Below are 72,089 nucleotides of genomic sequence, written 5' to 3' on the forward strand. Positions count from 1 at the left end.
TTCACAGCTCTTCCTGAGCTCTGAGAGAGATCCTTCAGCGGCAGGCTTTTGGTGAGCCTGCTGATCAGAGGGAGTGGCCTTGCGTTCCAGCAGCAACGCAAATCAGGTGTACACGGCTGAGGTGGCTAGCGCACCTTGTGGCTGTGGAGAACCATCCGCTGCCGCACCTGGATTACACCCTACAGGTTGCACTTTGTGGTTTGAAGCAGCAGCACGGCTTTCAGCGTGCTAAGACGTGGCTCCTTCCCTAGTAATTTGCAGGTGGCAGGGTGATATCTGCCCCCATTTTTTCCTTCTGGCCTATTACTTGGGAGTAGCGCCTGCTGCAGCTGTGGGAACCGGCCTTGCCTTCCCTTATCTACCCTTCGGCCACCCCCACCCCCCTTTTCATTTCATACGTTTAAAGGAGGGGCCCTATTCCCTCCTTTTTTTCAGACTCAGCCTTCTTCTTGTGCCCCCACCTTCTTTTTTTCCTTTAGATTATTGAGAACCTTGTCCATATCAGTCTGGGCCCTACTTAGCCGTACAGCCTCTTGGGCCCTGCTCTCCCGTGCGGCCTACTGCTCCTTGCAAGGTCTGGCATTTAGGCTGGGGTAAGGATGTTTGAATGCTGGGCTGCCATTTTTAAGAGGATCAGGGATTAGTGGCCATTTTAGTGAGCCTGAGGGGGTTTTGTATTAAGGCAGGGTAAGGGTATTTGAAGGCAGGGTGGCCATTTTGAAGAGGGTCAGGTCCTGGTGGCCATTTTAGGAAGCTTGATAGTGTTTGCACATATCAAGCTCGAGGCTATTAAAATTATCACTGTGGGTGTCACTATCTGTCTAGAAGAGTGGTATATAGGCCCACTTATTATTGGTGGCTGGTTGGGTGAATGAACTAGCAGTGCCCCCTAAGAAGGGCACTGGGCCCTCTAAGGGCAAGCAGCCAGCAAAGAGGCCTATTTCCAGGCGGCCTCCAATAACCCTGTTGTCATCGGATGATGACTCTAGGTTGGGCAGGCATGAAATCTTAGCAAGGTTGGAGGCACTGGTACGGGCGAAGGCCAAGGAAAGTTCTGCCCTGGGGGGCTCAAAAATGAAGAGGCCTGTTAGGCTTGCTTCTGGGGCTGCTTTTGAATGTGATGTTTTGTTTCACCTTGCAGCTCTCAAAAGTCCATTTTGCTCAGGAGGAGGAGCTGGTACAATTGGAGAGGAGGTGGCATCTGGGCAAGTCCTGGGAGGCGCTGTGCAGAAAGCTCGATGGTGGCCGAGGGAGCTTGCCAAACAGAGGCTGTGCTGGTTGCCGTGGCAGTTCAAGCAAGCGAGAATGAGAGTAAGTTGACTTGGCCATGGGGCCCCTGGGGTCAGGCCACTGCCTCAGTGCCCCTAGGTACGCCACGGTCTACCTACAATCAATCAAGTGCTTCTGTTGTGCCAAAATCAGATCCCCTGCATGATTGCCAATCACCACGCAGAGGCTGGAGTAGGCAGAATGATACAGAAGCTTCATTGCTATGAAGGACAGTATTGACTAGTGGCTGATGGGCTATCAGGTCTATCACTTCCTGGGTGCTGGCGGCATCAGGTTGGTGGCCACAATGGAGTCAACAGGCTTTCACGGGTCAGTTGTCTGGGGCAGCTGGATGGCCACCTATTCAAACACAGAGCCGGATGGGGCCAGGAGCACCTTGGGGAGCCCTTTTTAGTTCCCCCTGGACTTCTTATGGGTCAGTACCCTTCAAGGCACTCCTTTTTGGAGATACAGCTGTTCCTCTGGGTGACCACCTGATGGCTGCCACCAGGGAGAAAATTCTGAGGGGAGAATATGTGGACGTCTTTCCCCTTCTCTTCAGGGAGCTGGAGAAGAAGGATAAAGAGGATCTGGACGAGCGGGAGAAGGAGCGGCTTAAACGTCGTAGGGTAGATTGCACGTGGGCCAACTGGCTGCCAGGATTCTTAATTTATTCAGGAATCATTGCCTGGGGGCAGCCATGACAAGCAGTGCCTCTGTTCCAGTACATGGATATAGTTTGCAGGGGGTATTTGGACTTCACCAGTGCAGCTTGGCTGCAATATAACGAAGAGTTTCAAATGTGCGCTGCCCTTAACCCTTCCTTGCCTTGGGACCAGGATCATCAGCACAATCTGTTGCATGTTGTTGGAAGTAGTTATTAGTTGTGTTTTTCCCTCGGTGCGGTTGTTGGTGGACTGGTGAGGAATCGTAAACCTGGGAGTTGCAGCCTGCCAAGTCATTTGATGGAGATTTATGGGGTTTTGTTGAGGCTTTATTCTGTTTGGGTCCTACAGCTTCTCCACAGTGGGTGCTTCAGGAGCCGAGAAATTCTTCGGTATTCACTCCAATGCTTCCCCGGCAGGTGTGTGCAAGAAGCTTAGACAGTTGTTTTGTTTTGGGCACAAGGCTTCTCAGCCAGGTGTGAGCAAGAAGCTTGGGATCCCTGTGTGTAGCTGTAGCTACACTATAGCTACACTATGCTGTAGCACAGTGGTTAAGTGGTTTGGCTGCGAATTAGTACTCTACTGGTTCAAATCCCACTCCTTCTATGGGTTCAGTAGGTGGCCTTGAGTAAGCCACTCCTCTCAGCCTCAGTTCTCCAGCTATATTGTGGGGAAAATAATAACACTAACTTGTTCACCGCTCTGGGTGAGGCACTAATCTGTCTAAAAGAGCGGTATATAAGTGCAGTTATTATTATTAATTATTATTGTTTTCCAAGGCTTCCCTGCCGAGTGTGAGCAAAAAGCTTGGAATGGGTTTTGTTTTGGGCCCAACTGTTTTGGCAGTTGGAACTGGGGCAGCGATCGCCACAGAAGATAGGGGGAGAACAGCGAGAGGGGAAAATAAGCCCAGGTAATCAAGCCTCTATTGATGTTGACACTGTTTCGTTCTGTCACTCTACAGGCGTCAAGAAAAGAAGGAGAAGAGGAGGAGCAGGAACACTGCGGCGCTCCCACCACCACCACCACCACCACCACCTCCTGGGAGTCTCTTTGCCCGATGAAAGACGGAGCCACGGCTGACGTGACCACAGACCCCAGCGCGATCGAAAACCGTATGATGCATATGCCGTCGAAGCCCTTTGTTCTGGATCCAAATAACCCTCTGGTGAGTTGTACTGTGGCTAATGCTGCCTCCTTTTCTTCGAGCCCTTCCCCTCCCATCAGGGCCGTGGCAGGCTTTCCATCGCAGACACAAATTGCTTCTCCACATTGAAAGGGAGTAGAGGATGATTATCGGCTCACGGACTGCATGTGGGCTGCGGAGGAAGCTCCAATGAATGCAGCCGGGGGGAACCCTCTTCTCAAAATCACTTACAAAAATGTGGACAGACATTTTCCTATTTTTATTTTCAACAGTTACGGCCAGGCGCTCATGTTCTGAGATGCTTTAGCAAGCCAAGGTAAAATGTTTCCCTTTCCCAACCGAGTTGGATTGTTAGATACCACCAGGGCTTTTTTTTCTGGGAAAAGAGGTGGAGGAACTCAATGGGTTGCCTTCGAAGAAAATGGTCACATGGCTGGTGGCCCCGCCCCCTGATCTTCAGACAGAGGGGAGTTGAGATTGCCCTCTGTCTGGAGATCAGGGGGTGGGGCCACCAGCCATGTGACCATTTTCAAGAGGTTCTGGAACTCCATTCCCCTGCGTTCCCCCTGAAAAAAAGCCCTGGATACCACCATTTTGACAGACTGACAGATTGAATAAACAAATAAGCCCACTGACATAGGAAATTAAGAATTTAAACTTGATAGATGTGGAAACCATGAAGAAATGAGTGACGGTGATCTTCTCACGAGAAGAGCTGTGGTTCTCGAAAGCTTATGCTACAATAAAGTGATCTTCAAAGTGCCCTTTCCCTCCCCAGGGACTTTTCCTGTCCTCAGCGGCTTGATGGCATCATACAGAATATTATGAATGGTATTGAAGAGACTGAGCAAGGCCTGTGAATGTACGGAGCTCTAGGATTAGGCTTTGAAACCTCTTGGGACTCAAGGAGAGAATCAAGCTCAGTAGAGGAACTGTGTGGAAGGAATAACGACATGGTTTCCAAAGTGTAACTGATGCGTTGGGCAGCCTGCATTTTTTTGGTAGTTATTGAAAGAATTAGACAGACTTGTGTACCGAGGAGTGGGTGCTCTGTCACAATTTGCAGTTCCTTCTGTCCCCTTTCCCCCCTTCTAAATTATCAGTGCTCAGTGCAAAGATGCAATATGTGATCCACCGCACCAAGATTCCCAGAGTTTTTCAGCCAGTACCAAAAGAACTGTGATGTTCTAAAGACACTTCACGATTCAAGGTTCTTCTTGTGTTGTTTGTCAGTACACAGGAGTACTTTCATTCAGTGACAGCCATGCAAAGAATCTCAACCTTGGCTCATATAGGTATCCTGAGAGACCTTTCCTGTTGAGGGTCAAATCCTACTTTCATACACCCTACACCCAACCTTCCAGAATTAATACCAAGCCATCACTTACATAGGTGAAAGCCAAGGCATATTATTGATGGGTTGGAGGGAATATCTGTCCTCTAGTGACTGCAGACATTGAGAATTAAGCCTCTTCCTAGTCACAAAGCCCCAGCCTGAGTTCTGTGGCTTGGTCATATTGTATGTGAGAGTGTGTATCTGCACACAGCCAGCACACTCACATATTAGGCACCCTTCCAGCATCATGCTAGTTGGGATACGGAACTTTGCACTCACACCATAGCTGAATGAACCTGTGCAAAGCAGCTACACAGCTATTTTCTGTGCTTGTCCAAAGTCCACAGGTAAGTGTTTTTTCCTCCCTGTTATCAGCATCGGGTTGAAATAAACCAGAGTTCATATCTTACTTATCACCTGCTGATGTTCTTCAGGGAAGTGCAACCTACAGGTTAATCTCTGCTTTATTTTTAATTACAAAATGTATATCCTAATTCTTCAGTCATGTATTCATATCTCCATTGGGCTAAAATGAATCTCTGCAGGGAGAAATGTTTGTTCCTGAGAAATTTAATTTCGTTCAGACCCCCGATGGATTAGCTCTGAATTATGAACCGCACTTCACCTCATGTGACACTGAGGACCCAAAGAGTTGTACGCATTATTCACCTGCCGAAAGTAGCAGTCCAGCTATCTGGGGAAGCTTGCGTAACAGGTAATGGGTGGTGTCTTCACCTTCTCCTCCTACCTTGGCTGAGTGGAACCAATTTTTCAAGTTGCAGAACTGCTATCTCAACAATGGAATTACTCTTCAAAACAATGAGCTGAAAATTCTTTCTGCTTCACACATAGGTAAGAAAGAGGTTCAGAGGTGGGCTGGGGGGTCTGAAAAACTTGCCCTACAAGAAGGTTGAAGGTTACCTGGACATTTGTACCATTGCAGTACTGAGAAGAAGAATAAGACTTTCATGAAGAGTAGGCAAGGTTTGTACCTTTTGCTGCCTTTTCTGACTTATTCATCCGCATTATTTAAATCCCTCGCACCAGGGTGATACCTTTTTGCCACCCAAAGGCCATACTTTGCTCTCTTTCCACTTTGAAAGTTTGGCCTGGGATGTCAGCTCTTTCAGTCTCAGCAATGGAAACAGGAAGAGCTGGCTTCCATATGACCAGCTGCATTGATTGTGTGAAGAGTGGATTACATATGCCTTTATGAGTCATTGATAGGATTGTTACTAGATACTCATATGGCGACTTACCCTATGCGTTGTTTGTAATTTTCCAACTAGACGGTTGTAATTGTTGTTTGGCTTCCAAAAGCAGGCAGAGACCCAGGTGTGGCCCTCTCCCCCACTCTGTCACCCTTTGCAATGCACAGTGCCCAAACAATATGACACTGAGGACTATCAGCCTCCTAGGTGATGCTGCAGTCCCCCAGGCAGAGGCACCCAACAAATTGTTGAGCAGCTTGAGGGCCAGATGAAAAGCGGGTTGTATGCAGTCCCTGGGCCACTATTTGTCCACCTTTCACTTATCTCCTGGTTTCAAAGTTAAAATGAAGATTACAAAATACAGAGTTTTAGGTGGGTAGCCATGTTGGTCTGCAGTAGAACGGCAGGATGTGAGTCCAGTGGCACCTCAGAGACCAACAAGGTTTTCAGGGTGTCATCTTTCGAGAGTCAAAGCTTCTTTCTTCAGACATGGCTAATGCAGTCCAGAAGATACTAGCAACCAGCTGACCTAGAAGCATGAAGTCTGAGGGTCAGAACACACGAGACAAACTTCACGTGAAGAGCACTTGATTGGTCCTGCACTCATTGCTGGGAATGGTAGTCTAACACACACACACACACACACACACCCCAAGTAAAGTGGATTTTCTTGAAAGAACAGCCACTCGGTTGAAGAGATAGTCTTTCAAGAAGATTCCCTCAAAGAGAGGCTGATTCTCTTTCAAAAATCCAATCAGCAGGTTTTCCTTCGGCTCAGAGATGGAGGTGGGGTGGGGGGAATCCTGCCGGGAGAATAAGTATGGGAGGGAGGAACTGGATTTCTCTCGCACTCCCAAAACATCTCGTCTTTGTGTATGTGTGTGTGTGCGCGCGTGTGAGTGAGAAACTCCCCCTTCCCTCACCAGCTGAGAATCACGTTGAGCGGATGGTTTTTTAAAGTACAATTCCCAGGGATCATTGCAGGATTTGACACTTGGCCATGCGTCTTGTGTGTTTTGACCTTGAGAGCTGAAAGGGACCTAAGTGGCCATCCAATCCACCCCACTGCTCCATGCAGGAAACCCAGTGCCTGGGGATCTCCTACAGTTACATTTGACCTCCAGGTGACATTGATCACTTCTCTTGGAGGAAATTGACATTAACCCCTGCTGAGGTCTTTCCATCCCCTCCCCAAACCCCATCTTCCCCAGGTTCCATCCCCCAAATCTCCAGGAAATTCCCTACCCTGAATTGGTAGCCTTACTACTCCAGGAGACTCATCCGTACCATCTAGGATGTGTTCCAGAGTCTCTGGCCATGTTGACTGGGATTGTACATGATCTGAGCAGTGTATAATAATAACAACAACATTCGATTTATATACCGCCCTTCAGGATGACTTAACACCCACTCAGAGCGGTTTACAAAGTATGTTACTATTATCCCCACAACAAAATACCCTGTGAGGTGGGTGGGGCTGAGAGAGTTAGAAGCTGTGACTGACCCAAGGTCACCCAGCTGGCTTCAAGTGGAGGAGGGGGGAATCAAACTTGGTTCTCCAGATTAGAGTCCCAACGCTCTTAACCACTACACCAAACTGATTAATCAAAAATGTGGATGATAGAGTGCCAGGTTGCCAACCTCCTGCCCTGGACTCTGTGCTCTGTGTGAGCAGAGGGAGCAAAATAAAGGGAAAAGTGGGCATCAAGCAATGCTGCAATGGCACTTCCAAGTACAAAACCAGAAGTTACTTTGCGGTTTTGTATTACATCGATTTCTGTAACCCTCACCTCACGACCCTCCCTGGGTCGCCAGCAGAGGGCAGTCAACCTTACTCAATACATATGCAAAAGGGGGCATCATGGAAAAAGTTCAAAACAGAACAGCAAACCGTGAAAACTAAGACATCAATCAAAATTATCCAAATGAAATACTTGGAAAACCAGAGGCAATCATGTTTGAAAAATATATATAATTAATCTTCAAAGGAATTTTTATGGCTAACAAGATTCTATAATGCTCAAACACATTTTTTTTCAATGGTATGCCAAGGGTAGGTTGAGTAAACTTTAAAGAAACACAAAGGGCTACATAAGCCTCAATAAGTACTAGTAACTACATATCCAAAATTCCTCTGTCCAACAAGAGTATCTCAGACTAATGAAGTGCTAGTGCGATTTGGCCATTCACAGATAAAACAATCGATGTCATATATCAATATATGCAGGATCAGTTTGTGAATCATTACAAAATTCATACACTAGAAATACCCTTAAAGGGCAGTGCAATTTAAAGTGAGAGGTTGAGGATGTGATACTGCTGACAAGAGAATCCTACTTATGATGCGACTACTCTGAAAAAGCATTTGGGAAAGGGGGTAAATGCACCAGATTATCCATTGTGGTCACATTTGGACTCTTGAATGCAGCATGCCAGTTCTTGAATTGCTTTTGGGTCATGTGCCAATATCCCGTGATTCTTACCTGCAGGGCTCATTTCGAGGGGGAACGCGCAGGAATGCAGTTCCGGTAGTTCTCCAAAGAGGTCACATGTCAGGTGGCCCCGCCCACCTGATTTTTGGCCATTTTAGGCCCGTTTCAGCCTGGATTGGTCCCAAAATGAGACCACTCCAAAGCAGTGGTTTTCTTCAGGGAAATCAGTCTGTTTCATATGAAGCTCAGTTATAATTCTGGGAGCTCTCCAGGAGCCACTTGGAGGTTGGCAACCATATATACAGTCTATCCTCCAAAGAAGCTGGTCTCCCCAGGAGAACTGATCTCTAGTCTGGAAATCGGATATAATTGTGGAAGGTCTCCAGGCCTCATCTGGAGGTTGGCAAGCAGAACTCAAACTACAATGTGTTTACTCATCAAGAAGGGAGAGGACTCAAAGTAAGACACACAAACATAAAAACACAAACTTAGGCAACACAACAGAAAGCTGGGACAAGGGAGGTGAGAGAGCCTTTTCCTGTCTCTCGGAGACCTGCGTCTGCAAATCTCTTGTTCCCAATCTTGGCTGCAGCGTGACTGGCAAGGTCCATTTGAGACTCCTCTTGAGGCCATGCTATTCTCTGCATGGGATGTTCCTTCTGCTCAGAAATCCCTTTCCTCTAACCCCGCCCCCAAAGCTCCCTCCTCTCAGGGAATGAAATACAACCACCCCCCACAAACCCTAAGAGACATCCAAGTAGACTCGCCAGCCTCCAGGTAGAGCCTGGACTTCTCCTGGGACTGCAAAGATCAGTTCTCCTGGAGAAAGTGGCAACTTCAGAGGGTGGACTCTATGCAATTACATCTCTGCTGAGCTTTCTCCTCTCTCCAAACTCTGCCCTCTCCCAGCATCAGCAATCTCCAACATTTGTCAAGGCAGTGTTGGCAACATAGGGTTGCCAGCTCCAGGTTGGGAAATTCCTGGAGATTTGGGAGGTGGACCCTGGAGAGAGTTGGGTTTGGGGAGAAGAGGGACCTCAGCAGAGTATAATGCCATAGTCTGCCTTATAAAATAACCATTTTCTCCAGTTCAGGATGAATAACTGTGTTAGTCTATCTGTAGCAGTAGAAGAGAGCAAGAGTGTGAAATATCTGAAGAAGCGAGCTCATACCCTACCACAAATTTTGTTACTCTTATCAGTGCTACTGGACTCTTGGTCTTTTCTGCATTTTCTCCAGGGAAACTGATCTCCAAGGCCTGGAGATCCATTGTAATTCCAGGAGATCTCCAGCCACCAACTGGAAGTTAGCAACTCTAACTAGACCCAAGCCCACTAGGAGAGAGATCACATCTTGATAGAGTTGCCAACCTCCGAGTAGGAAAATTCCTGGAGATTTGGGGGTGGAGCCTGGAGAGGGCAGGGTTTGGGGAGGGAAGAGGCCTCAGAAGGATTATAATGCCGTAGAGTACCCCTCCAAAGTGTTCTCTGATTTTCTTCAGGAGAACTGATCTCTGTGACCTGGATATTGGTGTAATTCCAGGAGATCTCCAGGTTCCACTGGAGGTTGGCAAGCAAGCCACTGCCAAGTTAAATTAAGTTATCAACATAAACATCAAAAAGAGATTGTTATATTATTTGCTGCCAGGCTGTAGGCCTGGCATGGAAGCTGAACAAAGGGCAAGCCCTCTTGTGATCGCTAAAGGTCTTTCTTTTTTTTGCCTTAGCCATAAGCAAAGAACACTTAAAAGAAGAACTGTATAAAGAGAAATGAGGAAGTTGGCAGAAGAATCCTGTGCTGGGCATCTTCCCACCTCTTGGGGCAAATGATTGGGGAAAAGAAAATGATCTGTTGCCACACAGCGTATTTCAGCAGAATAATAGTAGGGACGTGTGTGGTTCTCTCAGAAAGAGGAGCAGCATGAAACTGTTGTGCCTGAAAAGAGCCATCTCCTCCAGTGCCCCACTCAATAAGACACTGGGGGCTAGGAGTAAGGAGAGGGTTAGAGTTATTTCGTTGATGCAACAGCGGAAGGGAACCAGGCATTAGAAGCCCTCAAAATTATTTCTCTCTGGCCTCTCCCTTGAGCAGTGGCGTTTTTATAGCATTTATGACATCACAGTATCAGTGTAATTAATCATGATATGATTGGTTCATAGTATATATCACAGAAATTTCAGTATGCATGTCACCGTTTTAGTGCAAAGTCAGCTCCTATCACATTTGCGCATGTGTGAGCCTACAGAATAAGCCATTTTCTTGAGTATGTTACCTTTTAAGATTTTCTTTCTGCCTGAATGTATCCGGCAAACAAACAGTATTATTATACCATTATCTTCTGAGACAAAGCTCTGAATTCTTGCCTTCAGTACTCAATGTAACTAAACACTGCTTCTGAAAATAACAAAGCAATTGCAAACTGCTTATAGCAAACACATAAGAAATCACTGCTTGCATTAGGTCTATTAGCGTACAATTATTATAGTTGAGTTTGGCCATAATATCAGTCATGAAACTAAATGTGTAGTTACACTCATAGTTGATTCAGATTTTATTAGTATGTGTGTGAATTCTGCAGGTTTGGGGCCAGTCTGAGATTGTCAACCCACAGGAGGGTTGGGGGGACAGGAGATGACATTGTATGAACTGCTATGTCACTTATAGGGGAAACCTAGAAATGACATAGGGTGGCTTTAGGCATTGCCAGAAATTCTATGGTAAATCCCGGGGTCTGCCAGCAAGCCTTCTGCCATAGCTGTAGAGTTGCCATTTGTGGGTTGAAGAAATTCCTGGAGATTTGGATGTGGATTCTGGGGAGAACTGGGTTTGGAGAAGGGAGGGACCTCAGTGCCACAGAGACCACCCTCCAAAACCTCCTGTCATTTGCGTTGCACCAGATAATTTTGTGGACCAAAGCAGGGGTAGATCCACCCTCTCATCTTTCTCTTTGTTTGTCTATCTGTGTTTATTTGCTGACACAAATAAGCCGGAGCTTTGTATTGAGGCAAGCAGTCCTAGACCACAAATATAACTGACAGAGGCTGGCCAACTTTTTTCTGGCTATATTCTATGGGAAGGGGGAAAGTAGGTAGGCATTTAGGTTTGTGTTCAGAAAAGCTCTTGGTATCAGAGAAGAGGAAAAGATTCAGTCCTGACCTGTACAACAATTACTCTCTGTAAGGATATATTACAGCAGCTTGTTTCGTCTGATTATAAAGCTACCCTCTCTCAAATGCCCCCTGTATCACTGAACAACATCATTCTCTTATCGTTTAAACTGAGATCCACCTCAATTGTGCACATCACTCTGTGACTACTTGGTAATGATTGGTCCATTGACAACTCCTCAGTGCACTGCTCATGTTTGTGTTGGAACTGATGGATTAGGGTTGTCAACTTCCAGATGGGACCTGAAGCTCTCCCAGAATTGCATCTGATTGCCAGACTACAGAGGTCGATTCCCCTGGGAGGGGTGTGTGTGTGTTATGTGCCATCAAGTTGCCTCTAACCTATGGTGACCTTATGAATGAAAGACCTCCAAAACGTCCTATCATTGCTCAGATCCTAAAAACTGGAGGAAGTGGCTTCTTTCATTAAGTTCAGCCATCTCGTTTTAGGTCTTCCTCTTTTCCTATTGCCTTCTACTTTTCCTAGCATTATTGGGAAACAATGGGAGATAATGGCTTCTTTTGGAGGGTGAACACACTATGACATTATTCCCTACTGAGGTCTCTCCCCTCCCCAAACCCCATTCTCCCTGGGCTTGTCCCCCAAATCTTCAAGCATTTCCCAATAAGGAGTTGGTAACCTTATAAAGAGCACTGTACAGCATCTCTCTACACTAGGTTTCCCTTATATGGCCAGGCAGCCAATGGGAGATGGGCAGTGGTGATACAGGAGGGGAGGGCATTGTTAGAGGGGGTGTGATGTCACTTCTGGGGAAAACTGACATGGGACATCAGTCTTTTCCAAGTATTGCCTGAAGTTTCTGGCATATGCTAGAGAAGACTGAGGTAACTTCTGGGTAGGCTTGAAGGCTACGGAGGCTCTACCCTCTGCTTTGGCGAGTGGGGTCTATAGTATAACTTACTGAGGTGCCTCCCCCCAACCCTCACTCTCCCCAGGTTCCATCCCCAGATCTTCTAGAATTTCCCAAGCTTGAGTTGGCAACCCTACCTCATAGATTTGCCATCTCACACCCAATACCAAAGTTGTATAGTTGGGCCCTAAGTGTGTATCAATAAGACTTGCAAATTATTTTTTGCTGTAGCGGGAGAGGGAATCTCTGATATTAAGACTCCTTTCCCCCAATGGTCTCTGTAGTATCTCAGCATCATCCTGTAATGCATGGTGGGAGTAAAGTCCCGGATTTGATTTAGTTAAATAAATGGTGTTGGCAAATGTCTTGGGAGGAATATTCTCTGAGGTACCTCCCAAGGGTGGCTTTGGCATCCTTTGCGCTGGTTAATCGGCTTTATTTTTACATAATAGAGTGGTGAGCTTATGAGAGAAGAAGGGCTATTTATGGCGATGAAGGAGGCCGAAAAGAGGAATTCAAATCAGAAAATACTGGTACAGAACTAAAGGAAATCATGGAGGTAAGATCAGTTTTATGCCAAAAGAAATGTTTTCTCTCCTGTGTGTGTTATGTGCCATAAAGTTGCTTCCAACTTATGGTGACCGTACGAATTAACAACCTCCAAAGTAGCCTATCATTGATAGTCTTGCTCAAGTCTTGCAAACTGGAGGCCGTGGCTTCCTTTACTGAGTCAATCCATCTCATTTTGGGTTTTCCACTTTTCCTACTGCCTTCTACTTTTCACAGCATTGTTTTCTTTTCCGGTGAGTATTATCTTCTCATGATGTGACCAAAGTAGGATAACCTGTTTTATGGAGAATTGTGGCTTGATTTGATGTAGAACTCACTTATTTGTCTTTTTGGCCTTTCGTGGTATCTGTAAATCTCTCCTCCAGCACCACATTTCAAATGAATCTATTTTCTTCCTAGATTCAGAGGAGTTAGCCATGTTAGTCTTGTAGTAGCAAAATCAAAAAGAGTCCAGTAGCACCTTAAAGACTAACCAACTTTATTGTAGCATAAGTTCTTGAGAATCACAGTTCTCTTCATCAGATGCATGGAGGGCAAGAAGAAACTGGTCAGATATAAAGGTGGAGAGGGGAGGGAGGAGTAGATGCAGTCAGAGCTTCTGATATGGAGATCAGTTTGCTTCTGTTAAGGAAATCAGTTACTTCTAATAATGAGATAACCATTCATAGTCCCTATTCAGTCCCAGCCTGACTCAAATTTACATATGAATTCCAATTCAGCAGCTTCCCGTTGGATTTTGTTTTTGAAAGGTTTCTGTTAAACTACAGTGACCTTTAAGTCTTTGATGGAATATCCTGGTAGACTGAAGTGTTCTCCCACTGGTTTCTGGATGTTTCCATTTCTAATGTCAGATTTGTGTCCATTTATTCTTTTGCACAGAGGTTGGCTGGTTTGTCCAACGTACAGAGCAGAAGGACATTGTTGGCACATGAGGGCATATATCAGATTGGAGGATGAGCAGCTGTAAGAGCCAGAGACAGTGTAGTTGATGCCATTGGGTCCTGTAATTGTATTCCCTGAGTAGATATAGGGGCAGAGCTGGCATCTGGGTCTGTTGCAGGACCTGGTACCTGTGCTGGTGACTCTGCTAGCCGATTCATGATTGTAAGTGAGAAGACGTTTAAGGTTGGGGGGGCTGTCTGTAGGCAAGGAAAGGTCTTCCACCCAGGGCTTCTGAGAGAGTGGTATCATTTTCCAGAATGGGTTGTAGCTCACTGATGATACGTTGGATGGGTTTGAGCTGGGAACTATAGGCGACAACCAGTGGTGTTCTGTTGTTAGTTCCTTTAGGTTTGTCCTGGAGCAGGCTGTTTCTGGGTACTAGTCTGGCCCTGTCAATTTGTTTCCTCACTTTATTTGGTGGGTACTGTAGTCCCAAAAATGCTTGTTGTAAATCTCTTAAGTGGGAGTCCCGATCAAGAGCATTGGAGCAGATACGATTGTAACGTAAGACTTGGCTGTAGACAATAGACCGAGTGGTATGTTTAGGGTGGTAGCTGGAGGCATGTAGATATGAGTATCGGTCTGTGGGTTTCCGGTATAAGGTGGTATTTATCCATCCATTATGTAGTTGTACAGTGGTGTCCAGGAAGTGTACCTGTTGTGTAGAGTGGTCCAGGCTCAGGTTGATAGTAGGGTGAAAGTTGTTGAAGTCCTGATGAAATCTCTCAAGGGCTTCCTTCCCATGGGTCCATATGATGAAGATGTCATCCAAGTATCTTAGGTATAGTAGTGGTTTCAGTGGATGGGAGCTGAGGAAGCGTTGCTCCAAGTCTGCCATGAATATGTTAGCATATTGTGGTGCCATGCGTGTGCCCATGGTTGTGCCATTAACCTGTAGATATAAGCTGTCACCAAATTTGAAGTAATTGTGAGTTAGTACGAAGTGGTAAAGTTCAGTGGCGAGGTGTGCTGTGGTTTTGTCCGGGATAATATTCCTTATGGCTTGCAGTCCATCTGCATGTGGGATATTGGTGTATAAAGCCTCCACATCCATGGTTGCTAGGATGGTGTCATCTGGTAGGTTGTCAATGGACTGTATTTTCCTGAGGAAGTCAGTGGTGTCCCGTAAATAGCTGGGTGTGCTGGTGGCATAGGGCCTGAGGATAGAGTCCATGTGTCCTGAGACTCCTACTATGATAGTGCCTATTCCTGAAACAATGGGGCGTCCCAGGTTACCTGGTTTATGGATTTGGGGGTAGTAGGTAGAATCTTCCTGGTCGTGGTTCCTGGGGTGTGTCCATATGGATGCATTCTTGTATATCCGTGGGGAGTGTCTTTAATATTTTATTGAGTTCTCTTTTGTATTGCTCCGTAGGGTCAGAAGGTAGTATTTTATAGAATGTTGTGATGGAGAGTTGTCTTTCTGCTTCTTGTAGGTAGTTATGTTTATCCATGATGACAACTGCTTCACCTTTGTCAGCTTCCTTGATTGTGCCAGAATTATTTTGGAGGCTGTTTATGGCATCTCTTTCTGCATGGCTGAGGTTCTGCTTTAGGTGTTGTTGTTTGTCAATTATCTCAGCCTGGGTACGTCGATGGAAGCATTCAGTTCCGGCCCTCGGGGTGTCCATGTGGAATTCTTCTTTCTGGAATTTTGTAACGATGATTGTGCATTGCTGGATTGGGAGGGTGATTGCTGCTGTGATGGTGTCTGTTTGGTGCTTTGTTCATTGTTTTGTTCAGCAGAGTAGTTGAAGAATTCTTTCAGTCTTAGGTGTCTAAAATAGGTCTCCAGGTCTCCACAAAGTTTGTTTGTGTGGCTGGGCAAAAAGATAGTCCACGTGAGAGGACAGATTCCTCTGCTGGGCTCAGTTTGTGGCTGGAGAGGTTGATAATGTTGCTAGGTGGATCCAAAGTGTTCTTGTTCCCTGTTGTTTTGAGAATTTCTTCTCCTTCTTGTTCTGTAATTCAGTAAGTAGCGTGTGATAGATAGTTTCTCTGGTTTTGGTAAACATCTGCCAGCTCCTGGTTTGTGTAGAGGGATTGTTTTTCATGAAAGAGTCTAGTTCAGAGATCTCTTGCTTGATCCATTGTTGCTTGCTGTACATCAGTCCAATGAGGTGAATTAAGAGTTTTCTGGATAAGGTGTTGCATAGTTTCTCACTGTAGTCTGTGCAGTAAGTGGATTTAAGTGGGTTCCTCACACACAGTCCCTTGGGTAGAATGTCCAGTTTTTTGCATTTAGAAAGGAAGATGATGTCTGTTTGTATTTGTGCCAGTTTCTTCATGAGGTTGATGGATTTCCTCTCCATTTGGCTGAATGCAGTGCTTTCCATGGTCATAGATCCAGAGGAGTTAACCGTGTTCGTCTGTAGTAGCAAAATCAAAAAGAGTCCAGTAGCACCTTTAAGACTAATCAGCTTTATTATAGCATAAGCTTTCGAGAATCACAGTTCTCTTCATCAGATGCATGGAGGGCAAGAAGAAACTGGTCAGATATATATAGGTGGAGAGGGGAGGGAGGAGTAGGGTGCTGACAAACTCCCTATGAGAGACCCCCCCCTTCACTCCCCCACTCTGAGGCAGATTTTCCTGCCAAAATCCCAAGTTTGCTTGCTGTGGTTGAGCAACTCCATGTAGCATGTCTGTGTTTATGGTTGAAGTTCTTTTTGTCCCACCCGTGGTTATATTTTTGGCTTTTTAGCCAAGCCCAGATACTTGATGGGGGAAAGCAGGAGCTCTCTTTTTCTTTGAATGAAATGGAACTAGAGGCTGAATGACTCTCAAAAGAAACAGCAACCTTATTGAACAGGCTGGGATGGAATTTGAGTAGTCAGGGGATGAAATTGCTGAGGTAAAATTTGTTGGTTGAACAGAATACTAAAAGTCGTAGGCAAAAGAATTTTCTTGCAGGTTAGGTTCAATGTTTACAGTCCTTAAGAGTGAGAGGTGTTTTGTTTAATACTTTGGTTAAAGCAACAATATTTCTTCAGAGATTTCCCTTTTCAATTCAGGTGTCCTGATATTAGTTCAATGCTATTTTCCCTTCTCAACAGACCTGGGATCCTCCTTAGAGCCAAACCCTCTTTTTAGACACTGGGCAGGAATTATTCTTCACCTAAGAAGATAAAACCCTTAGTTACTTGGCTTGAATGGGAGTTTCTACTTACTAACCATTCACTCTGCCAAAAACACACACCAAGTTCTAACTTGGCTATATAAAACAGGTTTCAGCTTGTGCTGGCTTTTATACTAGGAATCCTTAACTACTAGTCTTCCTTAAGACAATGTTGTTACAGTTAGGGCAAATGCTTTCCTTTCCCTCACTTCTGAGGGGTACCTGTCTGACCCTCCTTGTCAGACTCTCACACTCTACTCCATACTCTCAACTGAATTCAAAATCCTGTCAGCACCAACTATCATTCTGAGGGCTGGTTCTGGCTGGTCAGTCAGAGAGAGGAGGGAGCAGCCTATCAATCAATCTGTCATTCCGGGCAGCTGTTAACTCCTTCCCTTCCAACTCTCTGAGTGCTGCACTTAGGAAGCCTTCCTTAAAGTAAATTATACCACACTCCAAAAGCAAATGTAATGCCCTTTTTCTGGAAATGCTCACTCACTGGAACTTTTTGGACAAGTTTTTTAGAACTGATTAAAGATATTATGGGGTACAAATACCACTGGAACCTTAAGGCACTTCAGCTGGGTATTTGGATTTTGGTTAAAAGAACATTGGATTTTGTTTATGGAGCACTGGAATTCAAATAATGACCATGTTCTTATATATCACCCATCTAGACAGATTAGTGCCCACTCAGTACAATGAAGAAAGTCAGTGTTACTATTATCCTCACAATACAGCTGAGGAGTTGGGGCTGGGAGGAATAGCTGACCCAAGGCCACCTACTGGGTTCATGGCAGTAGGGGGATTCAAATCAGCAAAGTGCTGTCTCACATCCCAACCGCTTAACCACTATGTTACAGCAGCTCTTCTAGACAAATTAGTGCCTACCCAGAGTGGTGAACAAAGTCAGTGTCATTATTATCCCCACAATACAGCTGGGACTGAGAGGAGTGGCTAACCCAAGCCCCCCTGCCAAGCTCATAGCTGCTGAGGGATTTGAACAAGCAGAGTGCTGATTTGCAACCCAACCATGATGCTACGGCAGCTCTGATTCTATAAGACTTTATCTTTTTCTCTGATTTAGAAATTCTCTCTCTGTGTATATATATATATATATATATATATATATATATATATATAAAAAAAATCTACTGTAAATCAGCTACTACAGCATGAACCCCTAAGAAAGGGATAGACTTAAGGACTGGCCTTCATGGACCTCTGAAGTAAAGGCGGTCTCAGGAACAAGCTAACTCATGCTTAGTAATAGGCAGGCATGCTTACACATATATACACATGCCATAGGGACGTCAGGTTGCCTGACATGTTGGGTAAACTTCTACACCCACACTCTTAGACCCCACTGCTCCTTGATGCAGCAGCGGGAGTTATAATGAGAGGGACAACATCACACAATGCAGCAATGTCATTTGAGACCCAAGCCACTGCAGCATGGAGTCATGCACTAGAAGTTCCTACAGTCTTTTTACCATAGAAATTGGAGGTATTCCTAGAGCATCGCCCAGTGTGGTAATGTCACAAATCTTCACCCAGATGTGACATTTTTGCATCATGTGTCACTTCATGACCTGCCCCCTAACGCTCCCACCCACAAAAGGTTCTTGCTGGCAACACTACACACACCCCAGCTTAAAGTGGAAAAGGTTAGGCAGTGATGCTGAGAGCCACAAAGATTCCAACAGGGCTCCAAACTAGAGATGGGCACAAACAGCAATACGAACAACAAAAAAAGTCACGAAGAACCCAATCTTCTGTTTGCAAACAAACTGTTTGTGAGACCCCATTCTAAACGAACAGGTGGTTGATGCAAGCCTCGTTTGTTGCTGTTCGTCAAGCAAGACAGTCTGGCACCTGCAATCAATTCCCTTGGCAACTTATGCAGGAATTGTCTGAACTCTGTCTGAACTCCTGCTGTTGCCCTGGAAACCCCAATCTAAGCCCAATTTAGCTTGATTGGCAGGTCTTCCTTTCAAGTCTGCAGCTCCAAATTTGTTACAAGGGAGGATCTGGTTTTGCAGACAGTGCAGAGGGAGAGAGAGTTGCTGTTGGCATTTTGATAGAGTACATTAGAGGTTGAATTTTCTTTGTGTGTGGTGGGATAGGAGTCTACCCCTTCAAATTCCAGGGCTGCTGCCAGGCTCTGGGCCAAGCTATTATTTATTATTGTTACCTTTCCTGCTGCCTGCTCAGGTAAGGTTTCTGGGAGTGGTGCGGTAGGGATCTACCCCTTCACATTCCAGGGCTGCTGCCAGGCTCTGGGGCCAACCTATTATTTATTATTGGTACCTTTCCTGGTGCCTGCTCAGGTAAGGTTTCTGGGAGTGGTGCAGTAGGAATCTTGACTTGGATGATGGCTGGAGGAGAGCCTGCTGGCCCCCACAAACAGCTAACCATGAATATGTTCATGAACAGGGCCATGTTCGTGTTTGTTCTTGAGTCCGTTTGTGGATGGCAACGAACAACGAACATCACAGTCATTTTTTTTCTGTTTGTGACCGTCTCTACTCCAAACCCATCTGAGCCTGATCCAAACCAAATATAACAAAGCAAATCATTTGGCTTGCTGTTATCAGGAACCTACAGTAATAAAAGAATCAGTGTGCCCATTCTTCTGTTCATTTGGGGCAAGGCATAACTCATTAGAAAACTAAAGCTAGGAGTCTTAATAGTGGAGGGAAACAGAATCCAGATTATGAAAGAAATGCCAAAAAGGATTCTCCTAGAAAGGAAAAAATAGAGAGTTGACCCAGAAATTAAGAGAAAAGGACATCAGATACAGATGGGAAATACCAGAAGGACTAAGCTTTTATTATAAAGCTTTAAGAGTCATCATCAAAACAAGAGAGCAGATGGAAGTTTTTTGAGGAAAATGAAGAGGACTTTCCCAGACCATTAAGAATTTAACATAATGGAATACAAATTACTATCGTGGAATGTAAATGGACTAAACTCACCCCAAAAGAGAAAAACAATTTTTAATTGGCTAAAAAAAACAAAACTGCAGTATAATTTGTTTACAAGAGACACATGTTAAGGATCAAGATATTAAATATCTAAAAAATAAACAACTAGGAAAAGAATATATAACATCATCCAACCAAAAGAAAAAAGGAGTAGTGATTTATATTAAGGAGACTATAGACTCTAAATTTTTCAAGATCAGAATGGAAGATATGTGGCGGTGGAAATTAGTGTAAATGCCAAAAAAACATTGATAATAGGTCTCTATGCACCCAATGGTGCAAAAGACCAGTTTTATAGAGAAATAATGGACAAATTGGATCAAGGCTCATATGACCAGATGATAATGGCTGGAGACTTCAGTGGTGTTGTGAATTTACAAATAGATAGGAAAATAAAGGGAGGTAACAAAAAATATGGAAAATTACCAAAAATATTTTTTGAATTAGTCCAGCAAGAACAACTTGAGATGTATGGAGAAAAGAAAATCCCAAAGGCAAAAACTTCACATACTACTCCGCGAGGCATTCATCATTTTCAAGAATAGATATGATTTGGACATCAAAAGAACTAGCTTTAAGTACAAAAAAAGTGGAAATTTTGCCAAGGGTGAGTTCAGACCACAATCCAATATTATGGAATGCAATAATGGGTCAGAGAAAAGTAAGATGGAGAATAAATGAAGATTTATTACAAAATCAGGACAACTTGAACTATTTGAGAGAGGAGACAAAACATTTTTTTCAAATAAATAATAATAATGAAGTTTCAATCCAAATAGTATGGGACACGTATAAGGCAGTTATAAGAGGAAATGTAATTTTATTAAACAACAAGGATAAGAAAAGAAAACAAGAGAAATGGCATGAAATACAGGAGAAATTGCATAAAAAAGAACAGAAACTAAAGAAAAAACCTGGGAAAAAATCAATAAGACAAGAAAAATTAAAATACTGCAGGAGCAAACGAGAGCCATTAGCAACAAGGAATTAGAATGGAATTTAAAGGTATTAAAACAGAAGTCATTTGAAGGAGCAAATAAACCAGGAAAGTACCTAGCCTGGCAACTGAAGAAGAAAAAAGAGAAGAAAATCTTTGGGAGGATAATGGAGGAAGGAAAGGAATTGAAAGATCATCAAACAATTAAGCGTGCCTTCTACAAATATTATGCAAAATTATTCCAGAGGAAGGCAGTAAATTTGGAAGAAATAGACCGATATTTGCAAAAAACAGATCTACCAAAGATAACAGATGAAATGAAGCAGAGACTGAATGCTCCAGTAACAGAGGAGGAAATCGTACAAGCAATAGAAGCAGCAAAGATTGGAAAAGCACCAGGACCGGATGGGATCACTGCTAAATTTTACAAAGTAATGAAGGAAGACCTTGTACCGATATTAAAAAATATAATGAATGATACACTTCAAGGAAAAGGACTTCCAGATACATGGAATGAAGCAAGTATTGCTTTGATCCCAAAAGAATTACAAGACTTGACAGATGTGAAAAATTACAGACCAATTTCGCTTATAAACAATGACTATAAAATAATGGCAAGAATATTAGCAGACAGACTTAAAATATGGTTAATGGACTTTATAGGAGAAGACCAGGCTGGATTCCTACCAAACAGACAACTAAAGGACAACTTGAGAGTGGTTATAAATGCCATTGAATATTTTGACAAGCGCCCAGACAAAGAAGTTAGCTTTTGCTTTGCAGATGCAGAGAAGGCCTTTGACAACTTGAACTGGGATTTTATGTTCGCATCAATGGAAAAGATGGACCTAGGCAAAGAATTTATAGAAGCAGTAAAAACAATATACAAGGAACAAAGAGCGAAAATCTGTGTCAATGACGACCTGACAGAGAAGTTTGAAATAAGAAAAGGTACAAGACAAGGATGTCCACTATCACCGTTGTTATTTGTGATGGTCTTAGAATTACTATTAAGGCAGATCAGAGAAGATGATGAAATAAGAGGAATAAAAATAAAGGGATTTTCTTATAAGTTAAGAGCGTTTGCAGATGATGTCATGTTTATAGTAGAAGATCCACTACAAACTCTGCCAAGACTACTGGAAAAAATTAAGGAACTTGGAGATTTGGCAGGCTTCTATATAAATAAAAAGAAGTCAAAAATAATAACTAAGAACATGACCAAGAAGAAACAACAGGAGCTAAGTGAAGTAATAAACTGTGAAGTGGTACACAAGACTAAATATTTGGGAATAGAGCTGACAGCTAAAAATACTGATTTATTTAAGAATAACTATGAAAAGCTCTGGACACAAATTGAAAGAGATATGATAAAATGGAATAAACTAAACTTGTCGTGGTTAGATCGGATTGCCACAGTCAAAATTAACGTGTTGCCCAGAATGATGTTCCTAATGCAAACAATAGCAATTGTAAAAGACAAAACAATTTGAAAAATGGCAGAAGAAGATATCGGAATTTGTGTGGGCAGGAAAGAAACCAAAAGTAAAGATGAAAGTTCTTTGTGATGCTAAGGAAAGAGGTGGAATGTAGTTACCTGATCTTCGACTTTACCATGAAACGATATGTTTAGTCTGGCTAAAAGAATGGGTGTCTTTAACCAATCATAAACTACTAACTTTGGAAGGTTATAATAAACTATTTGGATGGCATGCATATATGTGGTACGATAAGTATAAAATGGACGCAATGTTTCAGCACCACTATTTGAGAAGAAATTTATTGTTGACTTGGCTAAAGTACAAAAAATTTATAGACCAGAAGAAACCACTTTGGATTATTCCAGCTGAGGTGATCAACTCAAATTTAGAATATATAGGAAAAGAATGGCTTACCCTCAAAGACTTAACAGAAGTAACCGATAATGAGTTGAAGCTTAAACTAAATGAGGAGTTGCCATTCAAATATGGTTGGTTGCAATATAGACAAATTAAAGACTTACTTGATTCAGACCAAAGAAAAACAGGCTTTAGAACCAAGAATTCAGAGCTAGAAGAATTATTGCTGGGAGATAATAGTAAAATAATTTCTAAAATGTATAAATTGTTATTGACGTGGTTTACAGAAGATGAAACAGTCAAGGTGCAAATGGTAAAATGGGCTATAAATTGTAATAATGAAATAATGATGGAAGCATGGGAACAATTATGGAAAAATACTTTAAAAATATCAGCATGTACCAGTATTAGAGAGAATGGCTATAAAATGTTATATAGATGGTACTTAATACCAAAAAAATTAGCCATAGCCAACAAACAGCTATCTAATAAGTGTTGGAAATGTAAGAAGCAAGAAGGTTCTCTATTTCATATGTGGTGGACTTGTCGTAAGGCTAGAGACTTTTGGATTAAAATATGTACTGAAATGTCTTTGATATTATGTTATAATGTTGCAAAAAATCCAGAAATGTTGTTATTATCATTGCATTTGGAAAATGTTAATAGAAATGATAAGATATTGTTATATTATATGATATCAGCAGCTAGAATAATATATGCTCAGTATTGGAAGAGAGAAGAAATACCTGAAATTGAAGAATGGACAAGGAAATTGTTGTACATGGCTGAAATGGAGAAACTGACAAGAAATTTGAAGAAGCAAGATCCAGAAGCATTTTTGGAAGATTGGAAAAAGTTGAAAAAATACATGGAAAAGAAATGGGATGTTAAGAGACAATTATGGTCTTTCGAGGGGTTTTAAAGAAATTAAGTAAGATAAGATATAATTAAGATCTTTACTAATAATAAGAAAAGAACAACTTTAGTACAGAAATAAGGTATTAATAATGGGGGGTTGGAGTGCTGTTGGAAGTCATTATTGAAAAGGGGGAGGGGAGGGGAAATATACACAGGGGAATTGAAATGGAATGTATTTGTATTTGAATTTGATTATATATTGACCCATCCAATAAAAATTTATTTTAAAAAAAGAAAACTAAAGCTAGGAGTCTCAAAATTGCCTACACACACACACACACACACACCATCATCATCATCATCATCCCTGCTTGTATTTCCAGTGGAAGCTAAGGTCCTCTGTTTGTGGCAAACACAACATATTGGGAAATGATCCTAGGGGTTTGAAAACTGGCTACTGGACTTGTGCAAGTTTGATTTGATTTTTTAAAATTTTGATTATTAATTCCCAAAGGGACTGTTTCATTCTTGAGTTATTTCATACGGTTTTGTGTCGTTATTGCTTCATTTTCATAATTCTATTTTGTTGTCATTTCCCATTAGTTTCAATTGAAGAGACCCCACCCCACCCCCACCACTGCTTTCTTAGAATCATAGGGTTGGAAAGGATCTCAAGGGTCATCTAGTCCAACCCCCTGCACAATGCAGGAAATTCATAACTACCTCCCTGCCCCCCTTCTTTGGTGTGTACCTCCCTAGTTTTCTATCCAAACTGGACAAAACTTAGGGGAGCTGCAGTATTGCACCAAAATATCTCCACTGCCAAATATCAGACAGATAGAATCAAGAAGTCTCCGTTTTGGAGCAGGGGGGAGCTTGCAGGGGGGAACTTCCAGTACCCAGTAGATTGCTACTACTGTTGGCCGCTGTTGTTTTATTTTCATATTAATTGTAAAACATTAGGAAAAACTTTCTTTTTGGCCAAACATTAGGAAGAACTTCCTGACAGAGCAGTCCCTCAATGGAACAGGCTTCCTTGGGGGCTCTCCTTCTTTGGAGTTTTTAAGCAGAGGCTTGATGGCCACCTGACAGCAATTTTGATTCTGTGAACCTAAAAACCTGGTCAAACCACAGCCAGGAGAAGAAAATCACAATCTTAAACACAGCTCTAATGTTAATTTTATAAATGATTTGATCTAATAAAGTAACTAAGTGCATTCAGAGATCTCATAAAGTTCTCTGTAGTTCCAAAGACAATTTCCAATATACTAGTCCAATATTAATTACAATAAATAATAAACATCACTTGTAAATAGTATACAATAAATATGACCCATGAATAGTTCTGTACATAAATAATATTCCTGTACAATAACAGCCGCAGTAATTTAGACATAGAACCAGCACAAAAACACCCTTGACTTTAAAACAGTCCTTTCAACATATGTGAAAAAAGAGAAAAGTTAAAAGGTTGGCAAAGGACTGTTTTAACATCAAGTAGTTTTCTTTCCCCAGAACATTTTTCTTTGCATCTTTTGGCAGTTGGTTGCAAAGAGATGGGGGTAGGAAGCCATGGCAAAGCATTCTTAGGGCATGCACAAAGCATTTCTGGTCTACTTCCAGGCATTTTTCAAGGAAACAAGGGGGAAACCCACAAAGGAGACTCAAAGGGTTGATTGAGAATTTGCACCTATATTTTAAGGTCTCTATCATTCTTGCCGCTTTACTTAATATTGAGGGTTTTCATGGATTTCTTTCCAGAAAGCAGACCTGAGAAAGTTCTTGAAGATTGTTTGGGTCATCCTTGTAAGCAAACTGTTCGTGGATGGAACTCTGGTGACGCGTCTGGGATATGATATCGAGGATGGAAAGGAGTTGCGGCAGACAGCTGGTGAGCTCTTCTTCCTGAAACTTGGGAAAAGTATTTCGAGCAGTTTTATCGAGGGCAGGAGGAGGCTGTAATGGAGGAGATGGGTATAGACACCTTACCTTCATGGCCTCCTGTGCATCCACAAGAAATCAAGAATCTTATACTAACTCTGAGATCTAACAAAGCCCCAGGTTCCAATCTTATACCAGCAGACCTAATTAAGAAAAACCTTGAATGGTGGATTCCGGTTCTTACTGTTTTATTTACAACTATAGATAGAACAGGTAGAATACTTAAGGACTGGGGAGTAGCAATAATTATGCCTATCTATAAAAAAAAGAAATTGAGAGAATCCTGCCAATTAATTATCTTGGGCATAATAAGTAAGCTCTATTCGAAACATCTGTATTGGAAGTTAAAAGAATGGATGGAGCAGGAAGGTCTTTTGGGACGGGAGCAAGCAGCTTTTAGAGAGGGACGATCATGTGTAGATCAATGTGTGGTACTGGACTATTTCAAACTATTCCTCGAGTTCTCAAATCTCCTTATATGCAGCCTTTATAGATTTTAAATCTGCATTTGACTCTATCTCAAGAACTATACTGTGGGATAAGTTGAAATCTACTACAATAGATAGACGCCTATAATTTCTACTGAGAGCTCTCCAAAAACATACTTCTGTAAGGGTACGATGTAATCCACAAGGTCATCTAACAAAGATGGTTAGTACAAATAGAGGAGTTAAACAAGGATGTATACTGGTGCCACTTCTATTTAATATCTATATTAATGATATGGCCCATTGTCTGCATAAACTTGATTTCCACCCCCTCCCCAGGCTTGCAGATAGGCATGTATCATTATTACTTTATGCAGATGATGCAGTTTTACTCTCTCAGACTCCTATTGGCCTTGAGAACCTTGCATGCTCTTTCTAAATATTGCAGACAAAATTGTCTGGAAATAAATTACACTAAGACCAAAATAATGGCATTTGCCAACAATCCTGTGGTGTTTAACTGGTGTATAGACAATCATTCTATAGAGCAGGTCCACTGTTATAGATACCCTGGAATTGTATTTCAGTCATCCGGTCGCATGAAAGGCTGTGTTGACTACCTGGCTGCTAATGCGCAGGAAAGCGCTGGTGCTATCCAAAAGTTTTACTGGTCTAAAGGAGGCCATAATTTAGAAGCTCTTATTAAGCTATTTTCTATTAAAGTATTACCCCAGTTATTAGAAGGAGCACCTTTATCCCTTCAGATTGATTTGACCTTGCTTGAAAGAACACAATTGAAATTCTTAAAAGCTATCTTCCAAGTTTTAACGAGTGTTTCAAACACTGCAATTTGTTTAGAGGCTGGTCTGGTTTCAGTAGAGGCAAATTATGGATTTCTGCATTCTAATATTGGTTAAAATTTATTTTTTTTCACCTACTGGCCTTACTCATACCATGATGCAGGACAGTTTTGTCCCCCCATGGCGGAAGAAGGTAGAGGACAAATTGTCTTACTATGATTTCACTAAACAATTTATACAGTCCTTGGTTTATGCTCAGGCTAGATCCATTCTAAAACAAAGAATATTAAATGTTGAATGACAGGTGGGTGTGAGCAGTATCAAGAATCCTCTATTTGATTAAGTACTTCTAATAAGTTAATTTTAAGATCATATATTAAATTCCTAGAGAATTCTAATCATAGGAGAATTTTTACTCTTTAAGGTATAGTGCCCTTCCCTCAGCTATCCTAGAGGCTAGATTTACTAGATCCTTGAAGAAAGACTGCATATATGGGATGGGAACTGATGAAACGTTAGAACATGTCTTTTTTTTACTGTAGTTTATACCATAACATCAGGGAAGTTTTTATTAACCCTATTATTAATGCTTCTCCAGGTCACAACAGAAGAATTCTTTTGTCAATTATGTTGGTGGGAAACAATCAAAAGTTGACCAGAATGGTTGCCAACTTTGGATGGTTGGCTTAGTGAATTAGGAGAGAGATAAAGAAGTATAGAGAAGTTTAATTGTATCTTCAATTTTGATATTTTAACTTAATTTTTAGAATATTTGAAATTTTAAACCTCTCTTTATATAGGAATGTATTCTGTTTTTAACATCACTGTTTTCTTAATTATTTTTTACTTGCTTCCCTTCAAACTGTTTACTGGTCAATGAATGTAATACATTTTATTATTTATTATATATTCTTTTACACAAGACAATGTGCTCAGAGACATGTTCTCAAAGAGGCACTATTGCATGAAAGGAAAAGGTAAGCTGGGAAACACATCAGAGGGTCCTGACATCACAGAAAATGTGCCAATAGGCAGTGATGAACAAGACCTGCTCAGTATTGGAAGTTTTATATTTAGGTTTCTTGGTTTGAAACTATAGTTTTTATTAAGTATTGAGATTTCAGCTCATAGAGACTTCCGGTTTGGGATTCATGGAGGTCTAACGCAGCTCCACTTGCGGAGCTGACCGGACTGCCATTTTAACCGGCCGGTGGGGTGAAAATAGCCCGCGGCCGACTGCTCTCAGGCGGGGAGCAGGCAAAGAACGCTCAAGACCCTAGGGTGAGTTAGATCTCGGACGAGGGGGGGCTCTACACAACGGGTCCCCTCCCGATCCTTGAGGTCCCACCTTGCGACGGGTCGGCTATAATCTCTGCGGCAGTTTTGGGGCCAATTCGGCTGGCATAAGACCTACATACCCAAGCTTCGATTGGGGGAAGAAGCTGAGAGGAGAACTTAAAATCGAAACAGCGATTACAACCCGAGAAAAGTGAAGAGAAGGTAAAGATCATTATCTTCCGATATGGGACAGATTGATAAAAACAGAGAAGGAAAAAAGTAGATTTTTAAACTGCAACAGACTAGTGAAAAGGAGGGGAAGACTCGGCAGGAACTGTATTTGAAAAGAGACTAAGCTTAAAGAAGTTATTAAAGAAATCGGACTATTGTTTTGAATACCTGTGGCTTTGGAGCTGTGAGAAAAAGACACCATCGCGAGATCTGCTGTGGGAAGACGGGAGACAGGAAGTGCGTAATAACAATAGAGTGGCTGGAGAGAAGCGGCCCTTGCTGGAGGGCAGGAAGTAGGGAATCGCCATTTTTGAAAGGGGAAGGGTCGCGGCTTCAGCGGAAGAGGAAGTAGGCCATCTTGGATTACAAAATCATAGAGAAACCATAGAGAAAAGACGCCCGACATTTTGGACTCTTTAAAAATTAATTTTTAAAAGAAGATTGGGACATTTAAAACAGAAAAACGTTAAATTTTACGCCACGGAGTTAAGGAAGAGAGCGGATTCGTGGGAGCGAGCTAAAGCAAGCCCCACGATGTCAAAAAAAGAGTGGCAATCGGCAATAGAAAACCTGGATAAAAACTTGGATAAAAAACTTTTAGATATGATTAAAGAACTTAAGGACACGAAATTGGAGCTGATAAAAGAGGTTAAAGAGGTTACACAGACAGTAAAATCGGAGCTGTCAGAAGTGAAAAAAGGCATGGAAACAATACGAAGTGAATTACAAGGAACGCAGCAGAGAGTTAAAACAGTAGAAGACGCGATGGAGAATTTAGCAGACACGCAACAAACAGAGATGAGATTGGTGAAGGGGAGAATGTCAGTTGCAGAAACTAAACATATGGAGAAGCAGCTACGTTTTCGCGGCTTGCCAGAAGTGGAAGGGAAGTCAGCGCAAGAACAGATGACTGAGGTGTTGGCTGAATACCTGGGGAAGGAGGAGGAGGAAGTTGTGGCTATCCTAGACGTGGCATACCGTGTGAATTCGAGAATTGCAACCCAGAGGAAATTACCAAGAGATGTGATTGTGCAGTTTACAACACGAAATATGAAAGAGAGGATTGTGACAAAACAGTTTCAAGATCCATTGGAGATTGATGGCAAGACGATTATTATAATGAAGGAACTGCCCAGATCAGTGTTATTGGACCGGAAAAAATATAAAGTGCTAATTCAGATTTTGAAGGACATGAAAATCAGGTGCAGATGGGAATTACCGGAAGGTGTGTCCTTTGAGTTTGGAGGGGCAAAAAAACGCATTAGATCTGAGCGAGAGATGGAGCGATTTATTAAGGACAATGAAAAAGACTTACCATCAAGACTATGAATATGGAGTGTAAAGTATTATCTTGGAATGTAAATGGACTAAACTCACCGAATAAGAGGAAAAATATTTTTCACTGGCTACTAAAACAAAAATGTGATATTGTTTGTTTGCAAGAGACCCATATTAGAAAACAGGATGTAAAATATTTAAAATCTGGAAAATTGGGCAAAGAATTTGTAGCGGCCTCCAACAAGAAAAAAAGAGGAGTGGTGTTGTACATAAAAGAGGAGCTACAGCCAAAACTTGTTATGAGAGATGTGGAAGCTAGATTTGTAGCAGTGGAATGCATTTGGAATTTAAAGAGAGTGTTGGTAGTCGGACTTTACGCACCTAACGGTGCAAAAGAAAGCTTCTTTGAGGATTTAAGGAAGCATTTAGACGATCTTGCATATGACCAGATAATTCTTGCTGGAGTGACAGACTTGGAACTAGACAAAAAGACTACAACGGCACAAAAGAAAAGAGGACTATTGCCAAAGCTTTTTTTTGAGTTGATTCAACAAGAGACTCTCGAAGATGTATGGAGGAGAGAATATCCTAAAAGTAGACAGTTTACTTTCTATTCTGCAAGGCATTCTACATTATCAAGAATCGATATGATCTGGGCCTCAAAAGACTTAGCGTTATGGACTAAGGAGGTAGAAATAATGCCGATGGTAGGCTCAGATCACAACCCAATTATGTGGAAATTTGGAAAAAGGAGAAAAAGGAAAGCATGGAGAATAAATGAGGACTTGTTACAGGAAAGAGAGAATATGGAAATATTGAGAAGAGAGACAAAGTTTTTTATACAATACAACGTGAATAAAGAAGTACCAACCAATAAAGTTTGGGATGCTTACAAGGCGGTTGTAAGGGGCATACTAATGGACTTAAATGGTAGAGCAAGAAAGAAGAAAGAGGAGAAAAGACAAGAGATTGAGGAGAAAATAAAAGCCAAAGAAACACAGCTAAAAAAGAGACCAGGGAAAAAGAAGGTATATCAGGAAATTAAAATACTTCAAGAACAGCTAACAGCAATGAGCAATAAAGAATTGGAGTGGAATCTTAAAAGACTGAATCAAAAAGCGTTTGAGGGTGCTAATAAACCTGGAAAGTACCTGGCATGGCAATTGAAGAAGAAAAGGGAAAAGAAAATAATAAATAAAATTTGTGAAGACAACAAAACGTATTTGGAGCAGACTACCATTAGTAGAGCCTTTTATAAATTCTACGCTAAGCTGTATAATAAAAAAGAAGTAAACAAAGAATCAATAGCGTCATATTTGGAGAAAACCAAACTTCCAGAAATCTCGGAAGCTTGGAGAAATAAGTTGAACAGTGAAGTAACTGACGAGGAAATAAGTAAGGCAATACAATCTGCAAATCTAGGAAAGGCGCCAGGGCCAGATGGACTTACGGCTAAATTTTATAAGACAATGGCTAATGAACTGGCACCATTCCTAAAAGAGGTGATGAATGGGGTTTTAAGGGATCAAAGGATTCCAGACACTTGGAGTGAAGCGAACATATCATTGATCCCAAAAGAGGGCCAAGACCTGACTAATGTGAAAAATTATAGACCTATATCGCTACTCAATAATGACTATAAAATTTTTGCGAAAATATTGGCGGAGAGATTGAAGGGGTGGCTCTCGGAAGTCATAGAGGAGGAACAAGCAGGCTTTTTGCCAGACAGACAAATAAGAGACAATTTAAGGACAGTGATCAATGCTATTGAATATTATGACAAGCGTTGTGACAAAGAGGTTGGTTTCTTCTTTGTAGATGCTGAAAAAGCGTTTGACAATTTAAACTGGGACTTTATGTTTGCCACTATGGAAAAGCTACAATTGGGAGAAAGATTCATCAGAGCAATTAAGGAAATTTACAGAGACCAGACTGCAGCAATCGTAGTGAATGATGAATTGACCAAGAAATTGACGATAAGTAAAGGAACAAGACAAGGTTGCCCGTTATCTCCATTGTTGTTCATTCTAGTATTGGAGATTCTGATGATACAAATACGTCAAGATGAGGAAATTCGTGGAATAAAAATAAAGGATTATTCATATAAGGTCAGAGCATTTGCGGATGACATAATGTTAATTGTAGAGGACCCATTGGAGAAGTTTCTTCATTAATAAAAAGAAGTCAAAGATACTATGCAAAAACATGACTAAGCAGAAACAACAATTGTTAATGGAAAAAACGGATTATGAAGTAACAAGTAAAGTGAAATATTTGGGAGTTGAATTAACTGCAAAGAACATAGATCTATTCAAAAACAATTATGAAAAACTATGGACTCAGATAGAGAGAGACTTGATTAAATGGAATAGATTGAATTTGTCATGGTTGGGCAGGATTGCAGCAGTTAAGATGAATGTGTTACCAAGAGTAATGTTTTTGCTACAGACAATACCAATCATCAGAGACTCTAAACAATTTGAAAAATGGCAGAGGAAAATATCAGATTTTGTTTGGGCAGGCAAGAAGCCTCGAGTGAAAGTGAAAGTTTTACAAGATGCAAAAGAAAGAGGCGGAATGCAACTGCCCAATCTGAGACTTTATCATGATGCAATCTGCCTAGTTTGGTTGAAAGAATGGATGACATTAAAGAACAAGAAACTACTAGCCCTAGAGGGATATAAAAAAATATATGGATGGCACGCATATTTATGGCATGACAAAGTAAAGGTCAACTCGATGTTCCTGCATCACTTTGTTCGGAGAAGTCTATACATAATCTGGAAGAAGTACAGAATTTATTTACAAGAAGGAACTCCTTTGTGGGTGGTTCCGTATGAGGTGATAGACCCGAGAGCTGTTGATAATGAACAACAATGTTTAACGTACAAAGAAATAACTAAAATCGAAGCATCCAAACTCAGAATAAAGACACAAGAGGAACTATCACCTAACTACGACTGGTTCCAGTATAGACAGATCAGAGACTTATATAATTCGGACTCTGTAAAGGGAGGTATACGAATAGAGAATTCGGAACTAGAGCAGACCCTTCTTAAAGAAGATAAGAAAAGAATATCCAAGGTATACCAAGTACTGTTAAAGTGGTATACCGAGGATGAGATAGTTAAAACACAAATGGTGAAATGGGCTATAAACTTTAATAAAGAAATAACAATGGAGGCATGGGAATACTTGTGGAAAACTACAATGAAGACAACGACATGTACTAATATCAAAGAGAACATCTACAAAATGATCTATCGTTGGTACATGACACCAAAGAAGATTGCGCTAGGGAATTCGAATACTTCCAATAAATGCTGGAAATGTAAGAAGCATGAGGGCTCCCTCTATCATATGTGGTGGTCGTGTGAGGTAGCTAGGCAGTACTGGGGGGAAATAATAAGAGAAATGAGTGAAATTTTACAATTTCAAATTAATAAGAACCCAGAACTCCTGCTACTGAACTTGGGAATGGAGGGAATTCCAGCCCAACACAGGACGTTATTATTTTATATGACAGCAGCAGCTAGACTTCTGTATGCGCAAAAATGGAAAGTACAAGAAGTGCCAACTATTGAAGATTGGATTTACAAATTGCTGTATATGGCTGAAATGGATAAGATGACAAGAAAACTGAGAGATCTGGACTCAGGGCAGTTCAACACAGACTGGGAGAAGCTGAAACAATACCTGGAGAAGAAATGGGAGGTGGGAGGAAAACTGTGGCAGTTTGAGAACTACTGAAGTACTGAAGTAGAGGGGGGAGACTTTACCGGGGGGAGAAGAGATAAATGTGAATTAATAAGCAGTTAGACTAATAGATTGACATATATATATAGATATATATAGGTTAATAAACAGAATATAGATAGAAAATAATTAACTATAAGGATTAAATATAAGGATTGATTAACTAACAATATTTTCTTTCTTTTTGGTAAGTTTTGTACCAAACTGAATGTCTGAAGATATAGATGGGTCAAATTGATTGACTATGTGATGAGAGATATATAGAATTATTATAAAGAGATAGAATGAGCAATATATAGAGAATAAGTCAAATTGTTTGATATAAATGAATGTATGATTTATATGGTTTATGATATATAGAAATATTTGAAATTGAAAAATGGGATAAATTGTTTATCTAAGATGGAAACAAAGACTTACAGTTTGGGCATACAATGTTAAAAATAGTCAAGGATGTACTGCTTAGAATAATGGAGAATATATATTTGTTTTAGATAGAGGAAGTTAATAAAAATAAGGGAAAGGGGACAAAGGGTGGGAAAGCTGTTGGAAGTCAACAAAAAGGGGGGGAAAGGGAGGGGGTTAGAGATGAAAAAATTGGGGAAAATTGAATGTAAATGTTAAAATAATGTTCTAACCCAATAAAAATTTTTTCAAAAAAAAGATTTCAGCTCATAGAAACAGCTTTATTGAAACTAGAAGCAGACAGACTACAACAGGCTCAACAGAAGTCAACTATGTACATACAAGCCACGCCCATTTTTCAAGCAACAACCAATAGACACACATAACTAGAATCCTTAGTTTGCATTAACTATATACAAAGTAACTTAACTTATATACAAAGTAACATACATTGGTTGGTCTTTATTATACAGCACATATTGGCTGCTGCCAGCAGGAAGCAACCAATAGTAAAGAAGACTGCAGGAGCCTTTGTTCAGACAGAAGCTAAGTCAATACATGATGGTTATATGAAACCTTTATAGTAACACAGCAGAGTAACAGTAGAGTTATTTAGGCAGAACTGTTTAAACCCTAAAAACATGCATTAATTAGTCTTCAGACAAAATCATAGAAAGATACAACTTACAGTTTTATTGAAGTAGATTTCTTCCATAGCAATACCTTGTAGTAAAAGGGAAAGAACCTAATCTAAAGAGTTACATTCCCTAATTCTAAATCACAGCCTGAAACTAGGCAGCGAGGCTGAAAGTGTGGGTCTGTGGATGAGGCCTTCATGGCAGAGCATGGAGGGTTACATCCTTCTCCTTGGAAAACCATGAAGCAAGAGAGAGATTCTCCCAAGGGGCATAGAGACAAGAAGGAGGAGTCAGGAGGCATTCCCACCTTAGACAAAAGAGTAGCAGCTTACTTGGCTAGAGTTACACATACATACAGAGAGACATGCAGCGCCCCCCCCCCCCCCATTTCCAAGGCATGATGAGCCACCTATTCCAACACTCAAGCCTGGGGAGGCAGATAGTCTGCCTCCAAGTGGGGAACAAACAAGACATGAATTCAGTGATGATATGCCTCACAACCTGGGAAAAAAGGGAAAAACAGGAAAAGGGGATACAATTTGAAACACAAGAAAAAGGAGTGTAAATTAAAACATGAGAAGAGGTACAATTTGAAACACAACAAGCACACTCCAAATGGAGCAGGAAGTATATCAGGCTCAGGCACGCCCCACCCCTCATGTGTCTCTGTATGCCATGGTGGCACTCACCTGCCACCTGCCTGACTTCTGCTTCTTGGCCTTTGGGTCTACTCCAACACAGTTGACTCACTAGCCCTCCTTAGCTGCAGGGATACTATCTCATGAAGGTCTCAGAAGCAAGGTGATTGGGCCCTGGGTACTCCCCAGGGACCACTCTACAACCCAGAGTAGACTGACTTCCACTCCAGAAACAAACCTCCTACACTCTCCTTTCAACCTCCCCCACTTGTGGGTGGACCTCCTTTTTATCCCCCCACCATTCCCAGGCACCACCTCCTAGCCCCACCCCCAACAGCCTAGCTGCTGACCTGGCTGCCTTAGGCAGCCACAGCTGTGCCTGTTTTGCCCCCAACCCTTTCCCATTCCATCTAGCCTGTCTGCTGGGTTGCTGGGCTGTAGCTCTTCCCCTGCCTGCCACTGGGTTGGGGTATGGCCCTGTGCCACTAGCACTGCCTATGATCTGCTGCCTGTGATGGCACAGGCTGGCTGTCTCTGCCCCCTGTGCCCTCTTCCTCCAGCTAGGCCCTCCAGCTTTAAGGGCCTGGCTGGGAAGCTGGCAGTGGCTAGGACCCAGGAGCTGCCACCTAGCCTGCTTCCTGCCAATGAGAGCTTGTCAGCACCTGGTCCATCTAGCCTGCCTCCTGCTGATGAGGGCTTGTCAACACCTGGGCCCTCTTTGGCATTCCATTTCTCTGTTGGTGCCTTTGCTGCCTGTCTCCTCCTTGTTTCTGCTTCTTTCCTCCTTGTTGAGTGAGTGCCAAGGGTGGCAAGGCTGGATGGTGGGGCTGCCAGACTGGGTTCTGGGTGTAGCTCTGGGAGAGTTCCCAAGTCCAGCCTGGTCACCAGACAAAGTGATGGGAACAATGTTATTAATGGGAGTCAACACCTCATCAGTATGTCTTGTAAAGGGAATGACATCATCCACCACTGGAAATTGCCTGGCTGGGCCCCAAGTGTACCTACAAGAGCTAGCAATGATCTGGGTCTGGTGGAGGGGAGTGGCCAGCAGATGAGTAATTCTGAGAAAGGAGGTGATAGATTCCTCCGTGGAAGAGAGCAAGGATATCAGAAGAGCAAAGGGAAGGAATGAGTCTTGCCAATAAGAGGGGCACTGCAGGCTATTGGGAAAGGAGGAAAGAGAGTCTATCCTCAAGGATGAGGATGGTCTACAAAAAGGTACACCTAAAGAAGGTAGTCAATCTCCAAATCAAGGCATTCCAGAAAATAAAGAGAATATGTCTAGGATTAACACAGATTCAGAAGAAATGGAAAAGGGAAGAGAGATAGAATTCAAGAGGAATAATTGCAAATATCGGAAGAAGTGATATTCTACACATGAAATAAATGGGAAGGAAATGGGGTCCATCCCATAGACAGATATTACTTATTCAGGGAACAGTTCAATAGAGGAAAAGAATAGCAGAGAAGGTGCACAATATACCATGGAAAGAAGGTGCAGATAAGCTTATACTGGAAGGATTAGAAAATGAGAAATGCTTGTCCCTGTGGGTGTACCTAATTCTGATGGTCAATCTCTGAATGCAAATGACTCTTCCCCAGATGGAAATGGGAAGGGAAAATTGTATCTGGTATTTATTAAGGTCCCATTTTAATTGTATTTTATTTTTATTATTTTAATAAACAACTATTTTATCAAACAACTAAGGAACAAAAGTCTCCCACAGGAAAAGTGTTTTTGCCATATATCAAAGGAATCACTGATCAGATGGGAAAGCTTATGAAAAAGCACAGCTTTCAAACAGTATTCAGACCCACCAGAAAAATACAACAGATGCTACATTCAGCAAAAGACAGTAGAGACCCCCTCACCTCTGCAGGAGTATACCGTATACCCTGCAGCTGTGGACAAGTTTACATCGGGACCACAAAGTGTAGCATCCAGACAAGAATAAAAGAACATGAAAGACACTGCAGACTTGGCCATCCTGAAAAATCAGCAGTGGCTGAACATAGCCTAACTCAAACAGGACACAGTATCCTATTCCAGGACACTAAAATACTTGACAACACTTCCAACTACTTTGTCAGACTGCACAGGGAAGCCATTGAAATTCGTAAGCATAAGCACAATTTCAACAGGAAAGAAGAGACTTTAAGAATGAATAGAGCATGGTTTCCAGTCCTGAAAAACACCAGGCTAACAAAACACTCTATACCCGACAATAGCCCTGCAGAGAAGATTAGCACATCAAGCACCAATCCATATGCTAAAGAACCTCCTCAGGATACAGTGAAGCCTCCCTCCATTAGCATTCCACGCCCTGGGAAACTCTTACAGGATGACTCAGCTCAACCCCACCCCTCCTGAGTAGATATAAATGACCTGCCAACATCTTTTCCACACTGTGACACTGAGAGATCTCTGGCTTTTGGTGCTACACCTCTGAAGATGCCAGCCACAGCTGCTGGCGAAACGTCAGGAACTACAATGCCAAGACCACGGCTATACAGCCCGGAAAATCCACAACAACCATCTATTTTTACTGTTTTTAACTTTGTATTGCGACGGCCTTTGGCCATATACAATTAAACCTTACTTACTTACTTACTTACTTACTTACTTACTTACTTACTTACTTACTTACTTACTTACTTACTTTTTAAATATCTCTATCTTCCTCTTCTCTCTAGTCAGGGACTCAAGCCAGCTCACTAAGAAACACAAAAATATAATTTAGACAAAGAAAAAAATGCAATATGATACCAGTTTTTGGCTAGTTCTGAGTCAGCTGTCCTGCGTCAAAAGGCCACAGGCTGATAGAGACAGCCTTTGGTTCTTGCCTGTTAAGTTGTACATCTGGCGACACCCAGGTGAAAAATCTCTCTTCAACTCATACCGCTTAAGTTGTTAGTTTTAAACAAACTACAGACTACTAAAGTATTTTTAAAAACTAGACTGCATTTAAGCAGATATAAAAATCAATCACAAGCGCATATAATTTTGCAACTGAACAAACAATGAGTCTACTATTATCTTCTAATAAAAAAGGCAATGTCTCCAAGTGATCTATATTTTGGAGCAAATAACAGATTCAAATATTCTTAACGTCAAAAAAAAAAACCGCTGCATTCAAAAGTCACCAGATATATGGTGTCCATATTACCCACACCAAAACAGTAAAGAGTCCAGTACCACCTTTAAGACAAACCAACTTTAATGTAGCATAAGCTTTAGAGAGCCACAGGTTTCTTCGTCAGATGCAATTGTGCAATCCAGGCTCAATTGCGCCTGGATTGCACAGAGGAGTAGCTGTGCTGGTTCATCTGGAGTTGGCTTATTTCATGACTTTTTCTTTAGATAAAATTTTTTAAAGCCTTTCTTTCTTTTCCTTCCTTCCTTCCTTCCTTCCTTCCTTCCTTCCTTCCTTCCTTTCTTAATTACAGTCAGCGACCAGAGAAGCACTTTGAAGGTTGTGGAAAAGACAGCACCCATGCCTCTACGAGAGATTACCCAAGATGTCTTGCAAACCCGCTTTCGAGATAAAATCAAAGGGCAAAGGTAAGCTTTCCTGGAAAGCCATATCTCTCTATGTTACCTAGAAATGCATGAAGCCTCTGTTGAAGGGGCAACACCTTTTCTTTCCTGGTTATTCTCATATCCTGTCGCAACAAGAGGCCTCGTTGCTCAATTGCGCAGAGCATAAAGTGCTTCTTTTTGAGAAGAATAACTTTTTTTAAAATAGATGCAGAGGAGTTAGCCGTGTTAGTCTGTGGTAGCAAAATCAAAGAGTCCAGTAGCACCTTTAAGACTAACCAATTTTATTGTAGCATAAGCTTTTGACAATCAAGTTCTCTTCGTCAGATGCATGGTACAGAAATTGGTCAAATATAGAAGAGGAAGGGGGAGAAGGGGAGGAGAGAGAAGATGTAGTTAGGGGGGAAGAGAGAGGGATGTAACCAAAAAATTCCTTTGCTAGTAAATGTAAACATCTCCTCTTGGTATGGAGATTAATTGGCTTGTGTGAGGCTTCAAAGGAGTTTGCCATGTTGGTTTGTGGCAGCAAAACAACCAGACCATCCAATTCCAATGTAGTATAAGCCTTCGATAACCACAGCTCTCCCCGTCAGATGCATCTGACAAAGAGAACTGTGGTCCCCGGAAGCCCACATCAGGTGCCACTGAGATGCATCTGACAGGGAGAGCTGTGGTTATCGAAGGTTTTTTTTTCAGTATTACCGAAACTTTTTCTGAATACTGAAAAATTTCAGTAATACAGAAACAGAGATTGCCAAAACGATTCGGCCATTGTTTTCAATGAGAAAACCTTCTCCCGGATTTCCGGGAGTCGGGGGGGGTTTCTGTCCAAATCACACCAAACTTGGTGGAGACCTTCTCCTAACTCTCCTCTAACTACCTCCCAAGTTTCAGAAAGATTGGACTTTGGGGAGCCATTTTATGCCCCCCCAAACAAGGTGCCCCCATCCTCCTACATTCTCCATGGTTCTCTATGGGGAAAAACAAGTCATCTTTCCAGGTGGCTTGGGGTGGCATTTTGCAAGCAAAATGCACCCAATTTTCAGGGGACCTGCTCCCACCTGTCCTCACACCGTCCACCAAGTTTCAGGCAGATTCCACTTTGGGGGGCCATTTTGTGGCCTCCCAAATAGGTGCCCATATCCACCTCAACTCCACTATTCCCTATGGGGGAAATAAGAGAGGCTTGTGTGGCTAGGGGTGGCATTTTGCATGCAAAATGCCCCCAACCTTCAGGGGCCCATCTCCCACCTGTCCTCCCACCCTCCACCAAAGCTCAACCAGATCCCACTTTGGGGGGCCATTTTATGCCCCCCCAACGGTGGTTCTCCTGCCACACCACTTTGTCTTTCTACTGTGGGGAAGACACACCGCAGAAACACATGGGATTGGTGCTGCCAATGGCCACAGCTACAGTCCACCTGTACCCAAACTGCCAAATACCACACCCCTGCTCCCCAAAACCTAACCTCCCGTGTCCTGTGGCTAGCCACTTTCTATTGATTCCTGTTATGGGAAAATCTCCCACAGCAGGAACCCACGTAATGTGGTATCTATGGCCACAGGCACAGTCCCCCCTTTTAAATCCACCCCCACAAGCCCCACACTGACCCAAAGACACCCTCCCCAACATTCCCACACTGGCCACTACCCCAGGAGCAGGCTTGCCAGCCGCCCCTCATTGTTCCCTGTGATGGAAACTTTTAAACTCTCTTTCCCAGGGCAATTATGCACAGCCCAGGGGTGCCACAATGGTGGGCATATTCCTGAGTGTGATCTTGTCCCTGTGAAAGAGCACCTGAACCACAGACACCCTCTCCCAAATTGCCCCACCACCTAGAGATGGCAAAAATAACACAACTCCACATCAGAGAATCACCCAAACACAATTGCTGTCAAAAAAGGAGAAGTGAGTTGTGTTATTTTGTGTAGTAGACTGCTTTCATGTCCTGTTGTGCCCTCCTACTGTGTAATCTAAAGCAGTCAAAGAAATAAAGTGTTTTTGACAGCAATTGTGTTTTTGTGATTATTTAATGTGAAGTGAGTTGTGTTATTTTTGTGTAAGATACTGCTGGCATGCCCTTTGGTGTGCTCCCCTGCTGTGTAACCTAAAGCTGTTCAAGAAATAAAGTGTTTTTGACAGGAATTGTGTTTTTGTGATTCTCTGATGTTAAGTGAGTTGTGTTATTTTTCTGTGTGGGGGACTGCTGGTGTAATGTGTCACAATGCTTTGCCTACTTGTACTTTGAAAGTGAGAAAATAATTTTTTTAAACTTTATTAAGTGTGTGTTTGTGTTTTATTCTTTGTTGTGCAGTTGGTTCCCATCATAGGGAACAATGGGGCTGGCTGGCCATCCATCTCTGTAGGTGGTGGGGGAATTTGGGGGAGGGTGTCTGTGGTTCAGGTGCTCTTTCAAAGGGACAATCTCAAACTCAGGAGTGTGCCTACCATTGTGGCACCCCTTGGCTGTGCATAATTGCCCTGGGAAAGAGAGTTTAAAAGTTCCCATCACAGGGAACAATGGGGGACGGCTGGCCAGCCTGCTCCTGGGGTAGTGGCCGGTGTGGGAATGTTGGGGAGGGTGTCTTTGGGTCAGTGTGGGGCTGTGGGGGGTGGATTTAAAAGGGGGACTGTGCCTGTGGCCATAGATGCCACATTACGTGGGTTCCTGCTGTGGGAGATTTTCCCATAACAGGAATCAATAGAAAGTGGCTAGCCACAGGACACGGGAGGTTAGGTTTTGGGGAGCAGGGGTGTGGTATTTGGCAGTTTGGGTGCAGGTGGACTGTAGCTGTGGCCATTGGCAGCCCCAATCCCATGTGTTTCTGTGGTGTGTCTTCCCCACAGTAGAAAGACAAAGTGGTGTGGCAGGAGAACCACCATTGGGGGGGGGCATAAAATGGTCCCCCAAAGTGGGATCTGGTTGAGCTTTGGTGGAGGGTGGGAGGACAGGTGGGAGATGGGCCCCTGAAGGTTGGGGGCATTTTGCATGCAAAATGCCACCCCTAGCCACACAAGCCTTTCTTATTTCCCCCATAGGAAATAATGGAGAAAGGGGGGGGCTAAGAGCAGCATCTTTGGGAGGCCATAAAATACCCCCCCCCCCAAAGTGGGATCAGCTTGGGCCTTGGTGGAGGGTGGGAGGACATGTGGAGATGGGCCCCTGAAGGTTGGGGGCATTTAGCATGCAAAATGCCACCCCTAGCCACACAAGCCTCTCTTATTTCCCCCATAGGAAATAATGGAGAAAGGGGGGGAGCTAAGAGAAGCATCTTTGGGAGGCCATAAAATGCCCCCCCAAAGTGGGATCAGCTTGGGCCTTGGTGGAGGGTGGGAGGTCAGGTGGAAAATGGGCTCTTGAAGGTTGGGGGCATTTTGAATGCAAAACGCCACCCCTAGCCACACAAGCTTCTCTTATTTCCCTCATAGGGAATAGTGGAGTGGAGGTGGATAGGGGCACCTTCTTTGGGAAGCCATAAAATGGCCCCCCAAAGTGGAATCTGCCTCAATCTTGGTGGAGGGTGGAAAGACAGGTGGGAGCATGTCCCCGGAAAGTTGGGTGCATTTTGCTTGCAAAATGCCACCCCAAGCCACCTAGAAAGATGACTTGTTTTTCCCCATAGAGAACCATGGAGAGTATAGGAGGATTGGGGGCACCTTGTTTGGGGGGGCATAACACGCCCCCCCCAAAGTCCAATCTTTCTGTAACTTGGGAGGTAGTTACTGGAGAGTTAGGAGAAGATCCCCACCAAGATTGGTGTGATTTGGACAGAAAATGCCCCCCCCAGAAATCCGGGAGTTTTTCTCATTGAAAACAATGGCCGAATCAAGCCAAAATGTGAATACAGAAACGGCTTACCGATTCGGTATTCCCTGAATACAGAAACGGTTAAAACCGGATCAGGTTTACTGAAACAGGCAGGCCTTGCACACCCCTAATCTCTAGATGTGCCTGAGTTCTTGAGGGAGAAAACAGGCAAAAAAGCCTGTCTGCTTTTTCTCTGTCCTGCATCAGAGTTTCTCCATCTACTCCCACAGCGGCCCAATTGTCTCTTTTACTTCGCGTTTGCTTCTGACATATCTGTAGAAGTTTTTCTTATTGTAGCGAGCCCTCTGGGCCAGACCCAGCTCGTACTGAGCTTTGGCCTCTCTGATGGGTGATCTGCAGTACCTAGAAACCCTCATATACTCCTCTTTAGAGATCTGTCCTTCTCTCCATTTTCTGAACATTTCCTTTTTCTCCCTTAGCTTCTTTTCATGAAACTTCATAAAACTTCATGAAACTTCTTTTCATTCATGCGTTTCTCAGCATTTATGATTTTATTCCTCTAAACAAAGAGTCATCAGTTCTGGTTTTCTATGATTTTGTTGAATTTTCTCTGTGTGAAGAAAAAAGTCACTTTTAGAGCAGGAAATAGCTTATTGCTGTCATTCTCCTCTCACCCCCAATTCTGCAGTATGAAGGTAGTGGAAGTCACACCACCCATGTCTCTACGAGAGATTGCCCAAGGCATCTTGCAATCCTGCTTTCGAGATAAAATCAAAGGGCAAAGGTAAGTTTTGCTGGAAAGCCACATCTCTCTCTATGTGACCTAGAAATGCATGTGTACAGAGGCTCAAGGGAATGTAACTTACCAAGTGACGTTTATCGCCATGACATGACATTTCTGCACATGAAGCCTCTGTTGAAGGGGCAACAGGTTTTCCTTCCTGCTTATCCTCATATCCTGTCGCAGAACCTCATATCCTGTTGCAACAAGAGGCCCTTTTGTTCAATTGTGCAGAGCATAAAGTGCTTCTTTTTGAGAGAGAATACTTTCTTTTCATTCATGCTCTGCTCAGCATTTATGATTTTATTCCTCTAAACAAAGTGTGTCATCAGTTCTGGTTTTCTATGACTTTGTGGAAATCAGAGGCCTGGATTGCAGAGAGGAGTAGGTGTCCTGGTTCATGTGCAGTTGGCTTATTTCATGAATTTTTCTTTAATAAAACAATGCCAAAGCCATTTTTTCACTTTAAGAAAGTCCACAATCCCTTTTGGTATCTTCTTGAGGTGTTGAGTTTTCTCTGTGTGAAGAAAAAAGTCACTTTTAGAGCAGGAAATAGCTTATTGCTGTCATTCTCCTCTCACCCCCAATTCTGCAGTATGAAGATTGTGGAAGTCACACCACCCACGTCTCTACGAGAGATTACCCAAGGCATCTTGCAATCCTGCTTCCAAGATAAAATCAAAGGGCAAAGGTAAGTTTTGCTGGAAAGCCACATGTCTCTCTATGTGACCTAGAAATGCATGTGTACAGAGGCTCAAGGGAATGTAACTTACCAAGTAACGTTTATCGCCATGACATGAAAAGCGTCACCATTTCTTCTCATGAAGCCTCTGTTGAAGGGACAACACCTTTTCTTTCCTGGTTATCCTCATATCATGTCGCAACAAGAAGCCCTGTTATTCAATTGCGCAGCGCATAAAGTGCTTGTTTTTGAGAGATAATAGTTACTCTTCATTCACGCTTTGCTCACTATTTATGATTTTATTCCTCTAAACAAAGTGTGTGAACAGTTCTGGTTTTCTATGATTTTGTGGAAATCAGAGGCCTGGATTGCAGAGAGGAGTAGGTGTCAGTCTATGGAGTTCAAGTTACTCTGATTTCATCTCCCACCCCTTGCAGCAAGACATCCAAGGTCTCTTGAATCAAAGTTTATTGAGAGAGTATATATTCAAAGTACAGATATCCATATATAATCCAGAGGCTAGGATAGCTTCTGGCTGAACACAAGGCTCTTGCTAAGAATGACACATTAGTTACTTGTATCAGTATATCAAACCCTCCGTTTCATCCCCCCCCCTTTTTGCCCAGTTAGTCTAGGAGCTGGGGGATGTGAATGTAGCTGCTTCAAGGTCTCTGTGGCGAGCCACCTCTGATAAGGCTGTCTTGGGAACCACAGCTGCTCCTGTGAACCTGCATACAAAACAATACAGTACTGGAAAAGTACAGCAGTAAGAAAGCAATATGGCAGTACTGTGGATAACAGACCTGACATTTCTGCCCCTCCAAAGGCCTCCCTTCACCCCCCAGCCCCCACCTTGTCTGAGTACTTTTTGTGAAATTTGGCAATGAGTCTTGGGGCTTTCACATGAGAGGACTCTATCTTTTTTTTTTCGAAAATTTTTATTAGGTGAGAATATTAATATACAACTTTCAAATAGCATCTCATTATCCTTTCCCCCACCCTTTCCCTCCCCCCTTTTCCAAGACTTCCAACAGTTTTCCAACCCTATAGCCTAATCTATTCCCAATCTGTCCCCTTTTTCTATAACTCCTTATCTCATGTTTACTTATTCTTTTATTCAACTAAGCCCTATCTATTAACTTCAAAAATATTGTTATAAACTTAAAATCTATTATCTGTTACTTTATATTAGCTCCACGTATATTTAAATTTAAACTAACTAACAGTCGGATAAAGTATCTACTTTAGTAATTCTAACAATATCTGTTAACTCTAAGTCCACTTACATTTGGGCTAACAATTAGCTAATACTTCACTTCATATGGTAAAGACTCTATCTCTTCTAATAACAAATCCATTCTAATAATTTTCAAATTGCCATAATTCTCCCTTTACATGCCACTTCTTTTCTAAATATGTTTTCAATCTTCCCCAGTCCGTAAAAAATTCCACTAAATTCTGATCTCTCAGCTTCCTTGTCATTTTATCCATTTCCACCATGTGCAGCAATTTATGCATCCGATCTTCAATAGTTGGTATTTCTTGTACCTTCCATTTTTGCGCATATAAAGTCTTGCTGCCGTTGTCATATAAAATAGTAATGTTCGGTACTGAGTAGGAACATCTTCCATGCTTAAGTTCAATAGCAATAGTTCTGGGTTCTTCTTTATTTGAATCTGCAATATCTCATTTATTACTTCTATAATATCTCCCCAGAACTGTCTGGCTATTTCACATGTCCACCACATATGATACAATGATCCTTCATGCTTTTTACATTTCCAGCATTTATCTGACATGTTAGCATTTCCAAGCGCAATCTTCTTTGGCGTTAAATACCATCTATAGATCATTTTATAAACATTCTCTTTAATACTGGTACAAGTTGAAATCTTCAGTGTAGTTTTCCATAAATATTCCCGTGATTCCATTGTTATTTCTTTATGACAATTAATTGCCCACTTCACCATCTGTACTTTAACTGTCTCATCCTCTGTATACCACTTCAAAAGTATTTTATAAATCTTAGATATCTTCTTTTTGCTTTCTTGTAGTATAGTCTCTTCCAACTCTGAGTTTTCGCATTTAATTCCTTCTTTTGAACAATCCGAATTATGAAGGTCTCTGATCTGTCTATATTGGAACCATCCATAACAAGAAGATAACTCTTCCTCTGATTTAATTCTTATCATTTTCTGTTCCATAATCAATATCTCTTTATATGGTAAACATTGTTCTTCATTGTAGATAGCTCTCGGATCAATCACTTCAAACGGTACCACCCAAGAGGGGATGTCTTCACCCAGATATTGTTTATATTTTTTCCAGATCGTGAAGAGGCTCCTTCTGATATAATGATGCAAAAACATAGAATCAGCTTTTATTTTATCCTGTCGCAAGTAGGCATGCCATCCGAACAGCTTCTTATAACCTTCCAATGTTAAGAGCTTACAATCTTTCAGTGACATCCACTCTTTTAACCAAACTAAACATATTGCTTCGTGGTATAGCCTAATATTTGGCAACTGCAGTCCACCTCTTTCTTTAGCGTCACACAAAACTTTCATTTTTACTCGTGGTTTTTTGCCTGCCCACGCAAAGTCAGAGATCTTCCTCTGCCATTTTTCAAATTGTTTAGTGTCTCTAACATGAGAGGACTCTATCCACTCTCTATAACTTTCATCAAAGTCTTTCTATCTGATAAGATAATATAGTTTGTGTTTACGTTTGGAGTCCAATATCTCCTCCACCTCGTAATGTATTTGTCCATCAATGAGGGTAGGGTAAGGCACCGCCTTTTCTGGATGCCACTCATCTGGTAGCGGTGCTTTCTTTAGCAGACTAAAGTAGAAAGTAGAATGCATTTGGCGTAGGTTTTTGTGTAATTCCAATTCTACTGTCACCTTGTTAATCACTCTTTTGACAGGGAAAGGACCCATGTACTTCAGTCCTAATTTTTTGCAGGCTTATTTGCTCCTAAAGTATTTGGTGGAAAACATAGACTCTGTCTCCAGGTTGTAGTTTCCATTGCTCTGCACGGTGGCAATCTGCATATTTTTTGTAGTCGTCTTTGGCCTTTTTAAAGGTTTTTTGGATGACTACCCATTGCTCTGTCAGGGAGGACCACCATTCCCCCAGATCTCCTGGCTTTTGGATTTCTGAAGTGGTTTCAAAAAGTATGGCTTGCCCTTTGTATTCTTGCACTATTTTAAAGGGGGATTCTCCAGTAGAACTGTGAACGGAGTTGTTGTATGCATATTCAGCATAATGAATAAAGTCCACCCAATTATCTTCTTGGTAGTTAATGTAGCATCTGAGAAACTGCTCCAACACCTGATTTGTCTGTTCCAACTGCCCGTCGGTTTGAGGATGGTGGATGGAGCTTAAACCCTGTTCAATGCCCACCACCTGGAGTATCTCCCACCAGAAGTTGGCAACGAATTGTACGCCTCGATCAGAGATCACCTTGGATGCAAATGAATGTAGTCTGACTATGTGCTTCATGAACAAGCTGGCCAGCTTTTTTGCGGTAGGAATAGTGGTGCATGGAATAAAATGAGCTTGTTTGTAGAATAAATCCACCACCACTAGAATACAAGTGCACTCTTTCGAGGGCAGTAAATCGGTTATAAAGTCCATTGAGATCACAGCCCAGGGTCTAGAGGGGGTTTCCAATGGTTGTAGTAGTCCCGGAGGCTTCCCCCTCCTAGTCTTGGCCATTATGCATATAGGGCAGGAGGATACGTACTGGGAGACATCCCGTCTCATAAGTGACCACCAGAATTGTCTTTGCACTAACTGGGGGGGTTTTAAGGTAGCTGAAATGCCCAGCTAACTTGGCATTGCTGAAGTACTTCCTTCCTTAAGCTTAAGGGTATGTAGAGCTTAGAGCCTTTATGCCATTCACCAGGCTCCGTTTGTTTGAGTTCTGCTGTGGGCGCTTCCTCCCCCTCTTTTTCCACCTCGCTTTTCACTTTCTCCCTCCGTTCACTGGTATCAGGTTTCCCTTTATTTTGGTCATTTGTTGCTTGGCTACGGGTAGTCACCGCCCCTCCCAATTGGGTGGGTGAGAAGACAGTGTCAATGATCTCCCTTTTGCTGTCATGTTGGGGCATGTGTGAAAGAGCATCCGCTAGGAAGTTGGACTTCCCAGGCAAATAATTCAGAGTGAAGTTGAATTTGGAAAACAATTCTGCCCTCTGAAGTTGTTTAGCATTGAGTCGGCGGGGGGTGCGGAGAGCTTCCAAGTTTATATGATCTGTCCAAACCTCAAACGGGTGGCGGGCTCCCTCCAACCACTGTCTCCACGTTGTGAGTGCTACCTTAACCGCAAAAGCTTTTTTCCCCCATACACTCCAATTTCATTCCACCTCTGTGAATTTTTTTGAAAGATAGGCACAGGAGTGTAATTTTTTAGCTTCATCCTGCTGTAACAACACCCCCACCCCCACCCATGGCTGTGTCGCTCGTATCAACCTGCACAACGAATTTACGGTTCTCATCTGGATGCTGTAGCACCGGCTCAGAGGTGAACCTACGCTTTATCCCTTTGAAGGCTTTCTGGCATTCTATGGTCCAGTTTAGTTTTGCATGAGGTTTGTTTGCCTGTAATTCCTTACTCTTTGTGTTTAGCAAGTCAGTTAGAGGTAAGGCAATCTGAGCAAAATTCTCTATGAACGGTCTAGAAATTTGCAAACCCCAAGAAAGATTGTAGTTGCTTTCTGGTAGAGGGGGCCACGCAACTATTAACGACTTGGACCTTTGCAGGGTCCATCTTCAGCCCCTGGCCCGATATGCGATAGCCAAGATAATCCAGTTCCTCTTTGTGGAACTCACACTTGGACAATTTGGCAGGCAACTTGTGTTTTATTAAAGCTTTTAGCACTCTGCAGACTAGCTCCGCATGGGATGCCTTATCTTGTGTATAAATCAAAACATCATCTAGATACATGATTACTCCCTTGTACAGATACTCATGCAATACATTTATGAGCGTCATGTACACACTCGGAGTGCCTTTCAGTCCAAAAGGCATGACTAAGTACTCATATTGTCTCAGAGGCCTATTGAAAGCGGTTTTCCATTCATCCCCCTCCCATATTCTTACATGAAAGTAAGCATCCATCAGATCTAATTTAGAAAAGACTTTACCTTGGGCCACCGTGTTAAGCAAATCTCGGATCAGGGGGATGGGGTAGGCATTGGACATGGAAATTGCATTAATCCCCTGGAAATCTGTGCACAGTCTTAATCCCCCATCCTTTTTCTTTACAAATAAGACGGGTGCCGCATGGGGGGGGGGAGCTGGCAGGGCGGATGAATCTTCTTTCAAGATTTGTCAATGAATTTCCTCAATTCTTGACGTTCTGCTGGACTCATTGAATATAGTTTGCCCTTGGGCAGTTTTTCCCCTGGCACAAGTTCAATGGCGCAATCCGTGGCGCGATGTGGAGGAAGTCCATCCACTTCTTCCTCACTGAACGCTTGCGCCAAATCTTTTTTTTTAATATACATTTTTATTGGATAGGTTGAAAAACAAAATCACTTCAATATCTCTTTCTCCTACAAAATACATATTTCATCCCAACCCTCTGTTCCCCTCCCCTCCCTTCTGACCCCCAACAGCGCTTATACCCTTTAATTCACATAATATTCTCTCTAATTCTATTATTTCTCATACTCTTCTAAGGTAAAGTTACAGTCAATATAAAATTCAATAGATTACATAGTACTCATCAAAAGTTGTCCATGGACCACAATTTAAAGATAATCTTTAAATTTTTTCCAGTCCATCAAAAATCATTTAGGCTTTGTTCTTTTAACTTTCTGGTTAATTTGTCCATTTCCACCACGTACAAAAGTTTTTGTATCCATTCATCAACTTCTGGTATCTTATCCTGTTTCCAATATTGTGCATACAACAGTCTTGTAGCTATTATCATATACCATAATAGTGTTTTATTCTTCATATTTAGTTTCCATATTAAGTCCTAGACAAGAAGAGCTCATAGAGCACCGTGATATACCAACTAGTCACAATAAACCACAAATAAGGAAATTGAATGTTCTTTAGTCCAAGCAAAACATCATAATACAGCTACAGCTGCCAATACACATCAGGCAATACACATTAAGTCCATGTGGGGACACAGTGTTAAGTTTAAAGATCCACCTAGCTTCCCTCCTAAGTAAAACGCTTTTGATGAATTCAGGATTTTCAGCTCATACAAGACAGTAAATATCAAATCCCTTCCATCATGTCCTGCTTGAGAAAAATGAGGCACTAAAGGAGCTTCTATAACCCTCTGCCGAATACGTGAGAGGTGCTCCTGAACTCTCAACCTGATGATCCGGGTAGTACTGCCAACGTACAATAAATTGCAAGGACATTTAATATTACATAATATTACATTCGTGTTGGACTATACACCTATGTCCAATATGATTTAAAAGGCAGTGTTGAAATATTGGCCGCTTTTACATCTACCTGGGTGCTCTTCACGTCCTAGAATAGCTTTCAGAAGGACGCGTAATCTTAAAGACATCTTAGTACATTCGAACATTCGTGAATCATCCTTCCCACGGATCACTAGACCTACTGGTTGTTTTCCGTGTGGTCATTGTTCAGTTTGCAAGTTGATGATGGACAACCGTGACGTTAAAGCAGCAGGGATCCAGTTGGGTGATTTTGCTACATGTAATACTGATAAGGTAGTCTATCTCATTAAATGTTAATGATTATTAACTAAATTTGATATTTCGGCATAGATAGGGGACCAAAATTGTTTTGCCTTATCACAAGTCCACCACATATGGTAAAAAGAACCTTCATGCTCCTGACATTTCCAACACTTATTTGACATTACATTGTTCATATTTGCCAATTTTTTCAGCGTTAAATACCATCTCTACATCATTTTATAGCAATTCTCCTTCAAATTAATATATGTAGATATTTTCAAAGCTTTTTTCCATAAATACTCCCATGATTCCATTGTAATCTCTTTATTAAAATTCAATGCCTATTTTACCATTTGAACCTTAACCACTTCATCTTCTGTATACCATTTCAATAATAATTTATAAAATTTCAAAATCATTTTTCTATCATCTCCTAATAAAAGTTCTTCCATTTCTGAATTTTCCCTTCTAAAACCAAATTTCTTTTTATCCGACTCATATAAATCTTTGATCTGTCGATATTGTAGCCATCCATATTTAAAAGTTAAGTCCTCTTCTTTTTTCATTTTAACTATATCTCTATGCATTAACAGCAAGTTTTTGTAAGTTAACCATTCCTTCCCTTGATATTCTGAATGCGGTTTTATAACTTCTGCAGGAACAATCCATAACGGTCTTCTTTCTTCCAAAAATTTTCTGTACTTTGGCCATACAGAGAAAATATTTTTTCTTATATAATGATGTAAAAACATACAAGTAACGTTTATCGCCATGACTTGAAAAGCGTCACCATTTCTGCACATGAAGCCTCTGTTGAAGGGACACCACCGTTTCTTTCCTGATTATCCTCATATCATGTCGCAACAAGAGGCCCCATTATTCAATTGCACAGAGCATCAAGAGCTTCTTTTTGAGACAGAATAGCTAATCTTCATTCACACTTTGCTCAGCATTTATGATTTTATTCCTCTAAACAAAGTGTGTCAACACTTCTGGTTTTCTATGATTTTGTGGAAATCAGAGGTCTGGACTGCAGAGAGGATTTCATGTCCCAGTTCCGGTGCAGTTGGCTTGTTTCATGACTTTTTCTTTAGTCGAACACTGCCAAAGCCATTCTTTCACTTGGAAAGTCCACAAAGCCCTTTTGGTATCTTCTTGAGGTGTTTTGTTTTCTCTGTGTGAAGAAAAAAGTCACTTTTAGAGCAGGAAATAACTTATTGTTCCCCTAGTGGGAATCAAGAGACAGACAACGATGTTGGATCTAAGGGCCACTTTATTAAATTAACCTCAACATTAACATTAACCAAAACTGCGGCAAGGTTAAAGCGGTACAGGTCAAGCCACGTGGTCATTCTAAGACCCCCGCCTTGACCTGCCTTGGCAAGCCCCGAAGCCCCGGGTGCAAGCCATTCCAATATATGGCTAGTATACCCGGACAGCCAGGCAAAGTGGTTCTCCCTTCCAAGCTCCTAATCCTCAGCCGTACAGCAGTGAAGCCGGACTTGCACACGGGTTTAACCTAGGCAGCCTGCCCATGCGCGCTGGCAGTCATCACAAGCAATACCAGCCGCTCCTAGCAGGCCCCTCTTCCCCACACATAGGGAAGCGCCAAGGGTGCTCACCGGCCCACTGCCTAAAGCCCAACTCTATCCCGCCAACGCGAGGGCCAAGCCTCTGCTTAGGCCCTTGCGCCCCACTATTGGCCCAGCGCTAACCTGAGACCTTGCCTCAAGTCGTTGAGGAAAATCTCGTTGCCAGCCTCCAACAGGTGAACCCCATCACTACGATAGAGGCCTGCAACTTCAGCCCTGATCCTGGGGTGGGGTAGATAAACACCCAAACCCTCCCCGAGAGCCTTCTGAATGGCCCTATTGGCCTTCATCCTAGCCCTTTCAATAGCATGCTGGTCCATAGCCTCGCGCCACACCTTACGAGGTAACATGGCGGACCACATTATAAGGATCCCAGGCCATTGCTGTAAAATCTCCTGCATGTCCCACTTGGCCTGCAGAGACAAAGCCCTACCATGAATGAACCCCAAATCGTTCCCCCCTAAGTGAATAACCAAAATGTGAGGAGTAGGCCCCCAACGCTGCCCAAACAACAATGGCAACAAACCCGGCCAACGCAGGCGTCGGCGGCCCTGCCATTCAACTGAAGCCCATTTGCTTAAGCCAGGCTGGGACCCCACAGCAGACTGCCTGGCGTGATGAGCCACTCAGAACACCATACTGTGCCCGCTGATCAAAAATCTTCGTTTCTCTCAGCAAGACACAGAACCTAGGAAACATCAATTAGTAAACTCTCAAAAACGTTCAAACGAACGAACATAGGACCGATAAGCAGAGGACCTCCACCTGCCCACTACCTGAATGGCCTGTGCTAAATACCCCATTGCCGTGGCTGTAGATGCTGCCCCAATTTGAATTTGTTATCCGCCCTGAGCCTGCGAAAGCGGGGAGGGCGGAATATAAATATAATAAATTAAATTAAATTAAAATTAATCCTAAATGAATGGGTTCCAAACTTAACCCCCGAGAACCCCAATTTCGCCAGTGCCCTCTGAGGGCCAAGCTACAAGTGACGAATGACACTTGAACGGCTAGTGGATTGAGTGGAGGGCAAGTGAACAGGGAGAAATACACTTGCCATTCAGGTGTCATTCGTCACTTGTAGCTTGGCCCTCAGTCACTACCCAAAATTGGTAGCATGTCAGAGGGGAACCATCCTCATGACAAAATAAAACCCCTGTGTCAGCCTTCCTAACTCGCATATATCTACGTAGGGCACGAACCGGACACAAGTCCTGGTCTGTGCAAGTCCCTAGAATAACAGTCACCCCCTTCTGCTGCTGATCGGTTTTGGACTTTCTAATCAAAAGGGAGACCCCTGCTTCCACAAACTCCACATCCCTGACCATGAGAGCCCACTCAGACCTATCAGCCTTGGACTGGACCACCAACTCACTAATGCTCAATGCCCCCCAAAAGGCTGTAAGAGCAGCTGCGTGAAACAACCTAACCTCAAACTCCGAGCTACACACCGAAGCCCAGGTAGATATAAGCCCCTTTAAAACCGACGGTGATATAGGTTCCCTAGGATCCATGCGAGGGCCAACCTCGCGCGACCAACCCTCTAACATCTTCCTGACTCGGAAGTCCTCCGTGGCCTCCGAGAACCCCCGAGCTTTGCTAATAAAAGCTAACGCAGCAATCTGGCTCCGAATGGACCTAACCACCAGTCCACGCCCCTTCTGGTACACGCAAAAGCGTATCAGATGCTAAACAGGTGTGGGCCAAGCCTGCTGCAGTCCCTCATTCTTTCTAAACCCCACGAACTGCCCTACTGCTCTGTCGTAGCTGCACCGTGTGCTGGGAGCCACCGCAAGCCTTATGGCCCTGAAGTCTTTGGCCTCCCAAGAAGCCATATGTCCGGGGGCATCCGTGCTGGTACCTGGCCGCCTCCGGCACAAGCTGCCAAAACCGCCCCATCTGTTGGCGAGACAAAGCATCTGCCGCACCGTTGCTAACCCCTGGAACATGTTTAGCTTTAAATCAAATGTTCCTCTGTGGGCACAGCAACGTAAAGGCACGGACCAGCCTCATAACCCGCTCAGATTTAGAGGTTAAAGAGTTGGCAACCTGCACCACAGCCATGTTGTCACACCAGAAGTGAACAACATGGCTGGCCAACTCTTCCCCCCAGAGATGCCCTGCCACAAGAATGGGAAAAAACTCTAGAAAGGTCAGGTCTTTATCCAACCCCATGGCATGCCAATCAGGAGGCCATTGCTCGGCGCACCAGTGCCTACGGAAATACACCCCAAAACCCGTAGATCCAGATGCATCCGACATGATCTAAAGGTCTGCCTCTAAAAGCAGGTCCTCCCTCCAAAATGTAACCGCATTATAGCCCTCCAGGAAGTCAGACCGTAATGCCAAATCCTCCTGCATCCCCTTAGAAATCCTAAGGCGATGATGCGGAGCCCACAGAGCCGACATGGGCATCGCACAGCTGCCGCAAGAAAGCCCTTCCTGGAGCCACTGCCTTACATGCAAAGTTCAGGTGTCCCACGAGCTGCTGGAGCTTTACCAGGGACACCTTACATTTTGCCCTAAAGTCCTGAAGCCTAAGCTTGAGGTCCGAAACCTTGTCCGGGGGAAGACGGAAACACTGCTGCAGAGTGTCTATCTCAATACACAAAAACATTAATACTGGAGAGGGACCCTCCATTTTCTCATTTGCCAAAGGAACACCCAGCTCCTCGGCCAGTTGAGTGAAAATGCTCAGCAACCGGGCACACTGCCCAGTCCCAGCCTCCCCAGTGAACATAAAGTCACCTAAATAATGACAGTAATTGCGGCTACATGCCCTGTGTTGCAGTTCCCATTCCAAAAAGGAGCTGAAACACTCAAACGTTGCACAGGAAATGGAACAACCCATAGGCAGGGCACGATCCATATAATACTTCCCTTCAAAATAAAATCCTAGCAACTCAAAATCGTCGGGGTGCACTGGGAAAAGGGAAAAGGCCGACTTAATGTCGCATTTTGCCAACTCCGCTCCCAAGCCACAACAGCGTATCACCTTGACCGCCTTATCAAAAGATGTGTAACGAACCGAGCACAAGTGCTCAGGAATAGCATCGTTCACAGACTCACCTCTGGGAAAGGAGAGGTGATGAATCAGGCGGAACTCGCCAGCCGCCTTCTTAGGCACCACGCCTAATGGGGAAACCCTCAAATTTGGAACCGGGAGGGTGTCAAAGGGGCCCAACACACGGCCCTTAGCGCACTCCCTAACTATCTTACTTCTCACTACGTCCTCCATCCCCAACACTGAACACAAGTTTGAACACATGTAAGGGGAACGTATTCCCTGAACTGGGATTCTAAAACCAACAGAAAAACCTTGCAACAAAAACAACGCATCCTGTTTACGCGGGTAAGCCAGCAAAAGCCTCCTAAGGACCTTCAGCTTTATTGGGCTGGGTCCCTTTACCAGGAGCCTGCTGCTTACTGGCTCCGCTGCCTCCAAATCCCCTGCCGGCACCCCCTTGTCTTGCCTTAGGGCAGGAACTGTAGGGGTGAAAACCAGCACAAGAGGGGCACTCGTGCTTGAACCTGCAAGGCTTTCGGGAACATGCTCCCTTAAAAGCAAATTCCCAACATAACGGCCGGGGTTGAACTGGCTGCCCCGCTGCTGAGCGGGTATTAGACGATGTCACAGACGCCGACTGCTGCACTACATGCCTGCTGTCGGAACGATCCCCCAGGTTGGGTTTAGATGGTGACATCACCGACAGCCACAGCTGCTGGTGAATCCTATCCCAAGGTAAGCTGGGGTTAAGGGCCGCCCTTATCCTGAACTCCTCATCATAATGCATCCAAGCAGCACCTGAGAAGCCAGTATAACCCTTGTATATAATGTCCAAATATTGGAAGAGAGCTGCCGCCCTATGCAGCTGAGCCCTCACTAACACCCCAGCGTAAATCAAGAAGCCCGGGAGCCAATTGTGCCAGGTCGTATCCACACGCCTCTTCTTAAGCCTCTCCTTATCCCTATTATCTAAGTCATCTTTGTCCTTCTTTTCCAACTCCTGGAAAAGAAGGGAAAAGATGTCAACATGCTCACCCTTAACTATCTTGTCACGTGTTGCTTGGGTTAAATGATCGCCCAGTGGCAGAGCCATGTCCCCAAAGGGAAGAGCATTAAAGGGGACATTGCCATATGCCAATGGGGCATAAGGATAAAAACCCCAAGGAACCCTGGCCATAACCCAGCCTGAGGCTGTCCCCGTGCAACATTCATTCCTCCTCAAGCCGGCTGCACCGAGGCACTCTGCTGAGCACCAGCCAAACCTGACCCAGGCCCTGCACCTGGGCATTGGGTACCTGACGCCCATGGCACAGGCAACTGCGGGTAACCTGGAGATGACTTTTGATTCCCAAGTGCCTCCGTGTGCCGCCAAGGCCCCCAAGGCCAAGGGAAAGTGTTCTGTGGTGTGACATCTTTACCAGTACCTTCCATGGGCTCCACTACCAAAGCAACTGGCGCAGGGTCCACCACAGCCTCGTGCTCAAGATCCACTACCTGTTGTGCCGCACCATCACTCTGGCCCACTGACCTGCTGGTTCCACTGGACTCCCCGGCAGCCGTTCCTGTAGTACCTTCTAAGGCAGAAAGTCATCTTAGAATTTCTCTATTAACAACATCCCTAGCTGCCCCTCTCACAGGCCTGGAGCGATCCCTACCAACCACAACCCCAGTAGAGACACCTTTACGCTGATCTAAGGCCGCCAGCCTCCTCAAGATCTCCTGCTAGCAAAAAGCCTCATTCTCGTCCTCTGAAGAGGACCCTGCAGTGACAGACCTCTTCGCTGGGGCCTCTGCAGCTGGCCGCTTGCCCTTTGAAGGGCCACCCCCTTTTTTGGGCCTATAGCCAATACTTCCAAGCCCTTAAAACGGCCACCCGTATGCAGCCCAATGCAGCCCCAAAATGGCCGCTGGCTAATTATAATCAGAAAATTGGGGCCCAAGGGCCCACTAAGACCCCTGCAACAACTTCTCCCCCAATATGCAGATTCACAAACCACCGTACCCCACGGCTCCCACATGTCTCTCTTTGTGACCTAGAAATGCACGTGTACAGAGGCTCAAGGGAAAGTAACTTACCAAGTAACGTTTATCGCCATGACTTGAAAAGCGTCACCATTTCTTCTCATAAAGCCTCTGTTGAAGGGACAACACCGTTTCTTTCCTGATTATCCTCATATCATGTCACAACAAGAGGCCCCGTTATTCAATTGCACAGAGCATCAAGAGCTTCTTTTTGAGACAAAATAGCTACTCTTCATTCACACATTGCTCAGCATTCATGATTTTATTCCTCTAAACAAAGTGTGTCAACACTTCTGGTTTCCTATCATTTTGTAGAAAATCAGAGGTCTGGACTGCAGAGAGGAGTAGATGTCCTGGTTTATCTGCAGTTGGCCTCTTTCATGCCTTTTTCTTTAGTCAAATAATGCCAAAGCCATTCTTTGACTTGGAAAGTCCACAATCCCTTTTGGTATCTTCTTGAGGTGTTGAGTTTTCTCTGTGTGAAGAAAAAAGTCACTTTTAGAGCAGGAAATAGCTTATTACTCTCATTCTCCTCTCACCCCCAATTCTGCAGTTTGAAGATTGAGGCATTCACACCAACCATATCTGTACGAAAAGTTACCCAGGGCGTCTTGCAATCCCGCTTTGGGAATAATATCCAAGGGCAAAGGTAAGCTTTCCTGGAAAGCCACATGTCTCTCTTTGTGACCTAGAAATGCATGTGTACAGAGGCTCAAGGGGATGTAACTTACCCAATAACGTTTATCGCTATGACATGAAAAGCGTCACCATTTCTGCACATGAAGCCTCTGTTGAAGGGGCAACAGGTTTTGCTTCCTGCTTATCCTCATATCCTGTCGCAGAACCTCATATCCAGTTGCAACAAGAGGCCCCATTGTTCAACTGCGCAGAGCATAAAGTGCTTCTTTTTGAGAGAGAATACTTTCTTTTCATTGCTGCTTTGCTCAGCATTTTTGAGTTTATTCCTCTAAACAAAGTGTATCAGCAGTTCTGCTTTTCTATGATTTTGTGGAAATCAGAGGCCTGAATTGCAGAGAGGAGTGGATGTCCTGGTTTATCTGCAGTTGGCCTCTTTCATGCCTTTTTCTTTAGTCAAATAATGCCAAAGCCATTCTTTGACTTGGAAAGTCCACAGTCCCTTTTGGCACCTTCTTGAGGTGTTGAGATTTCTCTGTGTGAAGAAAAAAGTCACATTTAGAGCAGGAAATAGCTTATTACTCTCATTCTCCTCTCACCCCCAATTCTGCAGTTTGAAGATTGAGGCAGTCACACCAACCATGGCTGTACGAAAAGTTACCCAGGGCGTCTTGAAATCCCGCTGTAGGAATAATATCCAAGCACAAAGGTAAGCTTTCCTGGAAAGCCACTTTTCTCTCTTGCTGACCGAGAAATACATGCGTACAGAGGCTCAAGGGAATGTAACTTACCCAATAACGTTTATCGCTATGACATGAAAAGCCTCACCATTTCTGCACATGAAGCCTCTGTTGAAGGGGCAACAGGTTTTGCTTCCTGCTTATCCTCATATCCTGTCGCAGAACCTCATATCCTGTTGCAACAAAAGGCCCCATTGTTCAACTGCGCAGAGCATAAAGTGCTTCTTTTTGAGAGAGAATACTTTCTTTTCATTGCTGCTTTGCTCAGCATTTTTGAGTTTATTCCTCTAAACAAAGTGTATCAACAGTTCTGCTTTTCTATGATTTTGTGGAAATCAGAGGCCTGAATTGCAGAGAGGAGTGGATGTCCTGGTTTATCTGCAGTTGGCATCTTTCATGGCTTTTTCTTCAGTCAAATAATGCCAAAGCCATTCTTTGACTTGGAAAGCCCACAGTCCCTTTTGGCACCTTCTTGAGGTGTTGAGATTTCTCTGTGTGAAGAAAAAAGTCACTTTTAGAGCAGGAAATAGCTTATTACTCTCATTCTCCTCTCACCCCCAATTCTGCAGTTTGAAGATTGACGCAGTCACGCTACCCATATCTGTACAAAAGATAACCCGAGGCGTCTTGCAATCCCGCTTTGGGAATAATATCCAAGGGCAAAGGTAAGCTTTCCTGGAAAGCCACATGTCTCTCTTTGTGACCTAGAAATGCATGTGTACAGAGGCTCAAGGGGATGTAACTTACCCAATAACGTTTATCGCTATGACATGAAAAGCGTCACCATTTCTGCTCATGAAGCCTCTGTTGAAGGGGCAACAGGTTTTGCTTCCTGCTTATCCTCATATCCTGTCGCAGAACCTCATATCCTGTTGCAACAAGAGGCCCCATTGTTCAACTGCTCAGAGCATAAAGTGCTTCTTTTTGAGAGAGAATACTTTCTTTTCATTGCTGCTTTGCTCAGCATTTTTGAGTTTATTCCTCTAAACAAAGTGTATCAGCAGTTCTGCTTTTCTATGATTTTGTGGCAATCAGAGGCCTGAATTGCAGAGAGGAGTGGATGTCCTGGTTTATCTGCAGTTGGCCTCTTTCATGCCTTTTTCTATAGTCAAATAATGCCAAAGCCATTCTTTGACTTGGAAAGTCCACAGTCCCTTTTGGCACCGTCTTGAGGTGTTGAGATTTCTCTGTGTGAAGAAAAAAGTCACTTTTAGAGCACGAAATAGCTTATTACTCTCATTCTCCTCTCACCCCCAATTCTGCAGTTTGAAGATTGAGGCAGTCACACCAACCATAGCTGTACGAAAAGTTACCCAGGGCGTCTTGCAATCCCGCTGTAGGAATAATATCCAAGGGCAAAGGTAAGCTTTCCTGGAAAGCCACATGTCTCTCTTTGTGACCGAGAAGTGCATGTGTTCACCGGCTCCATGGAATCTTACTTACCCCGTAGCGTTTACCGCCATGACATGAAAAGCGTCACCATTTCTGCGCATGAAGCCTCTGTTGAAGGGGCAACTCCTTTTCATTCCTGGTCATCCTCATATCATGTAGCAACGAGAGGCCCCAGTATTCAATTGCTTAGAGCTTAAAGTGCTTGTTTTTGAGAGAGAATAGTTACTCTTCATTCACACTTTGCTCAGCATTTATGATTTTATCCCTCCAAAAAACTTTTTCAGCAGTTCTAGTTTTCTATGATTTTGTGGAAATCAGAGGTCTTCACTGCACAGAGGTGTAGGTGTCCTGATTCATGTGCAGTTTACTTGTTTCATGACTTTTTCTTTAGTCGAACACTGCCAAAGCCATTCTTTCACTTGGAATGTCCACAAAGCCCTTTTGGTATCTTCTTGAGGTGTTGAGTGTTCTCTGTGTGAAGAAAAAAGTCACTTTTAGAGCAGGAAATAGCTTATTACTGTCATTCTCCTCTCACCCCCAATTCTGCAGTTTGAAGATTGAGGCAGTCACGCTACCCATATCTGTACAAAAGATAACCCGAGGCATCTTGCAATCCCGCTTTGGGAATAATATCCAAGGGCAAAGGTAAGCTTTCCTGGAAAGCCACATGTCTCTCTTTGTGACCTAGAAATGCATGTGTACAGAGGTTCAAGGGAATGTAACTTACCCAATAACGTTTATCGCTAGGACATGAAAAGCGTCAGTATTTCTGCGCATGAAGCCTCTTTTGAAGGGGCAACTCCTTTTCATTCCTGGTCATCCTCATATCATGTCGCAACGAGAGGCCCCATTATTCAATTACTTAGAGCTTAATGTGCTTGTTTTTGAGAGAGAATAGTTACTCTTCGTCCACACTTTGCTCAGCATTTATGATTTTATCCCTCTAAAAAACTGTGTCCACAAAGCCCTTTTGGTATCTTCTTGAGGTGTTGAGTGTTCTCTGTGTGAAGAAAAAAGTCACTTTTAGAGCAGGAAATAGCTTATTACTCTCATTCTCCTCTCACCCCCAATTCTGCAGTTTGAAGATTGAGGCAGTCACACCAACCATATCTGTACGAAAAGTTACCCAGGGCGTCTTGCAATCCCGCTGTAGGAATAATATCCAAGGGCAAAGGTAAGCTTTCCTGGAAAGCCACGTCTCTCTTTGTGACCTAGAAATGCATGTGTACAGAGGCTCAAAGGAATGTAACTTACCCAATAACGTTTATCGCTATGACATGAAAAGCGTCACCATTTCTGCACATGAAGCCTCTGTTGAAGGGGCAACAGGTTTTGCTTCCTGCTTATCCTCATATCCTGTCGCAGAACCTCATATCCTGTTGCAAAAAGAGGCCCCATTGTTCAACTGCGCAGAGCATAAAGTGCTTCTTTTTGAGAGAGAATACTTTCTTTTCATTGCTGCTTTGCTCAGCATTTTTGAGTTTATTCCTCTAAACAAAGTGTATCAGCGCTTCTGCTTTTCTATGATTTTGTGGAAATCAGAGGCCTGAATTGCAGAGAGGAGTGGATGTCCTGGTTTATCTGCAGTTGGCCTCTTTCATGCCTTTTTCTTCAGTCAAATAATGCCAAAGCCATTCTTTGACTTGGAAAGTCCACAAAGCCCTTTTGGAATCTTCTTGAGGTGTTGAGTGTTCTCTGTGTGAAGAAAAAAGTCACTTTTAGAGCAGGAAATAGCTTATTACTCTCATTCTCAAACTGCAGAATTGGGGGTGAGAGGAGAATGACAGTAATAAGCTATTTTCTGCTCTAAAAGTGACTTTTTTTCTTCACACAGAGAAAACTCAACACCTCAAGAAGATTCCAAAAGGGCTCTTTGTGACCTAGAAATGCATGTGTTCACCTTCTCAATAGATTCTTACTTACCCAGTAACGTTTACCGCCATGACATGAAAAGCGTCACCATTTCTGCGCATGAAGCCTCTGTTGAAGGGGCAACTCCTTTTCATTCTCTGGTCATCCTCATATCATGTCGCAACGAGAGGCCCCATTATTCAATTACTTAGAGCTTAATGTGCTTGTTTTTGAGAGAGAATAGTTACTCTTCATCGACACTTTGCTCAGCATTTATGATTTTATCCCTCAAAAAACTGTGTCCACAAAGCCCTTTTGGTATCTTCTTGAGGTGTTGAGTGTTCTCTGTGTGAAGAAAAAAGTCACTTTTAGAGCAGGAAATAGCTTATTACTGTCATTCTCCTCTCACCCCCAATTCTGCAGTTTGAAGATTGAGGCAGTCACGCTACCCATATCTGTACAAAAGATAACCCGAGGCGTCTTGCAATCCCGCTTTGGGAATAATATCCAAGGGCAAAGGTAAGCTTTCCTGGAAAGCCACATGTCTCTCTTTGTGACCTAGAAATGCATGTGTACAGAGGTTCAAGGGAATGTAACTTACCCAATAACGTTTATCGCTAGGACATGAAAAGCGTCAGTATTTCTGCGCATGAAGCCTCTTTTGAAGGGGCAACTCCTTTTCATTCCTGGTCATCCTCATATCATGTCGCAACGAGAGGCCCCATTATTCAATTACTTAGAGCTTAATGTGCTTGTTTTTGAGAGAGAATAGTTACTCTTCGTCCACACTTTGCTCAGCATTTATGATTTTATCCCTCTAAAAAACTGTGTCCACAAAGCCCTTTTGGTATCTTCTTGAGGTGTTGAGTGTTCTCTGTGTGAAGAAAAAAGTCACTTTTAGAGCAGGAAATAGCTTATTACTCTCATTCTCCTCTCACCCCCAATTCTGCAGTTTGAAGATTGAGGCAGTCACACCAACCATATCTGTACGAAAAGTTACCCAGGGCGTCTTGCAATCCCGCTGTAGGAATAATATCCAAGGGCAAAGGTAAGCTTTCCTGGAAAGCCACGTCTCTCTTTGTGACCTAGAAATGCATGTGTACAGAGGCTCAAAGGAATGTAACTTACCCAATAACGTTTATCGCTATGACATGAAAAGCGTCACCATTTCTGCACATGAAGCCTCTGTTGAAGGGGCAACAGGTTTTGCTTCCTGCTTATCCTCATATCCTGTCGCAGAACCTCATATCCTGTTGCAAAAAGAGGCCCCATTGTTCAACTGCGCAGAGCAATAAAGTGCTTCTTTTTGAGAGAGAATACTTTCTTTTCATTGCTGCTTTGCTCAGCATTTTTGAGTTTATTCCTCTAAACAAAGTGTATCAGCGCTTCTGCTTTTTCTATGATTTTGTGGAAATCAGAGGCCTGAATTGCAGAGAGGAGTGGATGTCCTGGTTTATCTGCAGTTGGCCTCTTTCATGCCTTTTTCTTTCAGTCAAATAATGCCAAAGCCATTCTTTGAGCTTGGAAAGTCCACAAAGCCCTTTTGGAATCTTCTTGAGGTGTTGAGTGTTCTCTGTGTGAAGAAAAAAGTCACTTTTAGAGCAGGAAATAGCTTATTACTCTCATTCTCAAACTGCAGAATTGGGGGTGAGAGGAGAATGACAGTAATAAGCTATTTTCTGCTCGTAAAAGTGACTTTTTTCTTCACACAGAGAAAACTCAACACCTCAAGAAGATTCCAAAAGGGCTCTTTGTGACCTAGAAAATGCATGTGTTCACCTTCTCAATGGATTCTTACTTACCCAGTAACGTTTACCGCCATGACATGAAAAGCGTCACCATTTCTGCGCATGAAGCCTCTGTTGAAGGGGCAACTCCTTTTCATTCCTGGTCATCCTCATATCATGTCGCAACGAGAGGCCCCATTATTCAATTACTTAGAGCTTAATGTGCTTGTTTTTGAGAGAGAATAGTTACTCTTCATCGACACTTTGCTCAGCATTTATGATTTTATCCCTCAAAAAAACTGTGTCCACAAAGCCCTTTTGGTATCTTCTTGAGGTGTTGAGGTGTTCTCTGTGTGAAGAAAAAAGTCACTTTTAGAGCAGGAAATAGCTTATTACTGTCATTCTCCTCTCACCCCCAATTCTGCAGTTTTGAAGATTGAGGCAGTCACGCTACCCATATCTGTACAAAAGATAACCCGAGGCGTCTTGCAATCCCGCTTTGGGAATAATATCCAAGGGCAAAGGTAAGCTTTCCTGGAAAGCCACATGTCCTCTCTTTGTGACCTAGAAATGCATGTGTACAGAGGCTCAAGGGGATGTACTTACCCAATAACGTTTATCGCTAGGACATGAAAAGCGTCAGTATTTTCTGCGCATGAAGCCTCTTTTGAAGGGGCAACTCCTTTTCATTCCTGGTCATCCTCATATCATGTCGCAACGAGAGGCCCCATTATTCAATTACTTAGAGCTTAATGTGCTTGTTTTTGAGAGAGAATAGTTACTCTTCGTCCACACTTTGCTCAGCATTTATGATTTTATCCCTCTAAAAAACTGTGTCCACAAAGCCCTTTTGGTATCTTCTTGAGGTGTTGAGTGTTCTCTGTGTGAAGAAAAAAGTCACTTTTAGAGCAGGAAATAGCTTATTACTCTCATTCTCCTCTCACCCCCAATTCTGCAGTTTGAAGATTGAGGCAGTCACACCAACCATATCTGTACGAAAAGTTACCCAGGGCGTCTTGCAATCCCGCTGTAGGAATAATATCCAAGGGCAAAGGTAAGCTTTCCTGGAAAGCCACGTCTCTCTTTGTGACCTAGAAATGCATGTGTACAGAGGCTCAAAGGAATGTAACTTACCCAATAACGTTTATCGCTATGACATGAAAAGCGTCACCATTTCTGCACATGAAGCCTCTGTTGAAGGGGCAACAGGTTTTGCTTCCTGCTTATCCTCATATCCTGTCGCAGAACCTCATATCCTGTTGCAAAAAGAGGCCCCATTGTTCAACTGCGCAGGAGCAATAAAGTGCTTCTTTTTGAGAGAGAATACTTTCTTTTCATTGCTGCTTTGCTCAGCATTTTTGAGTTTATTCCTCTAAACAAAGTGTATCAGCGCTTCTGCTTTTTCTATGATTTTGTGGAAATCAGAGGCCTGAATTGCAGAGAGGAGTGGATGTCCTGGTTTATCTGCAGTTGGCCTCTTTCATGCCTTTTTCTTCAGTCAAATAATGCCAAAGCCATTCTTTGACTTGGAAAGTCCACAAAGCCCTTTTGGAATCTTCTTGAGGGTGGTTGGAGGTGTTCTCTGTGTGAAGAAAAAAGTCACTTTTAGAGCAGGAAATAGCTTATTACTCTCATTCTCAAACTGCAGAATTGGGGGTGAGAGGAGAATGACAGTAATAAGCTATTTTCTGCTCTAAAAGGTGACTTTTTTCTTCACACAGAGAAAACTCAACACCTCAAGAAGATTCCAAAAGGGCTCTTTGTGACCTAGAAATGCATGTGTTCACCTTCTCAATGGATTCTTACTTACCCAGTAACGTTTACCGCCATGACATGAAAAGCGTCACCATTTCTGCGCATGAAGCCTCTGTTGAAGGGGCAACTCCTTTTCATTCCTGGTCATCCTCATATCATGTCGCAACGAGAGGCCCCATTATTCAATTACTTAGAGCTTAATGTGCTTGTTTTGAGAGAGAATAGTTACTCTTCATCGACACTTTGCTCAGCATTTATGATTTTATCCCTCAAAAAACTGTGTCCACAAAGCCCTTTTGGTATCTTCTTGAGGTGTTGAGTGTTCTCTGTGTGAAGAAAAAAGTCACTTTTAGAGCAGGAAATAGCTTATTACTGTCATTCTCCTCTCACCCCCAATTCTGCAGTTTGAAGATTGAGGCAGTCACGCTACCCATATCTGTACAAAAGATAACCCGAGGCGTCTTGCAATCCCGCTTTGGGAATAATATCCAAGGGCAAAGGTAAGCTTTCCTGGAAAGCCACATGTCTCTCTTTGTGACCTAGAAATGCATGTGTACAGAGGCTCAAGGGGATGTAACTTACCCAATAACGTTTATCGCTAGGACATGAAAAGCGTCAGTATTTCTGCGCATGAAGCCTCTTTTGAAGGGGCAACTCCTTTTCATTCCTGGTCATCCTCATATCATGTCGCAACGAGAGGCCCCATTATTCAATTACTTAGAGCTTAATGTGCTTGTTTTTGAGAGAGAATAGTTACTCTTCGTCCACACTTTGCTCAGCATTTATGATTTTATCCCTCTAAAAAACTGTGTCCACAAAGCCCTTTTGGTATCTTCTTGAGGTGTTGAGTGTTCTCTGTGTGAAGAAAAAAGTCACTTTTAGAGCAGGAAATAGCTTATTACTCTCATTCTCCTCTCACCCCCAATTCTGCAGTTTGAAGATTGAGGCAGTCACACCAACCATATCTGTACGAAAAGTTACCCAGGGCGTCTTGCAATCCCGCTGTAGGAATAATATCCAAGGGCAAAGGTAAGCTTTCCTGGAAAGCCACGTCTCTCTTTGTGACCTAGAAATGCATGTGTACAGAGGCTCAAAGGAATGTAACTTACCCAATAACGTTTATCGCTATGACATGAAAAGCGTCACCATTTCTGCACATGAAGCCTCTGTTGAAGGGGCAACAGGTTTTGCTTCCTGCTTATCCTCATATCCTGTCGCAGAACCTCATATCCTGTTGCAAAAAGAGGCCCCATTGTTCAACTGCGCAGAGCATAAAGTGCTTCTTTTTGAGAGAGAATACTTTCTTTTCATTGCTGCTTTGCTCAGCATTTTTGAGTTTATTCCTCTAAACAAAGTGTATCAGCGCTTCTGCTTTTCTATGATTTTGTGGAAATCAGAGGCCTGAATTGCAGAGAGGAGTGGATGTCCTGGTTTATCTGCAGTTGGCCTCTTTCATGCCTTTTTCTTCAGTCAAATAATGCCAAAGCCATTCTTTGACTTGGAAAGTCCACAAAGCCCTTTTGGAATCTTCTTGAGGTGTTGAGTGTTCTCTGTGTGAAGAAAAGAGTCACTTTTAGAGCAGGAAATAGCTTATTACTCTCATTCTCAAACTGCAGAATTGGGGGTGAGAGGAGAATGACAGTAATAAGCTATTTTCTGCTCTAAAAGTGACTTTTTTCTTCACACAGAGAAAACTCAACACCTCAAGAAGATTCCAAAAGGGCTCTTTGTGACCTAGAAATGCATGTGTTCACCTTCTCAATGGATTCTTACTTACCCAGTAACGTTTACCGCCATGACATGAAAAGCGTCACCATTTCTGCGCATGAAGCCTCTGTTGAAGGGGCAACTCCTTTTCATTCCTGGTCATCCTCATATCATGTCGCAACGAGAGGCCCCATTATTCAATTACTTAGAGCTTAATGTGCTTGTTTTTGAGAGAGAATAGTTACTCTTCATCGACACTTTGCTCAGCATTTATGATTTTATCCCTCAAAAAACTGTGTCCACAAAGCCCTTTTGGTATCTTCTTGAGGTGTTGAGTGTTCTCTGTGTGAAGAAAAAAGTCACTTTTAGAGCAGGAAATAGCTTATTACTGTCATTCTCCTCTCACCCCCAATTCTGCAGTTTGAAGATTGAGGCAGTCACGCTACCCATATCTGTACAAAAGATAACCCGAGGCGTCTTGCAATCCCGCTTTGGGAATAATATCCAAGGGCAAAGGTAAGCTTTCCTGGAAAGCCACATGTCTCTCTTTGTGACCTAGAAATGCATGTGTACAGAGGTTCAAGGGAATGTAACTTACCCAATAACGTTTATCGCTAGGACATGAAAAGCGTCAGTATTTCTGCGCATGAAGCCTCTTTTGAAGGGGCAACTCCTTTTCATTCCTGGTCATCCTCATATCATGTCGCAACGAGAGGCCCCATTATTCAATTACTTAGAGCTTAATGTGCTTGTTTTTGAGAGAGAATAGTTACTCTTCGTCCACACTTTGCTCAGCATTTATGATTTTATCCCTCTAAAAAACTGTGTCCACAAAGCCCTTTTGGTATCTTCTTGAGGTGTTGAGTGTTCTCTGTGTGAAGAAAAAGGTCACTTTTAGAGCAGGAAATAGCTTATTACTCTCATTCTACTCTCACCCCCAATTCTGCAGTTTGAAGATTGAGGCAGTCACACCAACCATATCTGTACGAAAAGTTACCCAGGGCGTCTTGCAATCCCGCTGTAGGAATAATATCCAAGGGCAAAGGTAAGCTTTCCTGGAAAGCCACATGTCTCTCTTTGTGACCTAGAAATGCATGTGTTCACCTTCTCAATGGATTCTTACTTACCCAGTAGCGTTTACCGCCATGACATGAAAAGCGTCACCATTTCTGCGCATGAAGCCTCTGTTGAAGGGGCAACTCCTTTTCATTCCTGGTCATCCTCATATCATGTAGCAACGAGAGGCCCCAGTATTCAATTGCTTAGAGCTTAAAGTGCTTGTTTTTGAGAGAGAATAGTTACTCTTCATTCACACTTTGCTCAGCATTTATGATTTTATCCCTCTAAAAAACTTTTTCAGCAGTTCTGGTTTTCTATGATTTTGTGGAAATCATAGGTCTTGACTGCACAGAGGTGTAGGTGTCCTGATTCATGTGCAGTTTGCTTGTTTCATGACTTTTTCTTTAGTCGAACACTGCCAAAGCCATTCTTTCACTTGGAATGTCCACAAAGCCCTTTTGGAATCTTCCTGAGGTGTTGAGTTTTCTATGTGTGAAGAAAAAAGTCACTTTTAGAGCAGAAAATAGCTTATTACTGTCATTCTCCTCTCACCCCCAATTCTGCAGTTTGAAGATTGTGGAAGTCACGCCACGCAATTCTCTGTGGAAGATTACCCAAGGCGTCTTCCTATCCCGCTTTCGGGATAAAACTGAAGGGCAAAGGTAAGCTTTCCTGGAAAGCCAAATGTCTCTCTTTGTGACCTAGAAATGCATGTGTTCACCTTCTCAATGGATTCTTACTTATCCAGTAACGTTTACCGCCACGACATGAAAAGCGTCACCATTTCTGCGCATGAAGCCTCTGTTGAAGGGGCAACTCCTTTTCATTCCTGGTCATCCTCATTTTATGTCGCAACGAGAGGCCCCATTATTCAATTACTTAGAGCTTAATGTGCTTGTTTTTGAGAGAGAATAGTTACTCTTCATAGACACTTTGCTCAGCATTTATGATTTTATCCCTCAAAACACTGTGTCCACAAAGCCCTTTTGGTATCTTCTTGAGGTGTTGAGTGTTCTCTGTGTGAAGAAAAAAGTCACTTTTAGAGCAGGAAATAGCTTATTACTCTCATTCTCCTCTCACCCCCAATTCTGCAGTTTGAAGATTGTGGAAGTCACGCCATGCAAGTCTCTATGGAAGATAACCCACGGCGTCTTTCAATCCCACTTTCGGGATAAAGTTGAAGGGCAAAGGTAAGCTTTCTAGAAAGCCACATGTCTCTCTTTGTGACCGAGATGTGCATGTGTTCACCGGCTCCATGGAATCTTACTTACCCAGTAGCGTTTACCGCCATGACATTCTCCTCTCACCCCCAATTCTGCAGTTTGAAGATTGAGGCAGTCACACCAACCATATCTGTACAAAAGATAACCCAAGGCATCTTGCAATCCCGCTTTGGGAATAATATCCAAGGGCAAAGGTAAGCTTTCCTGGAAAGCCACATGTGTCTCTTTGTGACCTAGAAATGCATGCGTACAGAGGCTCAAGGGAATGTAACTTACCCAATAACGTTTATCGCTATGACATGAAAAGCGTCACCATTTCTGCACATGAAGCCTCTGTTGAAGGGGCATCAGGTTTTGCTTCCTGCTTATCCTCATATCCTGTCGCAGAACCTCATATCCTGTTGCAAAAAGAGGCCCCATTGTTCAACTGCGCAGAGCATAAAGTGCTTCTTTTTGAGAGAGAATACTTTCTTTTCATTGCTGTTTGCTCAGCATTTTTGAGTTTATTCGTCTAAACAAAGTGTATCAGCGGTTCTGCTTTTCTATGATTTTGTGGCAATCAGAGGCCTGAATTGCAGAGAGGAGTGGATGTCCTGGTTTATCTGCAGTTGGCCTCTTTCATGCCTTTTTCTTCAGTCAAATAATGCCAAAGCCATTCTTTGACTTGGAAAGTCCACAAAGCCCTTTTGGAATCTTCTTGAGGTGTTGAGATTTCTCTGTGTGAAGAAAAAAGTCACTTTTAGAGCAGGAAATAGCTTATTACTCTCATCCTCCTCTCACCCCCCAATTCTGCAGTTTGAAGATTGAGGCAGTCACACCAACCATATCTGTACGAAAAGTTACCCAGGGCGTCTTGCAATCCCGCTGTAGGAATAATATCCAAGCGCAAAGGTAAGCTTTCCTAGAAAGCCACATGTCTCTCTTTGTGACCTAGAAATGCATGTGTATAGAGGCTCAAGGGAATGTAACTTACCCAATAATGTTTACCGCTATGACATGAAAACCGTCACCATTTCTGCACATGAAGCCTCTGTTGAAGGGGCAAAAGTTTTTGCTTCCTGCTTATCCTCATATCCTGTCGCAGAACCTCATATCCTGTTGCAACAAGAGGCCCCATTGTTCAACTGCGCAGAGCATAAAGTCCTTCTTTTTGAGAGAGAATACTTTCTTTTCATTCAAGCTTTGCTCAGCATTTATGATTTTATTCCTCTCAAAAAGTGTATCAGCGGTTCTGCTTTTCTATGATTTTGGGGCAATCAGAGGCCTGAATTGCAGAGAGGAGTGGATGTCCTGGTTTATCTGCAGTTGGCCTCTTTCATGCCTTTTTCTTTAGTCAAATAATGCCAAAGCCATTCTTTGACTTGGAAAGTCCACAGTCCCTTTTGGCACCTTCTTGAGGTGTTGAGATTTCTCTGTGTGAAGAAAAAAGTCACTTTTAGAGCATGAAATAGCTTATTACTCTCATTCTACTCTCACCCCCAATTCTGCAGTTTGAAGACTGAGGCAGTCACACCAACCATATCTGTACGAAAAGTTACCCAGGGCGTCTTGCAATCCCGCTGTAGGAATAATATCCAAGGGCAAAGGTAAGCTTTCCTGGAAAGCCACGTCTCTCTTTGTGACCTAGAAATGCATGTGTACAGAGGCTCAAAGGAATGTAACTTACCCAATAACGTTTATCGCTATGACATGAAAAGCGTCACCATTTCTGCACATGAAGCCTCTGTTGAAGGGGCAACAGGTTTTGCTTCCTGCTTATCCTCATATCCTGTCGCAGAACCTCATATCCTGTTGCAAAAAGAGGCCCCATTGTTCAACTGCGCAGAGCATAAAGTGCTTCTTTTTGAGAGAGAATACTTTCTTTTCATTGCTGCTTTGCTCAGCATTTTTGAGTTTATTCCTCTAAACAAAGTGTATCAGCGCTTCTGCTTTTCTATGATTTTGTGGAAATCAGAGGCCTGAATTGCAGAGAGGAGTGGATGTCCTGGTTTATCTGCAGTTGGCCTCTTTCATGCCTTTTTCTTCAGTCAAATAATGCCAAAGCCATTCTTTGACTTGGAAAGTCCACAAAGCCCTTTTGGAATCTTCTTGAGGTGTTGAGTGTTCTCTGTGTGAAGAAAAAAGTCACTTTTAGAGCAGGAAATAGCTTATTACTCTCATTCTCAAACTGCAGAATTGGGGGTGAGAGGAGAATGACAGTAATAAGCTATTTTCTGCTCTAAAAGTGACTTTTTTCTTCACACAGAGAAAACTCAACACCTCAAGAAGATTCCAAAAGGGCTCTTTGTGACCTAGAAATGCATGTGTTCACCTTCTCAATGGATTCTTACTTACCCAGTAACGTTTACCGCCATGACATGAAAAGCGTCACCATTTCTGCGCATGAAGCCTCTGTTGAAGGGGCAACTCCTTTTCATTCCTGGTCATCCTCATATCATGTCGCAACGAGAGGCCCCATTATTCAATTACTTAGAGCTTAATGTGCTTGTTTTTGAGAGAGAATAGTTACTCTTCATCGACACTTTGCTCAGCATTTATGATTTTATCCCTCAAAAAACTGTGTCCACAAAGCCCTTTTGGTATCTTCTTGAGGTGTTGAGTGTTCTCTGTGTGAAGAAAAAAGTCACTTTTAGAGCAGGAAATAGCTTATTACTGTCATTCTCCTCTCACCCCCAATTCTGCAGTTTGAAGATTGAGGCAGTCACGCTACCCATATCTGTACAAAAGATAACCCGAGGCGTCTTGCAATCCCGCTTTGGGAATAATATCCAAGGGCAAAGGTAAGCTTTCCTGGAAAGCCACATGTCTCTCTTTGTGACCTAGAAATGCATGTGTACAGAGGTTCAAGGGAATGTAACTGACCCAATAACGTTTATCGCTAGGACATGAAAAGCGTCAGTATTTCTGCGCATGAAGCCTCTTTTGAAGGGGCAACTCCTTTTCATTCCTGGTCATCCTCATATCATGTCGCAACGAGAGGCCCCATTATTCAATTACTTAGAGCTTAATGTGCTTGTTTTTGAGAGAGAATAGTTACTCTTCGTCCACACTTTGCTCAGCATTTATGATTTTATCCCTCTAAAAAACTGTGTCCACAAAGCCCTTTTGGTATCTTCTTGAGGTGTTGAGTGTTCTCTGTGTGAAGAAAAAAGTCACTTTTAGAGCAGGAAATAGCTTATTACTC

The 72,089-nt window shown here is 42.9% G+C and overlaps 1 long non-coding RNA gene across 1 annotated transcript; it reads left to right on the plus strand.

Annotated features, from left to right (window-relative positions):
• Positions 1 to 12,572: 12,572 nt before the first annotated feature.
• On the plus strand, positions 12,573 to 38,207 carry LOC129341997 (uncharacterized). Its single transcript, XR_008598194.1, has 3 exons — positions 12,573 to 12,658; positions 25,111 to 25,240; positions 38,190 to 38,207. It is a non-coding gene; the product is annotated as an uncharacterized LOC129341997 (long non-coding RNA).
• The last annotated feature ends 33,882 nt before the right edge of the window (positions 38,208 to 72,089 follow it).

The sequence above is a fragment of the Eublepharis macularius genome, chromosome 14, assembly GCF_028583425.1.
Source record: "Eublepharis macularius isolate TG4126 chromosome 14, MPM_Emac_v1.0, whole genome shotgun sequence".
Lineage (NCBI taxonomy): Eukaryota > Metazoa > Chordata > Lepidosauria > Squamata > Eublepharidae > Eublepharis > Eublepharis macularius.